This window comes from Lathyrus oleraceus, chromosome 4 (genome assembly GCF_024323335.1).
Source record: "Lathyrus oleraceus cultivar Zhongwan6 chromosome 4, CAAS_Psat_ZW6_1.0, whole genome shotgun sequence".
In the NCBI taxonomy this organism is placed as follows: domain Eukaryota; kingdom Viridiplantae; phylum Streptophyta; class Magnoliopsida; order Fabales; family Fabaceae; genus Lathyrus; species Lathyrus oleraceus.
In genome coordinates, this window is record NC_066582.1 from 369,488,954 (window position 1) to 369,561,042 (window position 72,089).

The 72,089-nt window shown below is 39.0% G+C and overlaps 3 protein-coding genes across 3 annotated transcripts; 2 read left to right on the forward strand and 1 right to left on the reverse strand.

Annotated features, from left to right (window-relative positions):
• Positions 1-5,798: 5,798 nt before the first annotated feature.
• Positions 5,799-7,956, reverse strand: LOC127137476 (U11/U12 small nuclear ribonucleoprotein 31 kDa protein). The gene is made up of 2 exons (XM_051063934.1): positions 7,865-7,956; positions 5,799-6,597 (listed from the first exon to the last, which is right to left on the reverse strand). The coding sequence occupies exons 1-2, from the start codon at positions 7,954-7,956 to the stop codon at positions 5,799-5,801; spliced, it is 891 nt and encodes a 296-aa protein (XP_050919891.1).
• Positions 7,957-13,125: 5,169 nt separating this feature from the next.
• Positions 13,126-32,112, forward strand: LOC127137478 (uncharacterized). Its single transcript, XM_051063936.1, has 7 exons — positions 13,126-13,317; positions 28,127-28,815; positions 28,965-29,091; positions 29,194-29,472; positions 29,579-29,793; positions 29,892-29,937; positions 31,621-32,112. The coding sequence occupies exons 2-7, from the start codon at positions 28,127-28,129 to the stop codon at positions 32,110-32,112; spliced, it is 1,848 nt and encodes a 615-aa protein (XP_050919893.1). The 5' UTR covers positions 13,126-13,317.
• Positions 21,319-27,303, forward strand: LOC127137477 (uncharacterized). The gene is made up of 4 exons (XM_051063935.1): positions 21,319-21,602; positions 23,985-26,093; positions 26,172-26,357; positions 26,571-27,303. The coding sequence occupies exons 1-4, from the start codon at positions 21,319-21,321 to the stop codon at positions 27,301-27,303; spliced, it is 3,312 nt and encodes a 1,103-aa protein (XP_050919892.1).
• Positions 32,113-72,089: the final 39,977 nt, after the last annotated feature.

Consider the following 72,089-nt stretch of genomic DNA (forward strand, 5'->3'; position numbering starts at 1 on the left):
CAACATGTACACGTCCTCAAGTGTGACGGTACACTCACCAATCGGAAGGTGAAATGTGTGGGTCTCGGGTCTCCACCTCTCCAACAAAGTTAGAATGAACTTGTAGTCCACCGAGTACGAAACAATGTTGAGTAGATTTCCAAATCCACATCCTCTAATATATGGTTCTATTAAAGGATCGTGGGGTACATATTCATGTACACGACATCTAAACCGCTTCGGATCCTAATAATAAAAAAGTAAGAAAATGCAATTAGAAGAAGAAATACATAATCAACAAGCACAACTCTATAAGAAGTAAGAAAAACATAGATAACAAAGGTATAAGACTAAAAATAGAAAAAGTAAAAAGAGAGAGATGACATACAAATGCCGATATATTCTCGAGCGTGCCTCTATGTTCATCGCCCATAGTCAACAAAGACATGATTTGATTTTGCAAAGCTTGAGTGTGGTAGAGGAAACAAGTGTGGTAGAAGAATATAATTGAGTATTGATGAAGATGATTTGATATTGTTGATATGAGAGGCTATTTATAGATGAATGAGTGAGTAGGTTTGCAACCTAAGATGAATGTGATTGGTTGCATGGAATGGCAAGAGAAGACAAGGGAATGACAAACTTCAGAAAGCATGTGAGAGATAGCATGTGAGGAATCTCTTCTAGGCGCATGTGAAGAATCAACATGTAAGGGAAGATGCGCCATTCCTCTTGGCGCCTACATGTGATTCTTCACATGCAAGGAAGAGGCTCCCTTCCTCTTGGCGCCTTAGTGTAGGGCAATGGGAAGGGGCGCCCTTCCTAGTGGCGCATAAGACCAATTTTTGTGAAGAGGCACCCATCCTTTTGGCGCCCCAGTTACTTTATGGCGCCTAGGGAATGGGCGCCTAGGTGGGAATCTCAGGGCTCAGGCGCATGTGTGTTCTTGTCACTCTTTTCTCTGCATGGTTGATTCTTTCTACTACATGCATGGTCAAGTTTGTACAAACAATGACCAAGTTATCAATGCAACGACCAAGTTAGCAATGAAACATTATTTATGTTGTGTGGATGAACAACTTAGCAATGCATTCAATTCCCTTAAAGATATCTACATATTTAATATTTCAACAAAATGTCTTCCACACAACATTACATGATCAGTGCCCATGTCGAAGGTGAAATATTTGATCATCAGTTGTTCGGTTTTTGTTTTCGAAACACAGAGGTAACTCGGTTTACAATAAATCGACGATCAAATTTTTCACATCTGAAACAAAGAATAGAAAAGAAATTGCAATGCAGTAATGTGGGCCAAATCATCTATAAAAATCCGGTTTGGTTTGTAGAAAACCAGGTTAAATTTTATCAGAAGAAGATTCGAGATGATGATGATATTCAGCATATGTTTGTCAGTCACGAACAATCTGGTTACAACGATATAGAGTTGTATATATTACCACATCAACAACAGGTGTCTCTGTACATTGATCAGTCACAAGTGTTTTGTGAGACTGATGACGAACAAGCTGAGGTGAATGTTCTAGATGACAAAGAAGAAGAATCTGAGATCATGGTTGATTCGATGGTGAACGCTGAAGAGGAAGAGGAGCCAATACCAACAAGTTATGTATACTGCCCACCCCAACAGATGACAAGGTTAAATTTGGGTTCAGATGAACCTTTAGCAGATGTATGGTACAATCCTTACGTGCAGATGCAAGGATCTTTGAAACAAGGAGACACATTTCGCACAAAAGAGGAATGTGTAAGAGCCATTAAGAAATTCCACATGCAACTATCAGCTGATTTCAGAGTTGACAGAACTGACGCATCGAGGTATAAAGTTTATTGTCCGAATGAGCACTGCCTTTTTATGTTGTCAGCTTCGTACCGGAAGAGGAGCGAGTCTTGGGAGATTGGATCAATGGGTCCAGATCACACATGCATGCTGACAAACCCAATCCAGGATCATCGTAAATTAAGCTCTCAGCTAATATGTGATGAAATATTATCTGTTATTAGCGACAATCCATCATTAAAGGTGAGTACAATAATCTCGCATATTAGGGCAGAGTACGAGTACACTCCATCATATAGGAAGGCATGGATAGCTAGGACAAAATCTATTGAAAAAGTGTTTGGCAATTGGGAGGAGTCTTACAAACAACTTCCAAAATACTTGTTGGCTCTAAAACAATATGCTCCCGGAACAATTGTCAAGCTGGAAACAAATTGTCCGCCTATACACCAGATGGTACGTGTGCTGTTGGAAATAAAATATTTCACCGTCTATTCTGGGTGTATCAACCAGGTATCATAGGTTTTTCTTTCTGTAAACCAATTATACAAACTGATGGTACATGGTTGTACGGAAAATACAAAGGAACGTTACTGATGGTAGTGGCACAAGATGGGAACATCAATATTTTTTCAATCGTCTTTGCCCTAGTTGAAGGGGAGACTGCTGAGGGATGAAGTTTTTTCCTAAGAAATCTCTGATTGCACGTTGCACCTCAGCCTAACTTATGTTTGATCTCCGACAGACACCCTTCAATCATCAGTGCATATAATAACATTGACAACGGCTGGCAAAATCCTCCTTCGACGCATGTGTTATGTAATAGACATATTGCTCAGAATTTCATGCGGGAAATCAAAGATAAGACGTTGCGGAAGAAGGTTGTCAATGCAGGTTACGCATTATCAGAACCTTCTTTCAAACACTACCGCAAGGAAATAAGATTGTCAAACGAAGATGCGGTACGGTGGATCCATGGTATTCCTTTGGAGAAGTGGACTAGGGCATACGACAACGGTCAACGTTGGGGCCACATGACAACAAATCTTGTGGAATCAATGAACTCTGTCTTCAAAGGCATCCGTAACCTACCAATAATCGCTTTGGTGCATGCTACATATTTCAGGCTAAGGGCGTTGTTTGAAACCAGACGCTTAAAATGGAGTTCAGTGTTGCAATCTGGACAGTTGTTCAGTGATGCTTCGATGAAATTCATCAGACATGAAGCTGCCAAAGCAAACACACATGTGGTTACGGTCTTTGACCGAAGTAAAGGTTGGTTTAGTGTTGTCGAGTCCATGGATCACAATGAGGGCATGCCGATGGGACAGTACAGAGTCGAACTAGATAGAGGTTAGTGCGACTGCAGAAAGTTCCAAGCCTTTCGTACCCCCGCTCCCATGTCCTTGCGGCATGCTCAAAGGTTCGAAGGGATCCATCATACTTGTTATCTGAAGTTTACAAAATCGTCAGTCTTTCAAATGTTTATAAAATTAGTTTTTTCGTAGTGGCAAAAGAGGATTATTGGCCAGAATATCAAGGGGACATCGTCTGGCACAACGAAGTTATGCGAAGGAAGAAAAAGGGTCGCCCAAACAGCATCCGAATTCGAACCGAAATGGATACGGCGAACAAAATGGTTAGACTATGTAGTTCATGCCGTCAACTAGGTCACAATCGTAATAACTGTCCTAGTGTTAGAATGAGCACAACCAGATAAATTTACATGTACCTCTATTGCAATATATGAAAAATTAAATTTATTTCATATTAGACGTCTGTCACGAAAGTACCATTGCATAAACAGTAACACATATAATTATAACAAATACAAGAACTATGCAATTACAACCAGCAAAACAATTTTGAACATGTAATGCATCATCCTACGAGCGTCTTGGTCTGTCTTAATATCCACCAATTCGCGTAATTCTCCGTGTTGGTTGAACGTGGACACAAGCCATTGTATTCTTCTAATCCGTTCACCCTCTCCAATTTCTCCCTCTAACCAACTGTACAACGTCCGATTAAGACGTTCAAACATATTTGTGTTCCAAAGTCGAATCTGTACCGGAGCCGCAACGGCAGAAAATATTACATCAGCACTTTGTTTTTGAATGTATGCAGACATTGTTGAAACAGGGAAAATTGAAATTGATGGTGGTTGAATTGTATTAGGAGATGAGTTTGAGTGAAAAATATTGCATCCAATGCGTGGTATTTATAGAGACGGACAAAACATGTGGGCGCTTGAGGGATTGACGCCCACATGACCATCACATGCAGCCAGATGAATTAGCGCCCACACAACCAAATGCACCTAGGCGCCACTAGCATTGACGCCTCCTCATGAGGCCCAATGCAGGCGCCACTAGTATTGGCGCCTCCTCATGAGGAGCGCAATGCATGCGCCAATGCTAGTGGCGCCTCCTCGTGAGGAGCGCAATGCATGCGCCAATGCTATTGACGCCTCCTCTTTATGCATTGGGGGTGCCCCAGTTCATCTGACGCATCCTCTACCAAACCTGGTTATTTTGATAATTTTTTTAAATAATTAGTTATTTTGAAAAAAAAATAAAAAAATTATTATTTTGAAAAAAAATTCCAAACTTTTACCTACTTCCTCTTCAAGAACACCCATATTAATCCTATTTGAATCTGCTCAAACTTCAACAAAATTCAAGAAACCGATATCCTGAATTTCACAAAACTCCCAATATCTTTATATCTGAGTACAATTATCGTACTATGTAATCAAGCTTCATGTTAATCCTATTCATAGAGGATATGAACTCTACTATTTTCATTAACTTGTGCCATAAGACAATGATTCAATTAGTAAAAAATATGAGCATACAAAAGTATATAGACAATCATGAATATGGTATCTATCGGTTATATATAACTGTCAACTGAATATGGTTTCAGAGTTATAGATATATCCAAAACCAACAATGCTTAAAACCAACAGTACAACAGTAACAATTGACCCCAAACTCCATATAATATAACTATACTTAATCCGATTCAAAGCCATAATTCAGAAAGAAAGGAAATAGCATAACAATAACCAATTTCTTTTTCTACATATCATTACAATGACATTCAAGATTAGCCCATGGTTCAAAAAGTTACAGAATAATTAAACCTATAATTTAAAGCCTAGTGTCGAGGGTGAGGCACAAATTGGTATTATTCTCCAGCTCAGCCAAGTGATTATGCATGAAAAGGATACCACATTTTCTCTGGGAGAAGCAATTTAAGCATTCTAAGAGAAACTTGAGAAATACTCATCAATCTGCATAAAAATGCTCAGTAGACATCAAAGAGTAAAGGTAATCAGAAGAACTGTTACCCATGGTTTTAAACTGCTTTCCACAAGAACGGCGACAGTAATTGTGACTACAAGTCTACAACCTATGCTTTTCAAGATCTCAACAACCACATCAAATCCAGCTATATCTGACTACAATATTCTACATATCAAATATCATAACATAACCACCACAACTGTAATTAAAAACCTTACTTATATGATAACAAGATGTGCATAAAGTAAACCAGGGTGTTACAATTTGATTACATTACATGTTTTAACTGAACCAAAATAAAAAACATAACGAACAGGCTTTTCCTTTCTGTTTTACAGGTAAACCGAATGCTAAATTAAGCCGATAAATAAGAGACTCGTCTGTCATCATTCATTAACTATGAAAATATGGAATACACAAAAATGCTCATCACCAATTCACCACCACTATCACTAATTACTACCACAATAACTAATAACTAACATGTGCTTGTGATCAAAACCATAAACACATCCAACCAAGCCAACAACATATAAACAATTTCATCAATTACACCATATCTTGATAAAAACAAAAAATTGCCATTTAGATCTATGAAACACTGGCACATATATAGACACGACACACAGGACTAGTTGAATAATGCGGTAATGCGGAATACCAAACACACACCTTCAATCTGAAGTGTCAATGCTACATAGTCATGATCAATCATCATCATCATGATCACTCTCATCACTGAAATACCCAGCTTTCTTCCCTTTCTTCTTCGTCTTGTTGTTGTCCAAACCCTCATCATCATTTCTGTTTCTCCCCAGCAACCTTTCACCCGCTTCATCATCCACAACAGAAGCCCAATTATCGTCAAACTGCTCCGCAGCAATCTGACCACCCTCCTCCTCCTCCTCATCACCTTCCTCCTCCCCATCCCTATCCCTCAGCCCACTAAATCCCCGTCGCAGCTTCTTAGGCTGAGGCCGCGGCCTCGGCTCCAACTGATTCTTAGGACACTCATACGACAAATGACCATGCCCCCCACACTCATAACACAAAGCAGTCTCAGTATTGTACACGCGCTTCCGAATAAACTCCGGAGCACGTCCATTATCAGCAGCAATAGAAGCAGTTAGAGTCCTTCCATTGAGAATCTTCTTATTCATCTCCGCTACGGCACGTTTGGCGTCATTACGAGAAATGAATTGGACAAACGCGACACCACGGCTTAGGCGCGTGTGACGGTCTTTGAGAACGGTTACACGCGCGATGCGGCCGAAAGTAGAGAAGAGCGTATGGAGATCGGAGTTTGTTGGGGAGTAATCTAGATTAGAAACATATAGCGTCGATTTTGATGGTGCTAAGGGTTCACCTGTTCCTCCTATTGATGATCCTTTGTTGTTCGGTTTTGATTGGGGTTGATTACTGGATGTGGTGCCGGTGGTGGTGTTGGGGGTTGAGGACGAAGCGCAGTAGCGGTAGTAGAAAACGTCGTCGTCTTCATCGCTGTCGCTGTGTTTTCATTTGTGTTTCTTCTTGCTTGACATTTTTTTCGGTTCAGGTTTTTTGTTTCCGGCAACGGCGTTCGGTTTCCGGCGACGGAATTAGTTCTCCGATGCTTCTTTAATCTATAGAGGAAATCTGAGAGTGGAGAGATTCTATAATGCGTTTGAGAAACCCTAGAGAAGTGAAGCGAAACTCCAAGCGGATCTGGACATGGATCCGGATATTTTGGATTGGTTTTATATATGGTTTTATTCATTCTTATTTTTTTATAAGCAGTACTATCCATATGTAAATGGACAACTTGCTCACCGCCAGAGTACTTGTAAAGATAGCATAAAACTAAAAATTATTATGTTTTAATATTTTTTTGTTTTATTGGTCAGCCACCCATCTGCATATATAAATTTTAATAATTTTTTGTTAGTATGATGCTAGATTTTTTAAGACAAAAATTTCTAGTTCGTTAGGTATACAATTTTATTAAATTATTTTAGATTATATTTTAATATCTTAAGATAAATAGAGTTATTGAAATTTAGCAAAAATAGAATAGAGTGAAATAGAAATTTTATTACTTTATTATTTGAATAATTAGCGATAAAAACAAAGTAAGTTTTTGATTCTGCTCATATAAAAGAGAAACAATACTGATGGAAAGTGATGAAAATTTTCATTCTGCTCATATTAAAGGGAACAATACTCGTAGAAAGTGATCAATACTAGTAGAAAGTGATGTAATTTTTTATTCCTCATATCTAAGGGAAACAATGCTAATGAAAAGTGATGAAATGAAATAAAATAGAATAATAAAATTTTATTATACTGGATCTGATTTTAATTAACTCAAACAATGTAATCTTATTCTATTTCATATCATATCACTTCATATCATCTCATTGCATCAATTTAAGCAAAACCTTAGTCTAATAACTTCAGTTTCACAACATTTAAAAACTCTTATGTAGAATTTGTCCAGAATTGAAGAGGACTCATCTCTTACTAGAAACTCAACAATTAATTTGTTTTCAAAAGTAATGCTTTATTTATACGCTTAGATTATGTTTGGACATCTTAAAATGAAGATATAAGAATAAAAATGAACATAGTGAATCAACAAAATTAGAAGTACATACGATTAAAATGCATCAAAATCGATGACATCTTTTTAAATTTATTGAACTTTTCGCATTAGACTTTTTTCTATTGTATTATTTTTCAACATCATTTAATTTCTAGAACTCATGCATCCTATCCAAAAAAGCAAAGTTCTCACTCAGATGTTTCTTCCTTAAGACGTTCTCTCCATTCTACGAATGTTGGTGGTAGAGGAAACCCTCGTTTCAAATAAGCTTGTATAAAATGCATCTTAGTAGCAATCTGTCTAATCAAGACAACCCGGCCATTTAAATTATTTGGAGGGCAACTTAGCATAGGGAAAACGATTTACGAAAAACTATGTCTTGTAAACTAAACTAAAACTCAGTCATATACATTTGATATAAGATGACTCATTTCAGAAAAATTCACCCACTTTATTGTCGTTGTGGGGACACCAATTTTACTAAGAATCAAAGGATTTTGAATAGCTTGTATTTGTGCATTAGTCATATAGAGTCGCATGTAATTGTCGCACCTCAAAAAAAGATGATAATGTGATCCCTCGCGATAGGACGCGGAAAAAAAATGTTGTTCGAAACAGAGTCGCCACCGAACATTATTTATTCCAATGAAGGAATAGGAAAATATCGAGAAAACCTTTAGAAATAAGAATAATGGTCGTCGCAACCATATTCGGGTTCGGGAGTCGATTACGCAAGGGGAAGGTATTAGCACCCCTCACGTCCGTTGTACTCAACGGGAACCTTTTAGTCTGATTTTGCTATTTGACTGTTAATTGACTGTTTATCTGCTTGCTTCGAGTAATTAGAATTGATGATAGATGTGGATGAATACCTCAGGATGGGGGAAATGGGAGGTTTTTTTATTAGTGTGCTCGCGAAGATACAGCAATCTCCTGCCTACGTATCCTTATGGTGCAATAAGGAAATCAGAGCATTCGTAGTTCGGGCTACTACGAATATTGGTTGTGTTTTGTTTTGATGAACGACTGTGTAGGTCGGTGTTCTAACGGCTAAACACTGGCTTGTCTACTCTCGGTGGAGGCTCTAGCACTGGTTTGTTGTGCGCATTAGAAAGGATTGACAGTGTTCTTTTTGAAAGGGTTTTGGTCACGCGGGGGTGACGAGTTGAATTGACGTGTTTGGATTTGATTGGTTTCGATCGCTCGAGGGCGAGAAGTTAGGTTTGATTTGTTGATGATTTGAGGAACGACGAAAGATTGAGCAATATAGTGTACACCAATCGTTCAATTCTTTCGAGGAATAATAAGGCGTGCGCCTTCTATTCTCTTTTCGTTCGAATTGTTTTGAAAGTTTGTTTGTGGATGTTGAATACGCACGGTAGTGAGGTGTACGCCTCCTACTTGCTTATTCAAAGAATAACGAGGCGTACGCCACCTATTCCCTTATCCAAGTTTATTTAACCTGTTTTAGTCGGAAGTCGATAATTTGTGCAATATGGCGTACGCCAATTATCCAAATAATCGAGAGACGGTGAGGCGTACGCCTACCATCTTTTATCACCTGAGGTTTAAATTGTAAAAAGATATGTTTAGATATTGTATTTGATTTATGAAGATAGCTTGAATTTTGGGTTGGTAGGTTTGGATTTGTCGATGATTTGAGCAAGGTGGCGTACGTCAATTATTCAAATAATCAAGGAGTGGTGAGGCGTAGGCCTCCCATTCTCTATTGAAGTTGTATAGTTTATTTTGTAAAATTGGGTTTGATATAAGAGGTGATTTGAGTTTATTCGATTGTGTTTTAAGTTTGATGACAAAAACTCGAGCAATATGGCGTACGCCAATTATTCGAATAATCGAAAGATAGTGAGGCGTACACCTCCTATCCTCTTTATTATCATAAATTTAGAATTAAATGTTTTAGAATTTGTAGTTGATTTGGAAAATGATTTGAATATGATGGTTGAAGTTTAGAAATAATTTGAATTTAGAACCTATGTTTGATTTGAAAAATTGATTTGAAATTGTATGATTATTAGGGTTTTAATTGAATGACGAAAATCCGATCAATATGGTGTACGCCAATTATTCGAATAATCGAGAGATAATGAAGCGGATGCTCACTATTCTCCTTTTCATTCAAAGATTAATTATTAAAAATTAAACTTTTAGAATTTATAATTAATTGGTGGAGTGATTTTAATTTTATGGAGTTTTAGGGTTTTAAATGAATGACGAAAATCCGAGCAATATGGCGTACGCCAATTGTTCGAATAGTCGAGAGATAGTGAAGCGGAGGCTTACTATTCTCCTTTTCATTCAAAATTAAATTAAAATAATTTTTAAGAGAATAATATTTAAATACGGTGAATTTGAATTTATTTAGAATTAATATACTTTTGGGAAAGACTATTCGGTATTGGACCAACGTCAAACTTATTTATTAGAAAATAAAGTAAATTATTTGTTGACGTTAACCATTAATCCACCATTTAACTAATTATAATATTATAACAAGATAAAAAGAAGAGTTGAAAATAGTAATCGAAACCAAACTAATAAATACTTCTAATATTAGTGTTATCTTAATTTTAATTAAAACAATCAAGAATAGCTCATAAACCAAGTAGACCAAATTGGAATGTTTCGGAAATAAATAAAAAGTTAGGCCCTAAACATTGGATCAAAGAAGGCCCAAGGGACTTAAAGTAGTGTTATTTTCGGGATGGGCCACAAGGCCCAAAATCCTCTCCTACTCAGCCAAGTGGTACCGCCGAGAAGAGAAAAGGTTGGCCTCGGTTTACCTACCGCCACGCGCATCATTGTTCATTGATAACATCATAAAGATTTTGGGAACATAATCTGACAGCACCCAAGTATCTATCATCAATAACATTAATTTACTCTTAATAATATTTTAAAAGAAGAAACAATCACCCCTTAAAGCAAAGAAATAAATCAAAATAATTTTGTCTCTCTCTCTTAAAACGACTCTTCATTCTTTCTGGAAAATATCCTCTCCCTAATAAATCGTGTGCATGGTCCCAATCCAAAACTGCAGAGAGAGAAAAAAAATTTGAAAGGAAACCGATGAACAACCTTCGGTGTTCATCCTCAAACAAACCAGGACTCGAACATGAAGTTCAAAACTTCCAACGTGACAAACGACCACAATCCCCTCAAACCTCCAAATCCTCGACGGGATCTAGAAAACAGTAGCGAATCGGAAACTCAAAGGAAAATCTAATCTTAGCTTCTAACCCGTTTTCTATATCACAATCAACAGCAGAAATTAACGAGTCAAAATACAAGGTCAAAGAACTTTAAAGCAAAATAAAAGGGAAAGATTCTGCCGGAGCATCGTAGCCCCGACGAAGACCTGACGGCCATGATTACCTTCGGTGAGTATGTATGACGTTGTCCCTCTTCTTTTGCTTGTTGTTTCAAGTTTCTTCCTTTTCTTTCTATCCTTCTGTATCCACTCCTTGTTTTGTGTCTGATTCTGACTTTCTCCTCTAATTGATTGTCATTTCCTTTTGCACGCGATTGAAGGGGTCAAGCTCTTCAAACCCTGATTTTTAGTGTGAAAATCAGAGTTGAAATACAGATTTTTAGCGGAGCTTTTCGGTGTAAGGTTCGTTTGGGATTTCAGCAGAGTGACGGTATTTTTCTTCTCTCCTTTTTCAATCGATTAGCTTTCCTTTTTATAGAGTGAAATGAGCTCCCCAAAATCGTGAGTGGATCCTTGGCAGATGGTGCAAAAAGGAATCATTCCGTTAGCATCAAATCTTTCATTAGATTTTGGTGGGGACCAATGTAAATGTGGTAGGAAACGGATTTGATTGTGGTCCCAAAAAATCTCCAAATGCGTGGCCGTCTTCACTGAATCTCCCATCTAGTTTTTACTGCGGTGAAACCTTCAACAATTGAGGTAAGGAAATTGGTATTTACTGGCAGATATTTTAACCTTAATTGATGACTTCTCAACTTCGATTCACAACACTTCTTCTATTTTTGCTGATGTCAGGATTTAATACATTTAGGTATGAATTGCTGCTCAAGTATTTTCGAATCCTGTGAATCTTTGCCTTTGGTTTATCATAACAATTGTGTGCTTACAAGTCTTATGACCATTAAATTGATGCCATGTTTGATACTTGGTTTGGTATTTGGTAGGTGATCTGAATGATATTCAGGATGCTTGATGATACTTGTATGGATGTTAACCTTGTTGATGGCTGAGCTTGGATTGCTAGTCTGATGTGTTTTACATGGTGGTAGTCATGATTGCTCCTGTGATTCTATTACCATGAGGTTAGTCATATGCTGAAAACCTGTTAACTTGGAATGTGATGTTGTTAGCTATTGTGTTAGAAGTTTGAATGAAATTTTGCTATGGTAATGATTATTTTTGTTTTGGATACTTTGCTTGTGCGTGAGCTGATTTGTGGGTTGCTATGCTTGGTGATGCAGTAGTGGTTTGTGCAGTTTTTAGATCGTATATTTGATCAAGGTTAGATGGTTTGGTAACAGGTTTCTTCTTGTCATGGTTCAGCATCTGTCATGGTTCTCTGATAATAGGTTCTATTGTAACAAGTTTTTTTTTGAAGCATACCCTGGCACTGTTTTGGTTTGGAGCATTATGGCGTTTAAACCAATCCCGTCTTTAATTAATGATTCATACACTACTAGAATAAGTCATTTTAGCCTCCTAGTTTAGAGTCGGCCACCGACACGGACACTATTAGTGTCGGCTAAGCCTACACTAACGGACTCTATCTACGTACATCATTTAAGACAAGTTATTTTTTTTATTAGTGTCGGCAAAACCGACACTACTTGTTATGTTACCTTTGAAGAATGTTTGATTAATTTTTTTAGAGTCGGTGTGACCGACTCTATCTAGTAGCATTATTTTTTAATTAGTATTTATTTACTTAGAGTCCGCGTAGCTGACGCTATTATTATAACATATAATTTTTCCATTTATTTATCTATAATATGTATATATATTTAAGGTTTAAGTATTTTATTTATTAAGTAGAGTCCGCTTGGCGGACGCTAAGGAATTTTCTATTTCTGACCAAAAATTGCGCGACAGCTTATTTCCCTATTTCCTTTTCCCTCGTCATTTTTCACTCTCCCTCCATTTCATTTCACAACACGAAAACCCTAATTCCATGCTAAATCGTGAATCCGTTTTTTCCCAATTTCGTGAACCGATTCGTGAATCCCTAATCCGTGAATCCATTGAAGAATCCCTAATTCAAAATCCCTCGTTAAAGGGTTTCTGAATCATCAAAGGTAATGCATATTCATCTCAAGTGATTTCCATGGAGTTTTGGTTTAATGAGTATGAGAATGTTTTATGTTTTCTGAATGTAGGTTTTCCAGAACTATCGGCTTTGTGGATGCTGGAATCAACTTTTCTTTGCAAGTTTAGTATTGTTTCCAAATATGTTTAAAGTCTCCTTTAAGTCTGAAACTACAAAAATCAAATTATTTGCTAATTGGTTTTCTGAATGTAGGTTTTCAAGAATGCTCATCTTACTTAGTGGAGGCAGTAAGCAGTTGTTGAATGCAAGTTAATTTGGAACCGAAGCACTATATCATCCGGGATTTTGCAAAGACAACTCTTTCTCAAGGTTAGTCATCCCTATGTTAATTTGGAACCAGACTGAACTGTTAGTGTTTGCAATAGTTAGTGTTTGCATCAGTTAGTATTTCTCAAGGTTGAGAATTATTTATGAATTGATTTTGTGGTTATGAGGAGGCTATGGAATTTCCTAAGTTCTGCTTAATTATTTCTTATGGGGTCAAACTAAAAGAGCTGAAAAAGTTTGTGCTGGTTTAGATTTGTTTTTGTGGAACCAAGGTTTCTGGTATGTTGATGATATTGATGCATGTTTTCATCCTTCCTCTTATCTTGAATGTCCTTCATGTGGTTCTCTTGATGATGTTGCCTCCGAGTAATTTCCAGTTGTTGCATTGTGTATTGATGATGCGGCTGCTTGAGTGCTTTATAGATGAACTCATATCTGTAGTTTAGTTTCCCTTTTGTTGCTTGATGTATGTCCTCTAATGCTCTAGATTGTCCTGTTCTTGATGAGATAATTAATATAGTTTGTATGTTTGTCGTGTTGAGTTTTGAATTTTTGATGTTAGGGCATGAGACCTTTTCAATGTTTATACATTTGTGTGCGTGGTTGTTTGCCCAGGCTGTCTATTCGGTGATATCTTGCTGTAGGAGGGAATCCTCTCCTCTTATAAAGGGTATTTGCTGTTAATGTTTGTTCGTTGATATGGTTTGTGTAACTTTGATAGCTTGATTATTTTAGCTCGCCAACTCTTTTCTTAACTGTTGATAGCAATCTGTCTCCTTCCACTGTGGTTTGCTTAATTTTCCTGTCTTATGTAGTAAATTGGTTTTATTTTCTTTTTCTATCTAGTGAAGAATCAAATTAGATTTTTTTTTCATTTAATCAAGAGCTTTATATGATTTTGAAAGTTATTATCATGGTCTGTAAATGATCGCTGAAACTCAAATTTGAGCAGGGAACCTGAATGTTTGATATTGTTTTATGAAGTTCTAGGTTCTGAGTGTTTTATCTCTGTCCAACATAACCAGAATTGCATTAATTTCTGTATAGTGCTCTAATGTAAAGTTGATTTGATGATGTTTACAATGATTTCTAATGCCTTGCTATTGCAAATCTAATATGATATTGGTTGATGTTTGCTCTATCATGTGTTTATGAAAGGTTTGAAAATAGCTTGTAAAATTCAATTATTCTACTGCCAGATAAAGCTAATGTGATTGTTTTTCCCTAAGAAAAGAATGTCTTTTAATTTTATTCTCAATTGATTTTGTATGTTAGTTCACAAGATTGGAAGGCAAGACTAAAGATTCCACCAGCTGATACACGCTATAGGACAGAGGTATGATTACAAACAATTTAAAGCTGTTATCATATATATTCCAAGTGATTGTTTATTTAAATTATGTATTATGCTTTGGTTTTGGTCATATATTTTGTTTAAGAATTGCGATCTTTGAGTTTGTCAGGAACAGTACGCATCCCTTGTTGGAGTTGATTCTCTGCATTGGTTTTAGCTTTCATTTTGTTGAGTCATGTCATTTTTAGTGCCCCATGGCCTGTGCTCAGTGCCTTTTAGACATTTTATTTGATATGCCATTTTTCAGTCATTAGATCATTACGGCTTAGAATTTAGAGTATAAACATGCTTGATGAGATATTTACATCCTCACAGTCTTTTTTTACTAACTGAAATTAACCTGCATAACTACATTCACATAAAACAAGGAGGGAAAATTTTACAATTTTCATTTCAGTTACATTCCACTTAAATCTCAATTTCGATTCAACTAACTTTTGAATTTCTAAACTAACTGAATTTACAATGGAATTTAATTTCAAAACAGAATTTGAGTTAAACATTTCACTCACCAAATCCACCTCTAACAGATTTTATAACTTCTCATAACAGATCCTAACTAACTAATAACCTCTAACAGAAACAAAATTGCTGCACAGTTTCTGTTATGAACTTCTTAGCTAATTAAGTGTTAGGAAATTAATTAGTTGAATGTGTTATTACTTATTAGTAATGTCAGCTGTGAACTATTGTTGAAAGTCTAATAGTTTGCTTCTGTTAATGTTAATGTTGAGTTGTTATGACTTAAATGAAACCATGATATGCTTTTATTGTGGACTGCTATTAGCGAACTGTTTGGTGATTACTGAATTTCTGTTAGGATGGAGTTAAGTTTCTGTTAGATTTCTTACTTGAGTTAAGTCTGCTATCAGTTAGTAGGTTGTTTTGAATTCTGTTATGACTGTTAATGTTTGTTAAATTTCGGTTAAGTGAAAATTGTGAGAGTTAATTAGTTAGGAAAACAGAATTGAAAAATGACTATAACCTCACTCTCTCATAACTTTGCGGCTTCTTCGAACGTTCTAACATAAATCACCATTCTAACCTCTTCGAACCCTATATCGCGAATTCGTGGAATTGTGAACCCTACAAATTTTTGAACTTTATTTTGATTTCGAACACGCATTGGCTATGTTGTGTTTTTCTCTTTTCGGTTTGCCTTGGATTGCGAATTGGTTATGTTGTAAATGAAATTCTAGCATCGGGATATAACCTTTCACCTTTGTGGCATTTGATTCGCATAGATTTTGTTTATATTTCGAATTAAGTTCTATTCTGTTGTTGTGATCACTGTCCCAGTGTTGTGTTTTTTTTTCTGGTTTCGAGGCGGTTGCTTTGTGTATCGGCTAGCTTATGCGTTTTGGTTGCGTATGTTTGTAGGTAGAAGTTTTGTTTTGGTTTGTATGTTGATTTGTGTTGGCATGGTAATAATTTGGTACTACTGTACATGACAGTCTATATAGTGACTACATACTGCAAGTTGTTAGTTATTTCCATTAACATGTAGTTTTGGTTCGGTTTACATTAAAAATAAACTAAGAATTAAGGCTTACATTGTTTTAGTTAGATTTCAGGAAGTGAGTACAATAGCTTATTGGATTTGTTAAAATATACAGCAGTTTAATAGATTTATAAATCTGTGCAGCAATTTTGTTTACGGTCTGAAATAATAATGTACAATAGTATTAAAATTTGGTATGTTCGTCATGTTTAATTTTTGAACCACTGAAAATAAAATAAAAATCCCTTGGAATGCATGTATTCTATTCTCTCCTAATACCCATTAGGAAGTTATCTGATTTTCTCCTAATACCCATTAGGAACTTATCAGCCATTCATTTTTGTCTAATATATGTTTTAATTTTCAGTGGTTGACGAGTTAATTGTTTGCCTTATAGAAAATGGATCGTACTTGGATGTACGATAGAGTATATTCCAATAGACACGGATTGAAAGAAAAGTATGTTCGCGGGGTTAAAGACTTCGTAAAGAGGGCTTTGAAACAACCTATTTGTAAATCTTTGTGAAAGAATTCTTTAACTTGAATTAACTTTTAATGATAGCAAATTGTGTGAACATCATCCAAATTGGTTGTGCATTGCATTACATGATATAATTGTGTTTTTACTTTGTGATTCATCCCACTCTATTGTTGCATAACCACACATATATATGTACATTGAAAAATTCCTTAAAATAACTATTAAAATGCATTTTGTAACAGTATGTATCAATACATGAATCTGTGCATCGATACATGCAGCCTTGATTAATGTCAAAACAAATTATGTTCAGTATGCATCGATACACACGAGCCATGCATCGATACATGGAAGGGCAAAAACTCTGTGCATCGATACACACGAATTCTGCATCGATACATGACCACTTGAGATAGCCTGTGCATCAATACATGAGCATTAAGCATCGATACAGATCAGTGTAAATACTACATGCATCGATACACACGACTCCTGCATCGATACATGATTAATTAATTTGACCAAATTTCATACAACTTACAGTATGCATCGATGCACACCCCTGTGTATCAATACACAAGGTTGTTTCAAGTCATAACAGAATCTGTTTTGCAGCACATATATACAGGTTTCAACAGCAAATGAGTGACACGAATTCATTGAGCAAAAAGACAATTGAACACAAGATCAAAGTAGTGTTGGAGCAATTGTCAGTGAGCACATAGAAACCTGAAAGAGACTTCATCTTCTTCATCTTCTCAATCACTCTTCTTTCAAGAACATTTACACATAACAATTCTTGTTCGTTGGATCAAAGAAGCATTGAGATAACGTTCAGTGGTGTGATCAAGGATCTAGCTGTGGGTTGCAGTGGAACGATCGAGGATCTAGCTGAGTCGAAGATTGAAGGGGGTTTCTAGGAAAAACCTACTGGTTTGTCCTTCAAGAACTGGTGTGTTCTTGAGGGTTTCGGAGTCACATTTGCAGAACAGATTCAGCCGCAGCGTTGCGTTTGGAGATCGGGGGATTTCGCAAGCAGGTCGTGGAACCGGTGAATTGTTTGCAACTTTGTGCAGGAAAATCTTGATCAAGCTCAGATCAAGTGAAGGTGTATACAAGAAGAGGTTCTTGGAGATTAGAAATTCTGTCTTTGTATCAAAACCTTGTATCAACGGATTCGGCAATAATTGATAATCAAAGTTCTCAATTTCATTTGAAATTGAGAGGGAGACGTACCCACACGCGAGGACGACGTGGGGAACTTCCTTAACAAATCTCTGCGTATCGTACTCTTACCTTAATCTTCTTTACGTTTCAAAACTGTTTTGCAATTTATGTTAGTGTGTGGTGATTGATCAACTTTTCTGGACAGCAGTGATAATAAAACCATTAAGTAATACACCATTGCTGTTTATCATCAAACACACACACACCAACTGTTTGACAAAACGGTTAACTTGATTGTGTTCATTGGAAATAGAATTTGAGGATAAGCGCATTCAATCTGTTAACATTCTGTGTGTATTAATTCTGTCATTCTCATTAAAATCCAGCAACTGCACTTGCGTGTCCGGCTTTCTAGTAGCAGTTCAGAATAGACGGAAGTCGATTCGGGACTGCTTTATCCGCTGTTTTTGAAAACTCTGATTAAACGTAAAAATCCGTTAATTTTAAAGAGGTGATCTATTCACCCCCCCTCTCGATCACTAGCCACACCGTCTAACAAGTGGTATCAGAGCGCCGGTTCGCTGGTGCTCTGTGGCTGCCTGTAACAGTATGGATTCTGAACCAAAGGGGGCGTATAATAGAGCGCCTATTTTCAACGGTGAAAATTATGGCTACTGGAAAGACTGCATGCGAGTTCATATAAATTCTGTGGATAGGTTAGTATGGGCTGCCATTGAAAACGGTCCGTTTCAAATTACAATGACAAATGCGGCTGGCGCCATAGTACCTAAACCGGAAGATGATTGGAATGAGAAAGATGAGAAAAAGTGGTCGTGTGATTGGAGAGCTCGAAACATGTTAATTTCAGCACTTGGTGTTGATGAATATTATCGAGTATCACATTGCACGACTGCTAAAGAAATGTGGGACGCTTTAGAAGTTGCCCATGAGGGTACTACTGAAGTAAAACAGTCCCGCATTAACACACTCAATCAGGAATTTGAGCTCTTTCGCATGAAACAAGGAGAATCCATCTCCGACATGCAAAAGAGATTCACCCATCTAACTAACCGATTGAATGCTCTTGGAAAACCTATTTCCAATGAAATTGCTACTAATAAAATTCTGAGGTGTCTTAGCAGGGAGTGGCAACCTAAAGTTACAGCAATCAAGGAAGCCAACGATCTCACAAGACTTACGATTACAACACTGTTTGGAAAGCTGGAAGAACATCAGCAAGCTTTGGAAAGTCTTGAAAAATATGAGAATAAAAGTAAGAAGGAGAAGGAAAAGAAAAGAGACAAAGAGGGAGAGAAGAAGCCAATAGCTCTTGTGGCTTCTAGCTCTAAGTTCTCACGAAAAGAGCAAAGCGACAATGAAACAAGTAGTGACAAAGACTCGGATGATGAGGAAATGGGACTGTTTGTAAGGAGATACAATAGATTCATTCGAAAGAATGGAGTTAAGCATTTCGACAAAAATCTCATGAAGTTTCGAAGACAATCCATAAATTCGAAACAAGAAGAAAACAAGAAGAGTAGAGGAAGAGGATCATGCTTTAATTGTGGTAAATCCGGACACTTTAAAACGGAATGCCCTATGAAGTATAAGGACCAAAGAAAAGACTCACCAAAAGGTCACAGCAAGCAAAGGAGAGCGTATATTGCATGGGAAAGTGATAGTGAGTCATCAAACACACAAAGCTCAAGTGATGATGATGAAGCTGCAAATCTGTGCCTTATGGCTCACTCAAAAATTCATTCCTACCACAAGAAGAAAAGCAATGACAAAAACGTAAAACAAGCTTACTTCAATAACTTCTCCTCTATGTCTTTTTCGGAATTGAAAATAGCTTTTGAAAAACTGCATAACGAAGCTGTAGATGCTTTTAAACGACTAGCTTCCGACAAACACATCTTCTCCTTTTTAGAAGGAAAAGTGAACAAAGCTGAAATTGATTTAGAAGCATTGAAAACTAGTATTGCAGAAAATTCAAAAACTATTGACATTGACGGATGTAGTAGAGTTAGGTATTGTGACGCTTGCTATGTTTGGCAAAAAGAGGTAAACACTCTTAAGGCCAAATTAGAGAAAGCGCTACAACCTAAAATTACTTATGCCGTTGACCCCAAGTTGTTTAAGAAGTCATTGAATCCTCCTTATGCAAAATACTCTTTTATTCTAAAGGATTCAATGAACAAGAAACAACAAACACATCATCATGGTCTATGTCATTATTGTTGTCATGCTGGCCATACCATTGAAAAATGCAAATTTAGGAGATTTCTAGTCCCTAAAGGTATTTATCAATGGAAGCCAAAAGGCAACCATGTTAACACTTACCCTCTTGGACCCAATGAAAATTGGGGACCAACTTCTCTCTTTTGATGTTGTAGGATGAGTGCCTTGCCTCCGTAGATAGAAGGTGGTTTCTTGACAGCGGCTGCTCAAGGCACATGACCGGTGACATATCGCTTTTTATAGACTTCAAGGCGAAGAAAAAGGGATATGTTACTTATGGAGACAACAACAAAGGAGCTATACTCGGCAAAGGTAGTGTAGGTAATCCCACCACCACGCACTATTCCAGCCAGAGCCAAAGGGAAAGGAAAGGGCAAGGAAGCAGCCGGTACGTCTCAGCAACCACCAGATGTTCCTTCAAATGCCTTAGACATTCTTCATCCTGCCATTGCTGCTGAATTTGAGGAATCCTTCAAGGCCAGGTTGGTAATGAAACCTCATATCTTTGACAAAACAGATGCTGTTCACCTGCACCTAAATGAAGTAGTTGAACTGTTACATGCACAAAAACTTGGGTCCTTTCTATCTACAAAAGATGACTATCATGAGGATTTCATCCGGGCCTTTTATGCTGGTTTACACACTAGTCCCGGCTATATGTTCTGGTGTTCTATCGGAGTCAGAACATACACCTTTGAAGCCTCTAATTGGGAAACGGTGTTTCAAATGCCGCTTCCGTCGATGACTTTCAAGTCCTGGCATGACCTGCACTTTGATCCTGAATTTGACCTGAGGGACTTTACAACTTCTATCCTAAAGATTGATAGACCGTTGAGTGAGGACGAACACGTCACGTCAGGTATGATCAAACAAACTTCGCGTATTCTACACTGGATCATTACACACATTCTGCGTCCAACCAACAGTGGCCACTCTCGGTTGGATAGGCCTAGCCTACATCTTCTCTACATTCTGCAAAATAAGATTCACTTAAATTGGGCGAACTACTTTGTAAAACGTCTGTTTTATGTGCGAGACAGCAAAACTGTAGCGCTAGGGTATGCCTCTCAAGTCATGAAAATTCTAAAGTTTTGGAAAGTTACAATACCTATTGTTCCTCTTCTATCCCCGTCTGCTGCTCAAGAGTTTGACTCTGCCACTCTTTCGCATATGGGTTATCGGTGGGATAAAGACCGAAAATGCTTCTATTTTTACGAAAGAAAATCCAAAACCAGAATTTACAACTTTGACATCCCTTCGGAACGCATCCATGTTGCTGAAGATCAGCCTGATGAAGAGATGCAGGATGCGGCTGATACCGATGCACCACAAGCTGAGGCCAACACTGGTTGGGGTGAATGGGTGCCACGAAGGTGGTCTCCTACCAACTATGTACCTGAACCTACAACCCCTCCTTTCTCCGGTGGTACTTCAGCCTCAACTCCAAATGCCGACATCACTCACATGCTTCAACAGATGGAACTCGTCAACAAAGAACGCCACGAAGAAGCACGCTATTGGCATGTTCAACAAACTGAATGGCACAATGAGCATCGTGACTGGCATGATGAGCACACACGGATGTATCACAATCAACATGCTTGGCACCAAGATTTGGTCAAATGGCATCAAGTGTTCTACAACGAAATGTCCGGCTTTATGGATGACTGCCGTGAAAATCCTGGGATTATGGACAGCTTTCGAAGCGTTGAGGTTCAGAATCGGTTTAGGCAATACTCCTTCATGGGACATAATCCAGACACGATGCCTCCTCCTCCACCTCCGCCAAGCTACCGAGACCCCGACAGACATGATGAGGAATCCTGTGGTGGCCACAATCCAAATTAACCCACCATACATTTCATTTCAATGCATTTCATTTCATTTGGTTGCACATTATTTGTTCTAGCTTATGTAACTCCTAAACTCGTTTGCACACTTTAAATGCTTTTAAGTTTCTGTTTATCTCTATTTGTTATTGCCCTTACCTTTTGAATGATTCTTTGTGAATGATTCTTTAACTTGCAGCTTCTTTCTGTGTGATTGATAGCGTATTATCCTTTTGCCATGCCCTGCTTCACTCTCTACTTGATAACTATAGTTCTTCCTCTTTTTGATGTTGACAAAGGGGGAGAAAATGCAGATATGCACAAACTCAGGGGGAGTATCACACATCTTGCCAAGAATTTGCCATCATCAAAAAGGGGAGTTTGTGAAAGAATTCTTTAACTTGAATTAACTTTTAATGATAGCAAATTGTGTGAACATCATCCAAATTGGTTGTGCATTGCATTACATGATATAATTGTGTTTTTACTTTGTGATTCATCCCACTCTATTGTTGCATAACCACACATATATATGTACATTGAAAAATTCCTTAAAATAACTATTAAAATGCATTTTGTAACAGTATGTATCAATACATGAATCTGTGCATCGATACATGCAGCCTTGATTAATGTCAAAACAAATTATGTTCAGTATGCATCGATACACACGAGCCATGCATCGATACATGGAAGGGCAAAAACTCTGTGCATCGATACACACGAATTCTGCATCGATACATGACCACTTGAGATAGCCTGTGCATCAATACATGAGCATTAAGCATCGATACAGATCAGTGTAAATACTACATGCATCGATACACACGACTCCTGCATCGATACATGATTAATTAATTTGACCAAATTTCATACAACTTACAGTATGCATCGATGCACACCCCTGTGTATCAATACACAAGGTTGTTTCAAGTCATAACAGAATCTGTTTTGCAGCACATATATACAGGTTTCAACAGCAAATGAGTGACACGAATTCATTGAGCAAAAAGACAATTGAACACAAGATCAAAGTAGTGTTGGAGCAATTGTCAGTGAGCACATAGAAACCTGAAAGAGACTTCATCTTCTTCATCTTCTCAATCACTCTTCTTTCAAGAACATTTACACATAACAATTCTTGTTCGTTGGATCAAAGAAGCATTGAGATAACGTTCAGTGGTGTGATCAAGGATCTAGCTGTGGGTTGCAGTGGAACGATCGAGGATCTAGCTGAGTCGAAGATTGAAGGGGGTTTCTAGGAAAAACCTACTGGTTTGTCCTTCAAGAACTGGTGTGTTCTTGAGGGTTTCGGAGTCACATTTGCAGAACAGATTCAGCCGCAGCGTTGCGTTTGGAGATCGGGGGATTTCGCAAGCAGGTCGTGGAACCGGTGAATTGTTTGCAACTTTGTGCAGGAAAATCTTGATCAAGCTCAGATCAAGTGAAGGTGTATACAAGAAGAGGTTCTTGGAGATTAGAAATTCTGTCTTTGTATCAAAACCTTGTATCAACGGATTCGGCAATAATTGATAATCAAAGTTCTCAATTTCATTTGAAATTGAGAGGGAGACGTACCCACACGCGAGGACGACGTGGGGAACTTCCTTAACAAATCTCTGCGTATCGTACTCTTACCTTAATCTTCTTTACGTTTCAAAACTGTTTTGCAATTTATGTTAGTGTGTGGTGATTGATCAACTTTTCTGGACAGCAGTGATAATAAAACCATTAAGTAATACACCATTGCTGTTTATCATCAAACACACACACACCAACTGTTTGACAAAACGGTTAACTTGATTGTGTTCATTGGAAATAGAATTTGAGGATAAGCGCATTCAATCTGTTAACATTCTGTGTGTATTAATTCTGTCATTCTCATTAAAATCCAGCAACTGCACTTGCGTGTCCGGCTTTCTAGTAGCAGTTCAGAATAGACGGAAGTCGATTCGGGACTGCTTTATCCGCTGTTTTTGAAAACTCTGATTAAACGTAAAAATCCGTTAATTTTAAAGAGGTGATCTATTCACCCCCCCTCTCGATCACTAGCCACACCGTCTAACATGAGGGAGGGATAAGGTGTCCGTGTATAAATTGCAAGTGTCTCAAGATAAGAACACCAACTAATGTTAGACTTCACTTGTATCGAGATGGATTTCAACCAGACTATTGGATTTGGACTCAACATGGAGAAGTAGAGCTCAATGTTAATACAAGGAATGATTCAAATAGTAGTGAGCATGTGCATCATGATGACCAAATTGAGGCAATGAATCAGATGGTGTATGATGCTTTTAGGCCTTATGGAGTATTCTCTCACGTGAATGATAACATAGAAGTTGAGGAATATACGGAAGATGAGTTTCCCAACGAAGATGCCAAACGATTTTATGACAAGTTGATATCTTTCAACAAGCCCATTTATGAGGGAGCTACCCAATCAATATTATCAATATCTACTCAACTTCTTGAAATTAGGTCTAATTGGCATGTACCACAAAAAGGTTTAGATTTTGTTGCACAAATGCTTAAAAGTGTATGTCCAGTTCAAAAATGCTTGCCCGATAACTATTACCAAGCAACACAGTTGGTATCTAAGTTAGGGCTAAAGGTTGAGAAGATTGATTGTTGTAAGAATGGTTGTATGTTATATTACAAGGATGATAGCAATCTATCAGAGTGCAAATTTTGTAATGCTCCTAGGTTCATTCCTCGCAAGACTGGCATGGGAAAGTACAAAGATATCCCAGTGAAGAGAATGTTCTACTTCCCAATCATTCCCAGATTACAAAGATTGTATGCATCAACTGAGTCGGCAAGTGAAATGAGATGGCATCACATGAACAAAAATAGTTCCAACATCCTTCGCCACCCGTCAGATGGAAAAGCATGGAAACATTTTGATAGTGTATATCCTGACTTTTCTAGGGAACCCAGAAATGTAAGGTTGGGTCTGTGTTCAGATGGTTTTACTCCTTACATTCAAGCGTCTGCTTCTCCATACTCATGTTGGCCAATAATAGTTACTCCGTATAATCTCCCCCCTGAAATGTGCATGACCAAACCATACTTGTTTTTGGCATGCCTCATACCCGGACCTAAAAACCCTAAATTAAAGATAGATGTCTACTTGCAACCATTGATTGATGATCTACATCGATTGTGGTCCAATGGAATATTGACCTATGATATATCTACAAAACAAAAATTCATCATGAAAGCCTGCTTGATGTGGACAATTAATGATTTTCCAGCCTATGGTATGTTATCTGGATGGGGAACACAAGGTAAATTGGCATGCCCTCATTGTATGGAACACACTGATGCTTTCACCTTGAAAAGTGGCCATAAGAATTCCTGGTTTGACTGTCATCGTCGTTTCTTGCCATCTAATCACTCCTTCAGAAGGAGTAAAAGAAGTTTCCTAAAAAATAGGGTTGTGACCAATGAGCCACCTCCCATTTCCACAGGGAAAGATATATGGGCGGTAATAAGTAATTTTCCAAAAGTTACTGAAATTGGATGGGAGGCGAAATGGAAAGAATTCGAAGGGTATGGAGTGGATCACAATTGGAAAAAGCGAAGTATTTTTTGGGATCTCCCATATTGGAAGGATAATTTGTTAAGGCATAACCTCGATGTGATGCACATAGAAAAAAACGTCTTCGATAATATATTTAATACTGTCATGAATGTTAAGGATAAAACAAAGGATAATGAAAAGGCAAGAGAAGACTTGGCTAAATTATGCTTTCGCGGGGACTTGGAGCTCCAACCCTTAGAAAACGGAAAGAATGGTAAACCAAAGGCTAGTTACACTCTAACCAAATCTGAAGCCAAGTTGGTTTGTAAATGGCTTAAGGAATTGAGAATGCCAGATGGCTATGCTTCAAACCTCAGTAGGTGTGCCAATGTAGAAAAGGGTACGGTGCATGGGATGAAGAGCCATGATTGTCATGTTTTCATGGAATGTTTACTCCCAATTGCATTCCATTCATTGCCAGATTTGGTTTGGAAACCATTAACTGAGTTAAGTCGATTCTTTAAAGATCTTTGTTGCAATACATTGAGGATGGACGACTTAATTAAGTTGGATGAGAATATTCCAATTATCATATGCAAGTTGGAAAGCATTTTTCCACCAGGTTTCTTTGACTCAATGGAGCATCTTCCAATCCATCTTGCCAAAGAAGCAATTCTAGGTGGTCCAGTACAGTACCGATGGATGTATCCATTCGAAAGGTAATTGTTGTGGTTGATTTTATTAAGTTATTGCATGTTTATCATAAATTAATAAACGTGGAATGATTGAATGTGCAGATTTATGGGAGTCTCAAAGAGGGCAGTGACAAATAAGGCTAGAGTTGAAGGTTCCATATGCAGTGATTATATACATCGCGAGACAAATTACTTTTGCTCTCATTATTTCAACTCTTTCCGTTTGTTGCCAACCATAAATCTTAGTAACAAACCTCATTTAGACAATGATGACATTCTACCTACAATGTCCATTCTACAAAGTGGCGGTTGACCAAGTGGGAAGTCACGAAAATATTTTCTATCTGATAAGGAATGGAAGTCTTCACATGTAAATGTCTTGATAAATTGTGATGAGGTTAAACCATATCTTGAGTAAGTGTGCATCATAATATTATTCAATCAAATTATTGATGCATATCATAATAGATATTTACTTATGAATCGTGTGATTTATTTCAGCATATTCTTAGAGAACCACTCTCTAGATATAGAAGATTCATCTGGGCGCATACATATAGAGTTTCCCATATGGCTGAAGAAATATGTAAATGAGGAGACAAATGGAGTTACTAACCAAGATATAATTGCCTTGTCTCGCAGTCCTGCATCAATGGCCATATCATGGAACATGTATTTTATCAATGGGTACAAGTTTCATACTGAAGAATGGAGCAAAGGTAGAAAAACTAGCAATTGTTGTGTGCACGTGAAAGGTCTTGCAGAAGGAGGAAATACTGATTTTTATGGAATAATCAAACATATCTTTGAGCTAGATTACTTTGGTCTGAAGCATAAGATTCCAGTTTTTTATTGTGAATGGTTTGATCCAACAAGGAATACGGGCACAAAGGTTCACCCACAATATAAAACTGTGGATATTAAGATGGATAAACGTTATCGTCCTTATGATCCTTTCATCCTTGCGCAAAATGCAAGACAAGTGTATTATGTCCCATATCCAGAAATGTGTAGAGATATGCGTGGATGGTGTGCGGCAATCACCACAAAACCAAGGGGTCGCGTAGAGATTGACAACATAGAGGATGAAGTACCTTATCAATCTGATGGGATGTTACCGGCGCTACCCAATGTAGAAGTTGAAGCAATATCTTGTTTGCGTGACATGTCACAATTAGATGTGTTTGAAGAGATTTTTGATTGCTCTACTAGTGAAGCAGATAGAGGGCATTGATGAAGATAAATTAAGTCGCTGTGCATTTATCTTTTCCCTGTAGAGAACTTTTTCTTTGTTTACCCCTCCTTTGTTAGCAGCATTCCTTTGTATTTGAAATGGCTCCATTTCTAATATCCTTGAATTACTTGATGCTTAGGCAGATATTTGCATCCTTGAATTACTCAACCCTTTTTTTGATATTGGTGAACCTGAAAATACTGGTATGTATGATATGATTACAGGGTTTCTATAATGGAATATTTGAACACTGTAGATTTCCTTGATTAATTGATTTTCTGATGACTTGTGAGTACTTTCTATTTTGTCCTTTTTCGGTTGCATTTCTGTTTCCCACTTTGCAACCTTTTCCTTCAATCAGATGCAGGTAGGATATCGTACTAAACTTTTCATTTTGATATATCATTGTAACTTGATGCTGCCAAGTATAGACTGTTAAATTACATTTGCGAGGAATTATTTTATATTATCATATCCACTGTTGTGTAAATGTATCTTATGCATTCTTTCCAACATGATAGTTTTCACGCTCCTTTGTTGCATCTTCCAAAATGTCTATGGTATCTTCTATGTAGTTCTATGCACATACCCAAGATATTTTGCAGGATGTGTGCTTTTTGTTGTATTCAGAAGTGATGCTTTCACAATTGATGAAATAATTTGCAGTGACTTTACTATGCATTTGTTGAACTAAAATTAATTTAATATTATACTCGCCACATCTTTTCTTTTACTTTTAATTTTATCAGAAACTGCATTTGATAATGTTATGATACTGTTAAGAGTGTGAGACTGACTAATCCTTTTATTTTTATGACAACAGATGACTAAAAGAGGTGGAAAAGCTAAGGTATTAGCACCAGGAAAACTTCAAGAAGAACGAAATCGCATAATTAACAAGAAGCATATCGTTAGGAAACCTGCTCAAACAACATTGTCTATGCAGGATGCATCATCGGCACCAACACCAGCTCAGGCAGCACCGTCCGTGCAGGTTGCATCGTCGATGCCGACATCAGCTTCGAAAAAAACATCTGTGCAGGCTGCATCGTCGATGCCAACACCAGCTCAGGAAGCATCGTCCGTGCAGGTTGCATCATCAATGCCAACATCAGCTTCTAAAAAATCGTGTGTGCAGGCTGCATCGTTGATGCCAACACCAGCTCAGGCAGCATCGTCCGTGCAGGCTGCATCGTCGATGCCAACACCAGCTCAGGCAGCATCGTCTGTGCAGGCTGCATCGTCGATGCCAACACCAGCTCCAACTGTAGTACCTGTTCATGCCACTACCTCTGAGAAATTCAGTTTTATGCCTACTCCAACTTTAAGCCATCAAACAATGGCTGGCCCTCAAAGTATAAACCTTCAAACAATGGCTAGCCCTTCAAATTTGGCAGAGGAGGAAGATGTGGATGCTGATGAGGATGAGGCGGTGGGTCAAGAAACTATTACCCCTCTTGTGCCAACAATAGATGAGAATGGGAAAGTTATTATAAAACCATCTGGTACTGGGTAAGTCATATATATTCTCATAATTTAATAATTTAGTAGTTTTATTATTGTATTTTGTCTAAAATATATATAACCTGTTAAGAAAGTTGAGAATATTACTATCCATATGATTCTTAATAATTTAGTAGTTTTGTTATTGTATTTTGTAGGCTACTTCCTGCCAAAGAAGTTGCTGGTGCCATTAATTATGCGATACGCAAACAATTTTATAAACCTATACATCATTGGTCTGCACTCGATCCTGATACGAAAGCTGATTGGTTTAAGTTGTTTGGAGTAAGTATTTATTGACTTTTGTCACTTAAGTTGATCAAATTATATTTAAAAAAGTAACTAATTGGTTATTAATATTAATTATGTGATTTTAATTATTTTTAGGAGAAGGTTTCGTGGGATCCTTTCGATCATGCATTTGTCTATAGTGCATTTGAGAAAAAAGGAAGAAAACGATTAAACGACATGTTGGGGAAGGCGAGGAGAAAAGGGACTCGACCTTCATGGATTGGTGATGATGCTTGGGTTGAACTTCAAACTTATTGGAAAAAGACCGAGTTTTTGGCTGTGTCTTCTCAAAACAAGACCAATCGAGCTTCCGCAAGAGGCGGAGCAATCCACACCACAGGCCGTAAGGCTCATATTGATGTTGCACTTCAACTTGTAAGTAATAAAATCCTAATAAATTATTATTATTATGAAGATTCTTTATATCTTGACAGTTTTACTCGTATTCTGTATTGATTATTGGATTATTTGAATTTTGTAGTCACGTGAACTTCAAAGGGATCTGCGTCCCGATGAGTTATTTTTAAAAACACACAAGAGGAAAAATGGTGAATGGGTTGACAGTCGTGCTGCATCTACTTATGTAAGTTCTCGTAAATTTTACTGCATCAATATTTGCATCCATGCTTTCAGAAGCAGACTTATTCAAATTAAACTCTCCAAAAAGGATCTAGTTATCCATTTTTATAGTCTAATGTAAGTTAGATATAATAGCACAAGTCCTATGTTTAACTATCAGTTTGAAATTCCTGCAATCAGTTTGCTGTGCTGTTTGATATTTGTTTTACTTGCAGTCCTAACACTAACAGTCCTAACACTAACAAATATTTGCTGCAACAAGTATAGATATCAGTTTTACTTGCAGTCCTAACACTAACAAATATTTGCTGCAACAAGTATAGATATCATTGATTCAAGTCAAAAACAGAAGTGTGATTACTCATTAGAACACCTTTTAATATATCCAACTATTTATCTGAATGAAAATGAATAGTACATCATACGATTCCATATACACATTATGTTACTGGTTTTTCATAATACAACATCCATTAATTAAAGAGAGATGATTTGGTGAGAGCATAATAAAACTAATGATAAACTAGGCTTCCAATTAAACAATATAACAGTACCAATTAAGGTTGGTATATAATTCTAATAGAGTTTCAAAACTGCTAACTCTATCCATGTAAACTAACTCTAACTTTTGTGATAATTCGTTCTATTAATCAACAAGGAGCATAGTTAGTAATATTTTTTATTAGTTTTTTTGTTTGGTTGTTACACTGTGAGTGAAGTTAGGAAAGAGTTGTTAAAATGCAATTAATTATAACTTCTGTTAGATGACAGTTGGAATGTTAATTCGGTTAGAGTTAATTTGTTAGATGTTTGGACAAGTTGAATTCTGCTAGGGAATCGATTCCATTGAAAATGAAATTCTGTCACATATATTACCTTCTAGATGCATGAGTTTACTAAGTCGATTTTGATCAAATGAAAACTAGCTTAATTGGTTCAGTCACATGAAAATGCTAGCAATCTTGTGGTGCAAATTGATTTGATTCATGATTTATGAAAACCTACTGTTAATTGATTATGCATTATTGTCACACTTATTTGAATATTAAATAGGATGGTTATTACTGTTGGCATTTTATTGAATTACTTCTAACATTTTTTAATTGACGGGTTTGCGTTTTTGTGACAATTGAGAAAATGCAATTATGCTTGTTTTAAGTGCGACGAGTCTGTAGATCAATAATTATTTGTGGGTATGATTGCAGACATTATTGAACATCTAAGGGACTGAACTATCTAGCTTTTCTCCCAGTTTTTATTCATTATATATTTCATTCTTCGTTTGGATCTTTAACTGTAGTTTTTATTTTTTATTTTGTTATCTTTTGGTTATAACGTTTTTAAGGCTTCAGATTTTGATATTATTCATGCTTGCAGTTTTTGTAGTGGTTAGCAATGTTCCAAAAGAAGCATAGAATCAATATTATGTTGTTTTAGCTTTTAAGCGGAAAACCATTCCATGGGTTCAATGTTCATTTTGTCAGTTTCAATCCATTTTTCTTCTTTTAAGTCTTTGTTATAACATTGGATTTTTGGGCCCTGCTCAAAAAGGGCTTCTTTTTCGGGAACAAGGACTATTTAGTAATATTTATAATAATACTTGTTTATTGGTTGTTGGGAGATTTTCTGGGGACGAGGACTCATGGTTGCTCGTATAATCAAAAGAGCAACTGCGTTAGTTACTCAAGTTGGTTAACGTGAGTGCTCCTTTGTTACGTGGTGACCATAAATCCCGGATTTATCATGCCACTTCACTCAAAGCCCGCCTTTATTTGGGACTGATGAACATGCTTGAACTTGAAAAGTAATGTATACGTTCTATGTTAATGTAGTGTTTAAAGTTTGTGACACAATGGCATTATAACCATCCTATTTAATAGCCCGTCTTCATCTCTAAATTCTTAACAGAGCACTAACTTAGCATTATAATGTTTTGTTATGCAGAAGACTTTTAAAGAGAAGTTTGATGCAGAACTTCAGCCAACTGAAGAAGGGAATGGAGAGGTTGTTCAGGTGTTAGATGGAGAGCGTGTAAATCAGCTATGGACAGAGGCTGCTGGGGGCCGTAACCGTGGTCGGGTTTATGGCGCCGCAGATTTAGCTATTAATCTAAAACGTGGATCAAAAAGTTTTACCCAACAATCTCAAACTCCTCAACACTCTATGTTTGGGATGTCATTAGAAGCTGAAAGAGCAGCTAGAATTAGAGCTGAACAAATTGCCGAGGCTGCAACGACCCAATTACAAGAGGCTAACGAAGCAATGCGAGCTGCTACCGAGGCTGCAAAAGCTGCTACCGAGACTGCACAAAGGATGGAGAGGGAGATGAATGCTTGGAAGGAATTTATGATGAAGAAATTTGACACTTCAACTTTTGTATCACATTCTCATCATTATGATGACGATTTGGATGATCAATCATTAGATGAAGATTGATCTTGTACTTTTAGTAGAACGAATTAATCTCGGATGTGATTACTTTTTGTGTATGTTTTTTGAAAGTTAATGTGGGTAGAACTTTTGTAGTTACTTTCACGAATGTTTAAAATTGTTTCCAAATGTTTTACCATAAATATGATATTGTGGATTGAAAAAATTTGTTCGAGTGAGGTTGTCATGTTGCAACCCGTTATTGTCCTTTTTTGTTGACTTTAGAGTCGGTGTATGCAAGGCTAAATATTAGTATAGACTTTTCTATGTTGACTTTAGTGTCGGTGACACGGACGCTATCTGTTGACTTTTTTTGTTGACTTTAGAGTCGGACCGGCCAACGCTAAACATAATATTGACTTTTCATGGTTTTGAAACAACATAGCGTCGGTACCTTAGTGTCCGCTTTATGCAAGGCTAAATATTAGTATAGACTTTTCTATGTTGACTTTTTTTGTTGACTTTAGAGTCGGACCGGCCAACGCTAAACATAATATTGACTTTTCATGGTTTTGAAACAACATAGCGTCGGTTGCATTAGTGTCCGCTTTAGCCTCCGTCTCCCCGAGGCTACGTAGCGTCGGTGTATCTTTAGCCGACGTTACACAGTAGCTTCGCAACTTTTATTCAAGGCCCGACACCGACGCTAATCCGACGCTAACCACATATTAGTGTCTGTTTTTCCACCGTTAGCGTCTGTAAATGGCCGACTCTAAAAACAGTTTTTCTAGTAGTGATAATGCAATGGTCCTGCCGCTATAGCTAAACCTTATGTCCCAAAAAGGTGAATCTTTAAATGTATCCTCATTTCCAAGTGTAGGCTAAGAGATACTCTCAACTGTGTTTAGCATGTTAGTTTTCTCGATTGTTTAACATCTCTGCTACTGACCAAATCCCTATCCAGTTATTAACATCAACATTCTGGAACTGAATCATCTATCTTGGAGTTGTTAACCATCCTGCCATTGAAGGACAATCATGTTGCCAAGGTCTGCAACATGGCCTGCTGTGGGAGGAATACTCTGAACTTGCGTCTGTAGCTGTTTTTTGTTTTTTGGGTGTGACGGCTTGTTTTTGCTGTTTTGCCGTTCGGCAGCTTGTGACAGTTTTTCTTCTTTTGATCATAATCTCTTTGGGAAAATCCTTACTCATTGTTTCTTTGAATCCTGCAGGTTTCACTCATGATACCAAGTTTACTGCTTCTGGAAGTGTTTTGGTGAAGAGAGTGCATGGAGTTGTCGTGGTCAACTGTCATGATGTTTTAAGCTTATATACTTTTTTATTGTAATGTCCTCAAGTCTTTAGATCATAGGCCATGGCTGTGTGTAAATCATGAGGTCTACCAATATAACTGTAAACTATGCCCCTTACAAAATTTATTCTCAGAAGGATCGTGCCCATATGGAAAAAGAATGGTTTTGTATATCTAAATTTGTATTTTTTGATCAAAAGTAACATTATTATGAAGTCCATAGAAAACTGTTTCATTTTTTTTCTTATAGGAATTAAAAGACATTGAATCTAAATCCTCAGGAAATTTTCTCAAGTCAGGACCAGGAAATGCAAATCCTAGGCCATCCGTTAAATAGCTCTTTAGACATGGCCCGAGATGAGTAGAAAAAAATGCTCATTTAATAAGAATGCTCGCCATGAGACGTGATGGACCATAATAATGCACCAATCTTGTAGGTCGGCCAAAAGGACTTGTTGATATGAATCAATTTGTACTTATGAACCAAATGATGATTTTTATAATCTTGAATTAATGAGACGTGAGCCTTCGAGGCAACCTATGCATGGAGTAGATGATGTCTTTGACTACAATGATATGTACAATGCTCAATGAATGAATAACAATAATATGCATCTTAATCCAGTGTTCCACTTAATAAACAAAAGCTTCTTTGTGATTATTCTAATCAGTTGATTATAGTGGATTAAATCTGTGTGTATAAGGTGAAATCACTTTGGAGGGTGGACTATAGTAGCTTTGAGTTTCAAGCGAACGATAATAAAATACTTGTGTTTTTATCTCTTTGTTATTAACTTTCAAGTGGTGTTCTTGAGTTGGTAAAAAACTTTTGTTTTATAAAACTCAATTCAAACCCCCTTTCTTATGTTTTTCACACCTTCGGGGTTTGTTTTAATTCTGACGGGGCTACCACTAGCAGATTGCTTACTAAGTGTGGGGGTGTTTTTCGTGACAGTCAAGAAAGATAACTTTGTGGCTTTCATAAGACTATTGGTGATTGCAATAGTCTTGCTACAGAATTCTGGGGTGTCCTTATGGGTTTGGAGCTTGCTTGGAAGAGAGATTTCAAGAACCTTATTGTTCAAGATGGCAAAAAGACACTAGCAGATGCTCTCCAAGGGTCGCCTTTGAAGTCTAAACAAGGTTCGACTTTGGCTAGGCATATTCTTCTTCTCCTTCATCATTTTAAAGAAGTGCATTCATTCACATTTTTAGAAAAACTATTAAGTGTGCTGATTTTTTAACCAAACTAGATTTGTCCAGTTTTGATGGTTGTATCAGATTCGATGATAATTTTTTTAGTAACGGTTCAAATGTCTATGAGACATGCTGCCTAATGTCTCCTCATTTTAGACCTTTGATCCTCCCATTTTACTAATAAATAAATATATATTTGATTAAACAAACTTAAAAAATTATTATTTTTATTATATGAGTTAAATAGTTTAAGTTTCAAATTCTGAAACGCCCCCAAAAAAAACTATTTACTTACATTCTGAATTTAAAAGAATATACATTTCAAATTCTGAGTTGTCACCAAAAAAAATTCTATCAATGAAAGCCCTAATCGTCACCAAAAATATATATTATATTTTATATTTCAAACAATTTAAATTTCAAATTCTGAATTTATTACCATCAATTACATCTAAAATTATTAGATTACTTTTCACAATATAAATTCATAATTTAAAAAACAAATACTTTTAAAATTACTGACTTAAATTTATTTATTTATCTTCTATTTTGCTAAAATTATATTTTTTTACTCTCCAATTTTTAAAACTAATATTTTGGTTCGCTATTGAACAACGCTGCATTATTTTTAGTTTTCAAAACTTTACTTTCATTAGAGAGGTACTTCATTTCAAAATTATTTTACCAAACAAAATTTATCTCAAAATAAACATCATTTTACTTTTTCAATATCAATTTCTTTCAGAATGCCATTAAATAATTAAAACTTCTTTCAAGTCATTATTCTCCTATACATTTATGACAATTTATAAAAACCTTAATCTATTCTTATTTTAGGATGGAATGAGTAAGCAATCAATAGACATTTATGAACTAATAAAATATATCATTGTTTTTATAATTAATTTTATTTTTTATTTTATTTGTATTAAAATATTACAAATATATTAAACCAACATTTAGAATTTTTTTTCAAAATAACCATTATTTTCAAAAATAATTCCAAAATAACCAATTATTCAAAAATATTACCAAAATAATCAGGTTTGATAGAGGATGCGACAGATGAATTGACGTACCCCCAATGCATGAAGAGGAGGCGCCAATAGCATTGACGCATGCATTAGACTCCTCGTGAGGAGGCGCCAATGCTAGTGGCGCCTACATTGGGCCTCATGAGGAGGCGCCAATGTTAGTGGCGCCTATGTATGTTTGATTGGTGTATGCGCCAATTCATCTGGCGCATACACCCCCTGCTATTTTTTTTTAATTATTAATATTTAATTTTTATTATTTAATAAAAAAGAAATAGTAATGAAAAAAAAATTCATTGATGATGTAATAATTGTTTACATTGGACTGACAATAAACTAATGACCCGTCCGATTATAACGTCCCCCTGTTCCACATCCCGGTGCGTTAGTTTATCTCCTAGGTCTTCCACGATTTTCTTGAGGTGTTTGGGGTCTTTGTGTGCTGACCTGATCGAGCGATGGTTGGTTGGAAGGTCCAACGAAAGTTCTAGTGGTATTTGATAGATGTGTCATCATTTGCTCCCAATATCCAGAGGGGCTCTGGCCAAAGGCGCTTCCGTAATGGAGTTCGGTGCCCATGTCATCGTAGTTAGGGCGTTGTGGTTGAGTGAATTGGGGACGATATAGTTGCCCAAATTGGGTCATTGAGTCGTTTTGGAAACAAAGCAATGGTTTCTAGGGCGACTATAGTTAAATAATGCTTGGGTGTTATTGATGGGGGGATACGATGAAGTGACCCATATGAATCATCTGGGCTATAGACAGTTGTGGTTGCGGGGTTTGATTGTTGGTTTTGTGTTTGAGTGAGAGGTATGAATGGATTGCGACGTTGGATGGTTGGTTGTTGGGTGGTTGGCATGAACGGGTTGCGATGTTGGGTGTTTGGTTATTGTGTGTATGTGGTTGGTTGATGTTGTATGGTTGGTTGTTGGGTTTGGGTGGGTTCACATTGGTGTTGGGTGGTGAATTGTTGTGGGGCATACGATGACGAAGCATGTTGGCGTGGATCCATTAAATACCGCGGCTCAGATACAAATTGTTGAGTTGTTACCGATCTAAACCATGCCATATATTTTGTTGAGTCGGCCTTGCACCATGGATATCTGGTTCGTTCAAGATGTGTTATCTTTGATTCCTCTATGGACGACACATGTCTTTTACAAAGTCTCTCCAGTCAGAATAATCCCATTGTGCATCAACCTTTTTTTGATGTCAATTCCCCAAACACGTGGGAGATTCTGGAATCTGTTGTAGCATTCAGAACTGCAGTTTGACCCGGTCACTCTGGTGCATTTCCACCATAGTGAATCGGATAACCGGGGTCTTCGTTGTCCAAACTGCAGCATCGTCATGGTTCACATCATGATCCAGACCCAGATACAGCCTCCAGACAAACTGTAAAACAATATGAAACGATTAGATGGAAAATAATTTGAGAAGTATTTTTAAATTAAAATATAGTTGGGTAGGATTATTACATCGTCATTGTCGCATTACGCGAAAAACCGGCGGGAAAGAAAAGAAACAACAGAGCCGCCACCGTGCGTTATTTATCCCAAAAAAGGGAAAGGAAACGCTCGAAGTAAACCTAGGAAAGAACATGGTCTCGCGACCAAAGAGAATGGGTTCGGGAGTCGGTTATGCGAAGGGAAGGTATTAGCACCCCTACGCATCCGTAGTACTCTACGGGATCCACGCACACTAGAAAGGAAAATCGGTTGCTAAACACTGCTCAAATACTCACACACACTGGCTGAAAGAGACAAAAGAGACTGACTGAAACTGAACTCGGCAGGATGTCGCATCCTGGGCCTACTTAGTCTATCTAGCATAGACATCAGAGTCGAAGTAGTTCGGACTGGGGAGACGACACATGCTCGCTAGGATATCGCATCCTATGCATACGTATCTTCTCGGACGAGAGAAGAATCAGAGCATTCGTAGCTCGGCTGACACGCACACAAACAAACACAGGCAAATGCAAACGTGGAGCCTGAATGCCAATCACTGGACTTACATCAGCATCCGAACCAAAACACACACAAGAAGGCAAACATGGAGCCTGAATGCCAATCACTGGGCTTACATCAGCATCCGAACCAAACACACGCACACTGGAACCTAACTGCCACTCGATGGACTTACATCAGCTTCCAAGCACACAACAAGGCAAAACAAAGACACAGGCGCCCGGAGAGATCTGCTCATCTCCTGCCTACGTACCTCATCTGGTATGAGGATCAGGGCGATGTAGTTCCCCTTGTAGCACCTCAAATTTGCACCCATCATTGTACATACATTCTCATATTAGGTCATAGCATATCATGATACATTGCATAGCATTGCATTGTTCCCAGTTGCCTCAAGAGCAAGCAAGCAAGAAATTAGGTCAAACTGATCAGGAGATCAATCCACCAATCAAGCAAGGGTGTTTCTCAAGGAGCAAAGGCCCTAGGGTTTGTCCAACAAATTCACATGACTTGGAGGTCCATTTGAAGTGTTCAAGTCAAGGTTTGAAGGCTCAAAGGTCATCAGTCAATGCACAGACAATCAGAAACCCTAGACAGTCAATAGTCAGTCAAAGCAGTGGATGGTGGCCATTCTTGTGGAATTTGGGCACCATGGTCAATAATCAAGAGTTCATACAACTTGGGACATCATTTGAAGTCAAGTTCTCAAGGAATTAGGGTTTGGAATTCATCAGAAGTGCACAGTCAGTCCAAAACCCTAGAAAAGTCAAAGTTGGTCAACTGTGATTGATTCTTTGGTTTTGATGGATGGAAATGGTTTGAGAGAGCTTATTCATGTCCCATTAGGCCTCATATGTCATGGCAATCAACATCATGGAAGAATTTGAAGCAAATCAGAGAATTTCCCAAAATAGAAACTGGACCTGTAATTTTAACTGCCAAAAATGGAAACTTCTTGATCTTAAACTTGCATCATGATACAAGCTTCAAATGAATTTTTGCCCAACATGAAAGTTGAAGATCTTGTTCTCCCATTTTCAAAAAGTCCAAGAACTCTCAAATCTCATGTATGGTTGTCAAGATATGATCAATTCAATTTCAAAAATTTGTGAACTTCAAAGGGCCATATCTCTCAAACCATAAGGCCAAATTTGGTGGGGTTTTTTCCTACAAACCACATTTTTCCTCCTCTTTCCAAAAATGTAAATTTCATGAACCAAAACCTTGCCAATCAAAATGGCATTTTTTTGACTTATTCCATTTAAAATCAAGTTTGACCAAACTTTGACTTTTTGATTCATTGATTTTTTCACCATTTTGCCAATTGGGATTCCTTCTAAATGTCATTTGCAACATGTCTCAAGTCAAAATTTGTGCTCATAATATCATCTTACCACCATTTTGGCCAAGGATGCAAAATTGGTAACTTTGGCAAATGACTTCATTAAGCAAAGGCAAGAGTAACAATTCTTCAGCAGACCAAAAACAGCAAATTGGATAGTCATTTTGCAGCTGGCCAAGGCCCAAATCGTGCAAGGCATACCCTCCATTTCCTTATGACCAAAATTAGCAATTTGCAATTGGTTTCATTTTTAAACTAAACCAGATTACTATTGGATTAAGGGACCTTAAACAGACCTTTATAAGGTCATTTTCTGCAATTCAGAACCCTAAGGTAGCAGCTGCAGATCACAGAAACTTCCATTCTCCCACTTTTGCATCTTGGACATTTTGCATTTTCCTGCTTAACATTTTCAAAAACCCTCGAATCCTTTTCATGGTTCCATCATTTGCACAACATTTGGAAGCACTGTGAAGCACTAAATCCCTGCTGGAAGTTCCACCTCTTGACTGTTTTCACCAAGCATCAACCATGGCAGAAATTGATTCAAGTTAGCTCGTGCATCTTTGAGTCGAGATAGCTTCATCATCCATCATTTCAAGGCATTGTGAATACCTGTTTCGAGCCAAAGGAGCCAAAACTTCATTGCAACTCAGCTGTGCTTCAAACATGGTATTTTTTCGAATCCTTTATTCTTCAAAGTTATGCCATGTTTAATGAAGATCTTTGAATGCTGGTTCATTTAAACTATGCCTTGTTTGAAATGATTAAGAGACGTGTGAGAAATCTGCATTTACATCTTCATGTTCAAACTTGTTTCCATTGATTTCTTTTGTGTGAGCTTGCTTTAATGTTTTGATTACTGGATATGTGATGCTTATTGTTGATAGATGCCATTGCCATGTTTAATTTGGATTTCTGGGCGATTCGATTTTGCTCATGTTTGAATGATGGTGATGATACCCTGTTTGAATCCTGCATGTCTGCCCAGTTTTATTCATGAATATGTTGGTCTTATTGTTATTCAGATGTTGCATGAACCATACCATGTCATTATGTGATGCTTGTTTGAATGTTGGTCTGTTGATGTTGGATGATGAACATGAAATGCCCAGCTGTATAAACCCTTGTGATAAACCCTAGTTGCCCAGAAAACTCGATGATGATTGGCTGTTGTTGCTTTTGTCACTATTCCATTGAAAATGAGCCAATAGAAATATTTCCCGTGCCCACCCAAAGCGCAGTCGTTTTGATAAGTGGCATGCTTATTTACAGCTTTGCCACTCGGTGAACCTTGCTTTGACCATTTGCCATGCTATTTGCTCATGTTTGCTACCAATTGATCATCAACTTCCACAATTCATATTTCACTCAAATTAAATCCAAAAATCATGAGATTTTTTCCATAATGTTCATGAATGTGTCTAGTATTTATTTGTGATTTTTAATTAATTTTTCATTGGCTGGATTTTAATTGATAATTGGTTTCCTAACATGCATGCCAAATTGATACATTGTGCCATTCCTTTTGTGAAATACTCATGTTGCATCCTTTGGTCTTGAAATTTTTTGTGGTAAAACTAGACATGCTCACCTTCATTTTGATATAAAGTTTGTGCATTTATCATTTGTGGATTGAGAGATATGATTTTCTGAAGTTAAGTGTTACATTTGGTGTTACATGAATGATGTGCATTTTCCCAATTTTTGTTAACATGCTTCCTTGCATCCAAATGACCCCAAATTTTGCATGATCCATCCTTTATATGTCTAGTTCATGTGTGATTTTTCTTGGAATTGATTGTGCTGTTTTCCATTTGATTGTGAATTTTCTTCCCTGCCTAGTCCATGGTTGACTTTTTGTGCTACATGTTGCCAAATCATTTGGGAAATCCTCATACCATATTGTATGATCATGAAATTTCATATGTGATAACTAGACATCTTGAGCTTTGCATTGGTGTTAATCTCATTCATTTCTCATCTGTTTTCAATTTGATATGATTTTTTGAAGTTGACCCATGTTTGTTGACTTTCATTGTGCATGCTTAAAATTGGTTTGACTTCTTGATTTTCTTTAACTGCTTTCCTCTCATCCAAATGCCATGAAATTTTACATGTTCACCATGTTAGATGTTAGGATTGAGTGTGATTTATTTGTTGATTTTTTGGGTTGGTTTGGGTTGACTTTTGATGCAAGTCATTCTGTTGACTTCTTTGAGCTTTCATTTGCCTTACTTTGACTTCAAATGTTCATGAAATGATAATGATGCATGATTTGATTATGAATCCAATTGAGATAGCTTCTTAAATGTTTGACTTTGGTTTTGGTTGACTTTTCTTTGCTGCCTTGACTTTTTTTCTTTCATCTTTGACCCTAGGCTAGTCCTAGTGGTCTTCTGTGCTTACTATTGAGTTCCTGTTTCAGGTTAAGCATCATTGCCATTGAGATCATACAAATGTAATTGGATTTGTTTACATATGAACTAACCTTTGTTTTGCAGATGGTTTGACTCATGTGTTTGAAGTCTTGCTTTGCACAGTTGATCATTTGTTTTGTCTGTTTATCCATTCCTTTTGATTTAAACCTTTGAACTGTTTGCTAATTGGTTTGACTTTTTCAGGTACTTTAGTTGCTTAAGTTCTTTGAACTTGCTTGCTTTGCTATTTAGCGCTTGCTTTGAGGTATAATTACTTCTTCTTCATGTAGTCTGGAGACCCGGTCTGTTATTTGACCGGGCAAACTGTCTGAAGTCCTCCTTAAGAGGCAATGCCTGTGTGTGTTTAAAATTGTCCCAAGCAGGAAAAGTCCTTCAAGTAAGGCAATTGGTGGAAGGTAGGGATAAGTAGCCTATTCCCCACTATTCAGTGAGTCATCTCATTGCTCCCATTACATGGTTGAAGCATTGAGATAAAAGCCCAAGATCTATCGAGTCAATAATGTGGAAGAGCTCCATCTTTCTGAGCTCCCACACTTTCTAATGCTCTCCCTGATTAGGGATAGAAGCAATGAGGCACACCCCTCATCTCCTTTTCATCTGCTTCACCTTAGCCTCTCAATGGCAAGGTTAAGAGCGACATTTACCTATTACAGTGGACTTTCATAGTCAAACCCTCTTGTGTGAGCCCCCTTGTTTGGCTATAGAGTGTGCTGACTGATTCTCATTGATTGCTTGATTGCTTCATATGCACTTGCTTGCCTGTATGTCATGCATTTATTATCATCAATTGCCATTAATGCATGATCATCTCCTTGTCTGTGTGACACTGTCACTTTTGTTTACCCATTGAGGACAATTGTAAGTCCCACAAGTTGGCATTTGTTCCCGTGATATGGAAGTGAGTATAAGTCCATCACATTGGCCACTCATCTTATCTTTGCTTTGTTGTTTTGTTTGTTTGTATGTGAGGATACAAGTGTAAGTCCCACAAGTTGGCAGTTGTTTTCCTAGGATCATACTGTGTATGTCATAGTAAGTCCCACAAGTTGGCATCTGACATCCCTGTTTTGCTTTCTTTGTTTGTGAGAGGATACAATTGTAAGTCCCACAAGTTGGCATTTGCTTTCCTATGATCATGTGGGGAGTTAACCTAAGTCCCGCAAGTTGGCAGTTGATTTCCATATTCCATTCTTGTTTCTGTTTCTTTTGGGGAGATTAGTGTAAGACCATTGAGTGGCCTCTGATATCCATGTCTGTTTTAGGAGATTGGTGTAAATCCAGCTATTGGTATCCGATATCCGCTTTTGTTTGTGAGATTGGAGTAAGACCATTGAGTGGCATCCGGTATCATTTGTTTGTTTATTTTATCATTGCTTACTTTCCATTCCAAAGGACACCCTTGAATCATCCTCCATATGATTTCAACAAGTGAACCTCCTGAGAAGTTTTACAACCCATCCTCACTCATTCATCCTCATTGTGTCCTAGAACCTTTTCACACTTTGATCTTAAACTTGACTTAGACATTGTGCAAACATCTTCATGTTTTCCAAATTAAAAACCTGGACTCAAGTCCTTGACTTTTTCAAACTCCATTTCATAATACTCCTTTTGAATCAATCTTAATCATACTCTGACTCCATTTTCATAATCATAATCAGTAACTTCACTCACTCACTTGTTTTGGCCTTGTCCATTGTTTGTTTAAAATTGAACCCAACTCACTTTTGGAAATCTTTTAGCCGAACTACGGCGTTTTGATCCTTACCTTTGATGGAAGGTACGTAGGCAGCGGGTTCATCCGCTCAAACCCAATAAAAAATGTATATTCTTTTCTCATCATCCCAATCATGTTTGCACAATATTTTTGTCATAACAAATAACAATTTAGTACAACAAGTGTGAAAAGGGCTCCCTAGGAGTACCTAGGACGTAGTGGGTGCCTAACACCTTCCCATTGCGTAACTTACCCCTTACCCGGAATCTCTGATCTTTTATTAGTTTTCTACGTGTAAAACTTCTTAGGCTTTTGTTCGCTTTTTAGCCAGTCCTTTGGATAAATAAAAGTGCGGTGGCGACTCGAAACTTCATTGTATGCTTTGCTTATGGTTTAATTGATAAATCATATGGCGACGAATACACCGCTACAGAAAAGTGGCGACTCTGCTGGGGACCCTAGTTTCCTTGGCGGTAGTGCCTACTTTTCACCTTTGTTGTGATATATTGTTATTTGTTATTTGATTTATTCTTGTACCATTTGGGATCACTGTATTGACTGTAATGTGTGAATTGCTTGATATACATTGCTGTTTGCTTTGGTGATTTGTGAGATGAGTTCTATACCCGAACTCGAGTGCACTCTAGGATAGGAGAATGGCATAGTCTTGTTGACTGGTGTGGAGTATTCCTTAGCCAGTTGACTTGCGAGACCATTCACTTGGTGGAGGTCATGTTGAACTAATAATGTCACACAAGTTATTTGTGGTTAGGCATTATTCTTTCAATCATGTGCCGCAGAAGCCAAGGACCTTAGTTTACCAAACCCATCTTGGCCTATTCTTAGGACCGTAGTGCGGAGGTCGTTCAGATGTCAGTTCTGATACGATTGTTACGCGATACTACACTCATAAGAGTTTCTCTTGAGAATATTCTTGGAATATGAGTATTCGTTCCTCCGATAATATTCGAAAGATGGAACGATGATTATGGGAACCTCTGATAGAACATGTCTGGCAGGTTTAAACCCTAGTACACTCCCTTTGGGTGGTTCTTAACCGAGACTCCATGCTCGTGACTCTCAACAAACCCGTGATTCGTGGTTGAGTCGTTCAAACATCGTTAATATCAATGGATCCCGGATCAGGTGCAAAACCTAAAATCCACCAAAGCGGCTGGTTGATATTAGGGATGTTTGAACCGGTTCATGTACCGTTAATATCAATGGAACTTGGGTGTCGATAAGGTGAAAACCTAAATCCACCAAAATGGATGATTGATATTAGGGATACATAGAGCTTTCCCACTACCTTTGCTTGGTGTGCTTTGCTTGATCCTTGAGTGTGTTTGTTGCATTCATGCATTCATGCATTCATCCGCATACATGTCATCATCAGAAAAAGAAAATTTTCGAGGAACTTAAAGGGTTATTTGCAAAATTTTCAGACAATGGAAAGACCAAAGAGGCATACAAAGAAGTACAGCTTTAAGCAGCCCGACGTAAAAGAGTTAAGGAATCTGACATCATATGTATTAGATCCCTTGGGTTTCAAAGCTCGCTATGGGAAGCTTCTGCCTCTGCTCACCACTCAGGTTGACGAAGGGTTGATGAGTACCTTGGCTCAGTTCTACGATCCGTTGCATCGTTGCTTCTTATTTCCTGACTTCCAGCTACTGCCGACTTTGGAAGAATACTCTCACCTTATTGGGATTCCGATTCTGGATCAAGTGCCGTTCAGTGGCCTAGAGAGTATTCTATCTGCTCGAGAGATTTCCAGCTTGTTGCACATAGATGAAGACCTGATTAGAGCTAATCTGACTACCAAAGGCGGAATTCAAGGTTTTCCTTCCGAGTTCCTCATTGCCCAAGCTACCTTTTATGGGAAGGCCATGAGTGAGGATGCCTTTGAGGCTCTGTTTGTGCTACTCATCTATGGATTAGTGCTATTCCCCAACTTCGACAAGTTCGTGGACATGAACGCTATTAGGATCTTTTCAGTCCTTAATCCAGTTCCGACTTTGTTGGGTGATGCATATTTCTCCATGCACTTGAGGAATATGAAGAATGGAGGAGTTATTGTCTGCTGTTTACCCCTGCTGTACAAGTGGTTTATTTCGCACTTGCCGCAGACAGTCGCTTTCAAAGAGAACAAGGGATGTCTACGGTGGTCTCAGAGACTCATGTCTCTCACCAATGATGATATCACCTGGTATGATCGCGTGTACGATACCGTTCAGATCATCGACTATTGTGGGGAATTCCCTAATGTGCCTCTTCTTGGCACATGTGGTGGGATTACCTACAATCCTATTCTTGCACGACGTCAGCTTGGGTTCCCCCTGAAAGATAAACCTAATAACATTCTGTTAGAAGGTGCGTTTTTCCAGGAGGGTAAAGATCCCCAAGGCCTGAAAGCCAGATTTGTCCGTGCATGGCGCAGTATCCGTAAGAAGAGTAGGAATGAGTTGGGTCCGAAGAACTGCATTGCTTTGGAGCCCTATACCTCCTGGGTCAGACAGAGAGCTGCCACCTACCTGATGCCGTATGATCATCCAAGACCTACACCGTTGGATATGGCTGGGCCTTCAACCCTCCCTACCCAATGTGTAGAGGAGATGAGAGAGGAGGACCTTTCGCGTGCCTGGATCCGTGAGAGGGAGGAATTGCTGCAGCAGCTCAAGGAGAAGGATGCTATGATTGAATTTCTCGAGCACCGAGTGATCGACGATCCGAACGACACTTGGACTTCTCTGCTTCCTCAGTCATCCAAATTCTGGAAGAGGAAGTATGATCGACTTGCCAAAGAGAAAGCTGACATGGAGGCTGCCTATGAGAGGGAGATCAAGAAGTTGTGCACTTCCCGTCTTCCAGCATCCCGAGCTTCTAGGGATCCATAGGATGTCATTTACCTTTTCTCTTTGTAATGAATCAAAAATGCTGTATTTCTTTGTCTCAATATATTGAATGAAATATTTCCATGAGCAATTAAAATGTTTAAATATTCAAAATATTGCAAATAATACCCTAAGGGTTCCTTGAAAACAAAGCATTTGCACAAGCATTGCATGCATCATACTCATCTCATTTGCATAACAGGTGTTCTCAGGCCGTCTTCTCACTTTGATTCCTGTGTCCAGACAGGATAGCTGACCAAAGGCCGCACCGCTACTCAACGAGGCTCAACCATCAACGCAACATGGATCAGGTTCAAGCCGAGTTAGCTGAGATGAGGGCTAGCATGGCCCAATTCATTCATATGATGCAAGGGGTCGCACAAGGCCAGGAAGAGCTCTGAGCACTGGTTCAGAGGCAAGAAGCTGCATTGCCACCGCCCAACCAGCCTCTGCAAGAAGGAAACCCAGTTCCTGAGGTCCCTGCTGCTGCTATTCCCGTCAACAATTATGTTGTGGGTGAAGAGTTGAGGGGTATCCGAGTTGACGGTCAACCGATTGCTCCGGATGTTGTTAGTGCCAGAGCCATTCATGTTCCAACCCGTAACAGAATTCCGATTGTTGACAGACAAGAGGATTTGTTCACCATGCTCAGTGAAGATGACGACATCTTGGGTAGAAATGATGCGAGAGATCGCAAAGTTGAGGCCCTTGCTGAGAAGATCAGGGCAATGGAATGTCAAAACTCCCTCGGTTTTGATGTCACCAACATGGGATTGGTTGAAGGACTGAGAATCCCGCACAAGTTCAAGGCGCCGTCATTTGACAAATACAACGGTACCTCCTGCCCTCGCACCCATGTGCAGGCTTACTACAGAAAGATATCCGCATACACAGACGATGAGAAGATGTGGATGTATTTCTTCCAAGACAGCCTATCTGGGGCGTCCTTGGATTGGTATATGGAGTTGAAGCGGGATTCCATCAGATGCTGGAGAGACCTGGGTGAGGCGTTCCTCAGGCAGTATAAGCATAATATGGACATGGCTCCGACCAGAACTCAGTTGCAGAGCTTATGTCAGAAAAACAATGAAAGTTTCAAAGAGTACGCCCAGAGATGGCGCGAACTAGCTGCTAGAGTTCAACCCCCTATGCTGGAAAGGGAGTTGACTGACATGTTCATTAGCACTCTGCAAGGTGTTTATATGGACCGGATGGGAAGCTGCCCGTTCGGAAGTTTTTCTGACGTCGTTATCTGCGGCGAAAGAACAGAGAGTCTGATCAAGGCTGGGAGGATCCATGATGCTGCTTCCTCATCTTCTTCCAAGAAACCCTTCTCTGGGGCACCTCGCCATAGAGAAGGAGAGACCAATGCTGTACAACACAGAGGGGGTGTGTACAGAACCAATGCTAATAGGGACCAGTATCGTCCAGTGGCTGCAGTGACTATTCCTGCACCTCAACCTCATCCACAACAACAGAGAGTTCAACAACAACCGCAACGACCTCAACAACAGCAACAACAACAACAACGTCCTTTCCAGCCTCAGCAGAGACAGAGGTTGAATCCTGATAGAAGATTTGATCCTTTGCCTATGTCTTACGCAGAGCTACTACCCGAACTACTCCGGTTAGGGTTTGTAGAGTTGCGTACGATGGCCACTCCGACAGTGCTGCCTCCTGGCTATGACGCCAATGTTAGATGTGACTTTCATTCTGGGGCACCAGGCCACCATACTGAAAGATGTCGGGCTTTTCAGCACAAGGTTCAGGATCTGATTGATGCTAAGGCGATCAACTTCTCTCCAGTTCCAAATGTGGTGAACAATCCTATGCCTCAGCATGGCGGGCATAGGGTTAACAATGTTGAAGATGGGGAGGCTGAAGACTTGATTGTGAATGTTGATGAAGTTCAGACTTCTTTGTTAACAATCAAGGTTCGTTTGTTGAAGGGGGGTGTTGACCCAGGTTGTCAAGAAGAGTGTGTGGGCTGTTCAGAAGCGATCAACGGTTGTGACCAGTTGAAGACTGGTATTCAGAGGTTAATGGACGAAGGCTGTTTGCAGTTCAGCCGGGCTACCAGAGATAATGGGGCAGTGTCTACTGTCACTATTTTTTATAAGCCGTCCGAAGGAAGAGGGCGTGGGGCTGTCAGTGTACCCACCACCAGCAATACTCCGGTTACCATCCCTGCTCCGGTAACCATCCGTGCACCAGTTACTATTTTGGCGTCCGGCAGAGGACAAGTTGAAAATAGTAGAGTTGTGCCATGGAGATATGACGACGCCTATCGCCGTGATAGAAGGGCTGGTAACCAGACAAGACCAGCTGTGCAAGCACCAGTTACAATCAGTGCTCCTATGAGAACTCCTGTGGTTGCAAGTCCAGTAGTGGACAATGTTGGAGGACCAGAAGGTTTCACTAGGAGCGGACGACTGTTTGCTCCTCAGCCTTTGAGGGATGCTGCTGCTGAGGCATCCGCCAGAGCTAAGGGCAAACAAGCAGTGGTTGACGAAGAACCGGCTCAGAAGGAGGCTGAGGGTTCTTTCCAGAAAGATGTTGAGGAGTTTATGAAGATCATCAAAAAGAGTGACTACAAGATTGTAGATCAGCTCAATCAAACTCCTTCAAAGATCTCGATACTCTCTTTGCTGATGTGTTCTAAGGCACATCGGGACGCCTTGCTAAAGATGCTGAACATGGCATATGTCCCGCAAGAAATATCGGTCAACCAGCTAGAGGGTGTACTAGCCAATGTGAGTACCAGGCACGGTGTGGGTTTCACTGACCTAGACCTAACGCCTGAGGGTCGCAATCACAACAAAGCCTTGCACATCACTATGGAGTGCAAAGGTGCAGTGTTATCTCATGTGCTAGTGGACACCGGGTCGTCCCTGAATGTCCTGCCGAAGCAAATTCTAAAGAAGATCGATGTCGAGGGAGTTGTACTCACTCCCAGTGACCTGATTGTGCGTGCTTTTGATGGATCCAAGCGTTCTGTCTTTGGTGAAGTCACATTGCCGGTGAAGATAGGTCCGGAGGTGTTCGACATCGTATTCTACGTGATGGACATTCAGCCTGCTTATAGCTGTCTGTTGGGGCGTCCGTGGATTCATGCGGCTGGAGCGGTCTCGTCGACTCTCCATCAGAAGCTCAAATATGTCTGGAACGGTCAGATTGTGACCGTGTGTGGCGAAGAGGAAATTTTGGTGAGTCATCTCTCCTCATTCAAATATGTTGAGGTGGATGGCGAGATCCACGAAACCCTGTGCCAGGCATTTGAGACCGTGGCCTTAGAAGGAGTAGCTTGTGCTGAGCAGAGGAAGCCAGGTGCTTCTATTTCGTCGTACAAGCAGGCCAAGGAAGTTGTGGACTCTGGCAAAGCAGAGGGCTGGGGCAAGATGGTTGACTTGCCAGTGAAAGAAGACAAATTCGGCATTGGGTACGAGCCTCCCCAAGTAGAACAGCATGTACAAGCAGGTCCGAGCACCTTTACCAGCGCTGGGCTGATGAACCATGGGGACGTCTTCGCTGCTGATGGTGAAGACAGTGATCGTGATTTGGACGTCTGGGTCCGCCCTTGTGCACCAGGCGAGGTTATCAACAATTGGACGGCTGAGGAAGTGGTCCAAGTTACTCTACTGACAGAGTAATTTTCTTTTGTTTTTTCATTTTTGCATGAAAACCCTACGTTCTGCCCAAGGCGTAGTGGTTCATTGTAGGGCCACATCATGTTTTACAATGTTTATAAATAAAGGACGTTTTTTCAATCAAATTTTGAGATATCTGTCTTTCTATTTTCTGTTTTTCTGTTTCTCCCTTTTTCAAAACAATAAAAATGGCAATGTTTTTGTTTTTTGTGACCTTATTGAAATCTTTTTCTAAAAGCAAAACATTAAACATGCAGAAATGATCTTTTGGCATCCACTGTGAACGACTCTGTTATGGCTCGGTATGATTTCAACAATCCCATCTACCAAGCTGAAGAGGAGAGTGAGGAAGACTGTGAACTCCCTGCAGAATTGGTCAGGCTACTGAAGCAAGAGGAAAGGGTCATCCAACCTCATCAGGAGGAGTTGGAAGTTGTTAATCTGGGTACCGAGGACGCCAGAAGAGAAATCAAAATTGGGACTGCTTTAGAAGACTCTGTCAAGAGGAGGTTAATCGAGATGCTGAAAGAATATGTGGAAATATTCGCCTGGTCATACCAAGATATGCCTGGGCTGGATACAGACATTGTGGTGCATCGGTTACCTCTTCGAGAAGAATGCCCGTCAGTCAAGCAGAAGCTTCGCAGAACAAGTCCTGATATGGCTGTCAAGATCAAGGAAGAGGTTCAAAAGCAGTGGGACGCAGGTTTCCTAGCTGTCACCAGTTACCCGCCGTGGGTTGCCAACATTGTTCCCGTGCCGAAGAAGGATGGCAAAGTCAGAATGTGTGTCGATTACCGGGATTTGAACAGGGCGAGTCCGAAAGATGATTTCCCATTACCTCACATTGATGTATTGGTGGATAATACGGCTCAATCCTCGGTATTCTCTTTCATGGATGGTTTCTCAGGCTATAACCAGATCAAGATGGCGCCAGAGGACATGGAAAAGACGACATTCATTACACCTTGGGGCACGTTCTGCTACAAAGTGATGCCATTTGGGCTGAAGAATGCCGGTGCTACCTATCAGAGGGCAATGACGACTCTCTTTCATGACATGATGCACAACGAAATCGAAGTGTACGTGGATGATATGATTGCGAAGTCGCAGACAGAAGAGGAGCACTTGGTTAATCTGCAGAAGTTGTTTGACAGACTGGTCAAGTTCAAGCTGAGGCTGAATCCGAACAAATGTACGTTTGGGGTGAGATCCGGGAAGCTCTTAGGCTTCATTGTCAGTGAAAAAGGGATTGAGGTTGATCCAGCTAAGGTCAAAGCTATTCAAGAGATGCCTGAACCAAAGACGGAAAAGCAAGTCCGTGGGTTTTTAGGGAGGTTGAACTACATTGCAAGGTTCATATCTCATCTAACTGCTACATGTGAACCAATTTTCAAACTGCTCAGAAAGAATCAGGCGATCAAATGGAATGATGATTGTCAGAAGGCATTTGACAAAATCAAGGAGTATCTACAGAAACCTCCAATCCTGATTCCTCCAATTCCAGGAAGACCACTGATAATGTACCTTTCAGTCACCGAGACTTCGATGGGGTGTGTATTGGGGCAGCATGACGAGTCTGGTCGAAAAGAGCACGCCATATACTACTTGAGCAAAAAGTTTACCGACTGTGAAACAAGATATTCACTGCTCGAGAAAACTTGCTGTGCTTTGGCCTGGGCTGCTCGCCGACTAAGGCAGTATATGTTGAACCATACTACTTTGTTGATTTCTAGGATGGATCCGGTAAAATACATCTTTGAGAAGCCAGCTCTCACCGGACGTGTTGCCCGTTGGCAAATGATCTTAACAGAATATGACATTCAGTACACGTCACAGAAGGCCATCAAAGGTAGTATTCTGTCAGACTATCTTGCCGAACAACCAATCGACGATTATCAGCCAATGATGTTTGAATTCCCTGATGAAGACATCATGTATCTGAAGACAAAAGACTGTGAAGAGCCGCTTGTCGAGGAAGGACCGGATCCTGATGACAAGTGGACACTGATGTTTGATGGGGCTGTGAATATGAACGGTAATGGTGTTGGCGCAGTGCTAATCAATCCCAAAGGTGCTCATATACCTTTTTCTGCCAGATTGACATTCGACGTCACCAACAATGAAGCTGAGTATGAGGCTTGTATCATGGGGATAGAAGAAGCCATTGATCTGAGGATCAAAACACTCGACATATTTGGAGATTCAGCTCTAGTGATCAATCAGGTCAATGGAGATTGGAATACAAACCAGCCGCATTTGATTCCGTATAGAGATTACACCAGAAGAATACTGACGTTCTTCAAGACGGTGAAGTTGTATCATGTCCCTCGGGATGAGAATCAAATGGCTGATGCTTTGGCTACTTTATCCTCTATGATAAAGGTTCATTGGTGGAACCATGTACCACGTATTGCTGTGAATCGACTCGAGAGGCCTGCGTATGTGTTTGCAGCCGAGTCTGTTAATGCTATTGATGATAAGCCGTGGTATTATGACATCAAGAATTTCCTCAAGACTCAAGAGTATCCTGAGGGTGCGTCGAGGAATGATAAGAAGACCCTGAGAAGGCTAGCTGGAAGCTTTTATTTGAATCAGGATGATGTGCTGTACAAACGGAACTTTGACATGGTCTTGCTCAGATGCGTGGATAGACACGAAGCAGACCTGTTAATGCAAGAAGTGCACGAGGGTTCATTTGGTACCCACGCTGGTGGTCATGCAATGTCGAAGAAATTGCTGAGAGCCGGATATTATTGGATGACTATGGAATCCGATTGCTTCAAGTATGCTCGGAAATGCCATAAGTGTCAAATCTATGCTGATAAGGTGCATGTACCACCAAGCCCGTTGAATGTCATGAACTCGCCTTGGCCGTTCGCCATGTGGGGCATTGATATGATTGGGAGGATAGAGCCAACTGCTTCTAATGGACATCGCTTCATCTTGGTTGCGATCGATTACTTCACCAAATGGGTAGAAGCAGCTTCTTATGCCAACGTTACCAAACAAGTGGTTGCCCGGTTCATCAAGAAAGAAATCATCTGTCGTTATGGAGTCCCTGAGAGAATCATCACTGACAATGGTTCGAATCTCAACAACAAAATGATGAGAGACTTATGCAGAGATTTCAAGATTGAACATCACAATTCTTCTCCCTACAGACCGAAGATGAATGGTGCTGTAGAGGCAGCAAACAAGAACATCAAGAAGATTGTGCAGAAGATGGTCGTTACGTACAAGGATTGGCATGAGATGTTGCCTTTCGCTTTGCATGGGTACCTGTAGCGGTGTATTCGTCGCTATATGATTTATCGATTAAACCATAAGCAAAGCATACAATGATTTTCGAGTCGCCACCGCACTTTTATTTATCCAAAGGACTGGCTAAAAAGCGAACAAAAGCCTAAGAAGTTTTACACGTAGAAAACTAATAAAAGATCAGAGAGTCTGGGTAAGGGGTAAATTACGCAATGGGAAGGTGTTAGGCACCCACTACGTCCTAGGTACTCCTAGGGAGCCCTTTTCACACTTGTTGTACTAAATTGTTATTTGTTATGACATAAGCATTGTGCAAACATGATTGGGATGGTGAGAAAAGAATATACAATTTTATTATTGGGTTTGAACGGATGAACCCGCTGCCTACGTACCTTCCATCAAAGGTAAGGATCAAAACGCCGTAGTTCGGCTAAAAGATTTCCAAAAGTTGGTGGATTCAGTTTTAAACAATAGCACTGAGGCTCTTCATTATCAATGGGAGAAAACTCGACCAAAACCAACATCCACCATGCGAGGATAGCTTCGACGTACTGGAGGGGTTAACCCTGTTTTTAGTACGGAAGTCTTACTGTCGACTCACTAAGGATAGGCAAGATTTACATCAACCGCAATGATAATTGAAACCTATGGCTAATGCATGAAAAGATTAACAATGGACAAAGCCAAAACAAGTGAATGAGTGAAGTTAATTGATTGTGATTATGAAAGTGAAGTCAAAGTATGATTAAGATTGATTTGAAAGAAGTATTATGAAAATGGAGTTTGAAAAAGTCAAGGACTTGGGTCCAGGTTTTTAGTTTGGAAAACATGAAGATGTTTGCACAACACTTATGTCAAGTTTGGAAGTAAAAGTGTGAAAAGGTTTAGGACCTAATGAGGATGAATGGATGAATATGGATTGTAAAACTTCTTAGAAGGTTCACTTCTTGAGATCATATGGGAGATGATTCAAGTGTGCCCTTTGGAATGAGCAATGAATAATAATAATGTAAGCAAACAAATGATACCGGATGCCATTCAATGGTCTTACTCCAATCTCACAAACAAAAGCGGATACCGGATACCACTCAATGGATTTATACCGCGATCCTAAAACAAAACTGGATATCAGAGGCCACTCAATGGACTTATACTAATCTCCTCAAACAAAGAAATAAAAGGCGGATACCGGATACCAATAGATGGATTTACACCAGTCTCCTAAAACAGAAATGGATATCAGATGCCACTCAATGGACTTACACTAATCTCCTCAAAAGAAAAACAAAGATGAGATATGGAAGTCAACTGCCAATCTGTCTGGACTTAGATTAACTCCACAGATGTTCATAGGAATACCAATGCCACATTGCAGGGACCTATAATGGATCCTCACATACAAGAACAAAAGCAACAATATGGTCATAGGAATGCAAATGCCAACTTGCTGGGACTTACAGTTGCATCCTCACACAAACAGAGAAAGCAAAACATGGATGTCAGATGCCAATCTGTCTGGGCTTACTCTCACATACACAGTATGATCCTAGGAAACAAATGCCAACTTGCAGGGACTTACAGTTGTATCCTCACATACAATCAAACAATGCAACATGATCACAGGAGAGCAAATGCCAACTTGCAGGGACTTACAATTGCTTCCTCACAATCAAACAAACAAAACAGAAGATATGAGTGACCAATGAGGTCTTACACTCTATCCTTCCATATCATAGGAGCAATGGCCAATGGATGGTCTTACAATTGTCCTCAATGGGTAAACAATAATGATAATGTCACAAAGACAAATGAGATGATTATGCATCAATGAGCAATAAATGATGGTAAATGCATAGAGCATACAAGCAAACATGTGTATATAAAACAACAATCAATCAATGAATAGCAAACAGCACACTCTATAGCCAAACAATGGGGGGCTCACACAAGAGGGTTTGACTTTGAAAGTCCACTGTAATAGGTGAAGGTCGCTCTTAACCTTGCCATTGAGGGGCTAAGGTGAAGCAGATGAAAGGATATGAGGGGTGTGCCTCATTGCTTCTATCTCAGATCAGAGAGAGCATCAAATAGAAAGTGGGGGAGTTCAGAAAGGTGGAACTCTTTCCCCTTTATTGACTCGATTAGATCTTGGGTTTTTATCTCAATGCTTCAACCATGTAATGGGAGCAAAGAGAGGACACACTGAATAGTGGGGGATAGATTGCTTATCCCTACCTTCCACCAATTGCCTTACTTGAAGGACTTTTCCTGCTTGGGACAATTTTAAACACGCACAGGCATTGCCTCTTAAGGAGGACTTCAGACAGTTTGCCCGGTCAAATAACAGACCGGGACTCCAGACTACATGAAGAAGAAAGGTTTATACCTCAATGCAAATTGCTTATACAAGCAAAGCAAAGCAAAAAGTTCACAAGGAACTAAAGCAACTAAAGTACCTGAAAAAGTCAAACTTATTAGTAGACAAGTTAACAGTTCAAATCAAAGGAAAATGAAACAACAGTCAACCACAGAGGGACCAATGTGCATAGCACAAGACTCAAGTATATGAGTCACACCTACAAAACAAGGGTTAGCACATGATATATACAATCCAACTCAATCAAATTTGAATGATCTTTGAGGCATTGGTGCTTAACCTGAAACAATAGCTCAATTGTAAGCTCAAAAGACCACTAGGGCTAGCCTAGGGTCAAAGGTGAAAGAAAAAAGTCAAACAGCAAAGAAAAGTCAACCCAATTCATGTTCAAACATTTAAGAAGCTATCTCAATTGGATTCACATTCAAATCATGCATTATTGTCATTTCATACACAAAAGAATGCAAAGCATGGCAAGAGAAGCACACAAAAGTCAACAGAATGACTTGCATCAAAAGTCAACCCAAACAATCTCAAAAATTATCAAATAAATCACATTCAATCCTAACACCTAGCATGGCAAGCATGTCAAATTTCATTGCATTTGGATGAGAGGAAGGCAGTCAATTAAAATCATGAAGTCAAACCAAATTCAAGTAAGCATAATGAAAGTCAACAAGCATGGGTCAACTTCAAAAAATCATATCAAATTGAAAACAGATGAGAAATGAATGAGATTAACACCAATGCAAAGGTCAAGATGTCTAGTTATCACATATGAAATTTCATGGTCATACAATATGATGTGAGAATTTCACAAAGGAAATGGCAATGTATAGCACAAAAAGTCAACAAATGACTAAGCATGGAAGAAAATTCTCAAATAAATTGGAAACAGAACAATCAATTCCCAGAAAATTCATACACAAACTAGACATGTGATAGATGATTCATGCAAAATTCAAGTGATTTGGAGGTAAGGAGACATGTGAACAAAAATTATACATTTGCATATCATTGGTGTGACACCAAATGCAACACATAACTTCAAAAATTTGTAACTCACAAACCACAAATGAGAAATGTATAAACTCTACATGGAAACAAAGGTCAATGTGTCTAGTTTCACCACAAAAAATTTCAAGCTCATTGGATACAACATGAGTATTTCACAATAGGAATGGCAAAGGGTGTCAAATGTACATACATGTCAAGAAAATTCATGCCAATTAAAATCCAGCCAATGAAAAAATGATTAAAAATCATAATTAAATACTAGACACATTCATGGTCATGATGCAAAAAAAATCAGAATTTTTGGAGTTGAAATGAATTAAAAATGAATTGTTTAAGTTGAGTGAATAATTGGAACAAGTATGAACAAGATAGCATGGTATGGGGTCAAACATGGTCAACTGAATGGCAGTTTAGTAAATAAGTGTGCCACTTAGTGAAACGACTGTGCATTGGGGGAGAGAACGAAATGTTCTCATTGGCTCTCAGCCAATGGAACAGTGCAGTGGCCAACCAGCTCAAAGTTTCTGGATTTTCAAAAACCCTAGGGTTTTAGCAACCACATGGCATGGTGTTCATCATGCAATCGACCAAAAATGGAATCCAACAAAAGCACTCAAACAGCAGGGCATTGGTACAGTAACATCATTCAATAACAACCAAAACACGAAATTCAAATTTCTGGAAATTAAAACATGTAAAGTTCATGAACAGCAGGGTATTGGCAACTTCATACACATTCAATCAACATCCAAACAAATTCAAACATCAAACACACAACAGCATAGCATTTGGCAAAGTTCACATAGCAAGCAGTCAACAGCATACAACACAGTTATATGGATTTTCAGGACAATGTTCATGGGGTTTCAAAATTGCAGCAGGGTTTAATCAGCATGGCAGCTCATGTTCATCATGTTCAGACATCAAATAACAAACTTCAGATGGACTCATTCACACAGCAATGTCAGTGATAATGTTCTTCATGTAACCACATTACAAACAACAAACCAACACAAACATGAAAACTTGCTGGGCAGAGTTTAAGGTTTCAACATCAGTCATCATCATCAAGCAATTATTTACAATGAAATCCAACAACAGCACATAGACAGCATGGCATAGCAAGCAGTAGGTCCATACAATATCATGCCACAGAGCAACAACCAAAGGCATTCGAAATTCTGGGCAGCCAGCTAGGGTTTGAGCAGCAGCATCATGTATCTTGTAATCAACACAAGTTCACCAAGTTTCGACCAAATAATCACAACAGCATGGCATTGAAAATACATCATGCAACATGAGCAACACAATAGCCAATCCACATAAAAACATGATTTCTGGAAAAACCAGGGTTTCAACAACAAGCAGCATTCATCATCATGGTTCAAACATGGAAATTTCGAAATGTCCAGAAATCCAAATCAAGCATACCAATAGCATCAGCATACTTCAAGCATCACAAATATGGTGTTCATTTCCATTAAAACAACCTAAACAAACCAAATCGAAGGAAAACAATATTTGTTCATGAAAATGAAATTCCAGATTTCTTGCAACATGGCCAACCAAATCAGATGATATAAGGCTCACAACACTCAGCAAGGCAAGGGCTATCAAAAACATAACATGGTTTGATGAAAAGAGAGGGTCGAGCACTTACTTGTTTTTGAAGAAAAACTGGAAATGGTGATGGATTGGTGCTGTTATGCTCGAACAGATGCAGGTTGTGGTTTGTATTGATGAGTACTTGGAGAAACCTAGCTCAATAATGCTTGAAAGTGAACAAATCGTGAACTGCCATTGGAATAGCTTGGAGAAAACAGAGCTTGCAATGATGGTTCCAGCTGAGATCTCACACTTGGAATGAGCTTGCCATGATGATGGATGATCAAGAAAACAAGAGGAAGCTCGAGGGTTTGGAGGATTTGACAGAAATTCTCTTTTGAGCAAAAATGCAAAATGAGGATGAGAGTGTTTTTTGCTGTGGCTGCTGCGATTCTTTTGTCTCTCATGACAGAAACATGATGGTAGATATGGTATTGAGCCAAGCCAACTTTTGTTCTCTTTGGAGTTTTTACAGAAAAATTGGAAAATTGCCACAAGCCAAGTGAATGTTCCTTGAGAAAATCCATCATGTCTGCAGTCAATAATGTTTGTTCATGACAGAAAATGAGGGAAAAATTTTGCTGGACAGTACAAGGCATTGTTGTGGAAGTATGGGTGGATGGTTGCAAAGTACTCTCCTTTTCCAAGTTTTAAGCAAGTAAGGCATGGCTTCTTGTTTTGCTGTTAGTTTTAGGCTGCAAGTGAGGCTTCAAAATGACAGAGAAATTATGCATAATGCTGCTGTTCTTTTGAGGTACAAGGCATGGTTGTGGAAGCATGGACAAGTATGGTGAAATTGTACCTTTCTTACAATTCAAGCAACCAAGCAATGGCCTCATGTCCTGCATAATTTGAGCTTGCAAACATACTTAAAATGATATTCTTGAGCTGTCCCAATTGGCCAAATGTTGAAAAAATGTTTATATCAAAAAGTCAAACATTGGTCAAACTTGCATTTAAATAAGAAAAGTCAAAATATGCCATTTTGATTGGTGAAGTTTTGGCTCATGAAATTTATATTTTTGGAAAGAGGGGATCAAATGTGACTTGTAGGAAAAAACCCCACCAAAATTGGCCAAACGGTTTGGGAGATATGGCCCTTTGAAGTTCAAGATTTTCTGAAATCGATTCGATCATAACTTGCCAACCACACATGGGAATTGAGAGTTCTTTGACTTTTTGGAAATGGGAGAACAAGATCTTCAACTTTCATGTTGGGCAAAAATTCATTTGAAGCTTTTATCATGATGTAAGTTGAGGATCAAGAAGTTTCCATTTATGGCAAGTTTCAGTTACAGGCCCAGTTTCCGTTTTGGGAAATTCATGATCTGGCTTCAAATTCTTCCATGATGGTGTTTGGCATGATGTATGATGACTATTTGGACATGAATGAACTCCTTCAAATCAATTCCATCCATCAAATCACTGATTAAATGGCCAGTTGACCAAGTTTGACTTTCTGTTGACTTTTCTAGGGTTTTGCATGATTGAACCACTTCTGATGAATTCCAAACCCTAATTCCTTGAGACCTTGATTTCCAATGATGTCCCAAGTTGTGTGAACTCTTGATTATTGGTCATGGTGCCCAAATTCTGCAAGAATGGCCATCATCCATTGCTTTGACTGACTGTTGACTGTCTTTGACCTAATTGCTGATAATTGCTTCAACTGCAAGCAACAAGGTTAGACTGACAATATTTTTGTACTTTTTGGATGATAAACATATGAAAAGCAATAATATACAAATGCAAAACATGCTTGGTGATCAAGAACCACACACACAAGGCAACCTACCCACTAGGAGGGAAGCAAAGGCATGCAATGATCCTTGAGGCTATGATATGAGATGATATGGGCCATGAGGGATCTTAGGGCCAAAATTGGGGTCTTACAGATGCCCCTATTTAAGGTCATGCTAGCCGGAGAAGTGAAGTTTAGAAATCTTCATCTCGACGCGGTAGAATGGGCTTAAATAACAGTAATGAGACAAATTTTGGTCCCTAAGAGACCTCATGATGCAAATGTATGTATGCAAAAGACACAAATTCTGTGGGGAATATGATTCACACAGAGGAAAAGACGATCCATCGGAGTAATATACTCACCAGGAACAGAGACTCTAACAAGACTCTGGTTGGGGATAAACAAAACTGACACAGCGTGTACAAGACATAACTCTGATTAGAGGATAACAGAAAACAGACTGGAGGCCTCACTGGGGAGTGAAGGACTCACACTGGGGAAAAGAATTCCAAAGGAAAATAAATCCATTGGAGAGACACAAGCTGACTCCTGGGGAGAAGCAAAAAGAAGTTCCACTAGGGAAGCACAAGAACAATGAGATGTTACCGGTATGAGGGTAACAAAAAATCAGGAAGGAACACCAAGGATACCGGGTTGTAGGTATGTAACAGGTGACCGACCAAAGACGTGAATTGGTGTGTGTTCCAAAACACTCATCATCCTGAAGAGAGCGAAAGCAAACTTGTTTATAGGATGGATATTTGATTCTGTAAAGAATGCAAATCTTGCTCAGTTGGGGAAACAAACAAAGTGTTCGACAAGAGAGTGCATGAGATATATTATCTATAGCCGTCAAAACGTAGATAATGTACTCGCATGGAAAGTTATCCTGAACCGGGTTGTAGGTTGTTTGTAGGATAAAGTCCGAAATCGTGAATTGGTTTGTGTTCCAAAACACTCATCATCCTGAAGAAAGCTAGAACAGCAGACTTGTTTATAGGATGGACATTCGATTCCACAAGGAATACGAATCTGACTAAAGGAAGATTATCCTGAACCGGGTTGTAGGTTGTTTATAGGATAAAAATCCGAAAAGAAAGGCATCAGGATACCAGAATAGGTATATAATGATGACGAATCAAAAGGAGCAACAGACATTACCGACAAAAGGATAAATGAAAGGCGATCTGCTGAGGATTCACTGGTGAAAACCAATGATCCAGGGAACACAATCACTGACACAAGGTGAAAGGACCCACTGGGGATAAAATTGCTAGCATACGGCAATTATCCACAAAAGACTTGCGAGGGATATAAGTGCTGATCTGAGCAACTTATCCAAGCAAAGGAAAAAAATCAACATCAAGAACTAGATGAAGATAACCACAAGGGAAATTGTCATCGGTTGAGTTGAACAACAAAGTTAACTCTGCAAGTGGAGAAAACAGGGTTTATGACTACCGGTTTGTAAGTAGAACAACCGCAAAGATAGGACTTACGACTGCTGGTTCGTAGGCAGAGGGCCAAAAGGGTGGAGATGACCACAAAATTAGGGTTTACATCTACCGAATACGGGATAGAAGACCAACAACTCCACGTGGGGATAGAACGAATCACAAATCCGCACGGGAAACCAAAATAGGGTTTATAACAAACCACAAACTGCTGGAGAGCAGGAAAATAGGATTTACAACTACCGACTGTTAGGTAGAAAACCAAAACTCTGGCTGGAGAATAAAAGGTGTATAACCACAAATTCTGTCAAGAAAGCCAGGAAAAGTAGGACTTATAACCACAGGTATGAGGGTAGCGGCCCAAAATTACTCCGCTGGGGAAAAACCCACTGGGAAGCACAAGACATTTGACAAATAGCCAATTCGGGAATAATCCGAAAAGACAGACTGAATCAAGACACGTCCTAATGAGGATGTAACTCAAATAGGAACATCCATCCCAATATATGTGTTGGGAGGAAACAGAAGAAACCGTCATCCACGAGGATATATCTCAGTGGGGAACTGCAGAAGGAAAGGCAACATTTTCTGCTTATGGGGCTGACTCTATATGGAGAGATTTTAAACACCCGACATCTGCTTGGGGAGATCTATAAAGAGATCTATATCACCCGTGCAGGAGAACACGACAAGCAAAAGATACATGGCAAGAAATGCAACATGAATATCTGAATGTTTATGAATATGCATGAATATGCGTGATTTATGTTTGATGAATGCTGACAAAACAGACAACTCCCACACAAACAGGTTCAGGAATCAAAACGTCCGATATTATACTTCCAGGGGAACAACCAGCTGGAGAGCCAATCTGCGGAGATCTTCATGCTGTAAAGCAAAGATCTGCGGGTACTGCTGAAGAAGCAGAGGATCAGAGATATCAGGAAACAACCCAATCAGGGTACAGAAAGTCACAATGGGCAAAGCAGTCACCAAGACGAATCTGTAGGGGAACAAGAGAAGTCCCAAAGTATCTGCAGGGGATCTCAGTGTCAACTGAGAAACAAAAGGATGCATTGCACAAGCACGAACTGTTGTAGAAGCAACTCCACATAACTCCGCTGGGGAACAACCCACTGAGGGAGAGTGATATCATCCAAATAGAATCTAACTGCATAAGCAACTCTACTGGGGAAAACTGTCGGCTACTCTCTTGGGGAACAACCCACTGAGGGAGGACAGATCAAACAAGTATATTCTGCAACGAACCACTCTACTTGGGGAAGAATATGCATAGCAAACTGATCACAACAAGTAGATTCTGCAATATAAGCCACTCTACTGGGGATCACAAACAGTCAGGAAATTAATCCGTTCTCTGGATGGTAGAGCCATCATCCGACCATACCGGGGATCGAAGGAGTACTCAACAGGCGAAATTGCCATAACAAATACTCTGCAGACTATGCTGAGGAAAAAGATGGTTGAAAACACTGGGATGTCGACCCAATCAACCGCTGAATAGGAAAATAAATCCTACTCTGCTGAAGAGAACAAACTCTGATGGAGAGATAGCGACAATTCCGCAGACGACTTCGCCGGGGAAAAGGTAAAGTACCGGGTATCAAACCGCTGACTTACCGAGTCTTCAAAAGAAAACGATCGTGCTGAGGAAACAGACAACTCCGCTGGCAACTGCATTGGGAAGAGTGATAACAACTCTGCTCGCGAATCCGATGGGGATATCAATAACAGCTCTACTCATGACTGCCGAGGAGACAAATAAAGTTTTGGGCATACGACCCACTGGAGAAAGTGACGGGGCACCAAGATGACAAACCATCAACCGCCGAAACTCACAAGGAAACACCCATGCTGGGAAAACTGCTGCTGGAGAAAACGAAGTCTTCAACAACACTCTGCTTGCGACTATACTGGGGGAACAACCCCAACAACAACTCTATTTGAGGAACAACCCCAACAAAGATCTGAAGAAAGAAGATACCACCAAACCAGGAATATGAACCAATGTCCTACCTGTTGGAAATCATGCCACCCTCGGGAGAGCGCTGAGATATTCTTGAGTATCCTTTCAATCTTGTGAATGTTCACTTTGTTTAAAACAATTTTTTTGAAAAATTTTGATTTGTTTAAAACAATGATATTTTATCAATTTAAAACATGCAAAACATTTGTTGAATTGAAACAAATAGGAGTGCAAATAATTGGATAAAAAGCTCAAATTGATTTGATAGAATGGTAGTCTGCAAATGGCAAGACTCCATAGATCTGTACAAATTTGAAATCAGTGATATATATTGGAAGAGGGCTACATTGAACATAATGATCCTTTCTCTACCAATTTGAATCTCGATGTATCCGAAGCTTCGGTTGACGGCGAATCGAGAATCTTCTGACGAAATGACGACCGATAAACCAGAAAGTCTTGTCAGGATGCAGTTATTTGCCAAATCCCTAATTTTTGCCTAGATTGCCCCAGGGTGAGGTACTCAATCTAGCGGGATGCAAATATTCTCTTTTTTCAAGTCTCTAATTTTTGCCTGGATTACCCTTGCGGGTTCTCCACCGAGACGCTCATTTTTGCCTAAGCCGCCCTTTCGGGTTTTCAACTTAGCGAGCTATTCTGTTTTTTTTCATTTGCATATACTTTTTTTTTTTTTTAGGCAAAGTATCTCTTGACTGCATCTGAATTCACAGGACGAGTGAAATCCTCCCCATCCATTATTGTAAGCATTAAAGCACCGCCTGAAAAGGCTCTCTTAACAACATATGGACCCTCGTAGTTTGGAGTCCACTTGCCCCTGGAATCGGGCGCGAAAGACAAAACTTTCTTGAGCACGAGGTCACCTTCTCGGAACACACGAGGCTTGACCTTCTTATCGAATGCTTTCTTCATTCTCTGCTGATATAACTGACCATGACACATGGCAGTTAATCGCAAGAAGTGCACGAGGGTTCATTTGGTACCCACGCTGGTGGTCATGCAATGTCGAAGAAATTGCTGAGAGCCGGATATTATTGGATGACTATGGAATCCGATTGCTTCAAGTATGCTCGGAAATGCCATAAGTGTCAAATCTATGCTGATAAGGTGCATGTACCACCAAGCCCGTTGAATGTCATGAACTCGCCTTGGCCGTTCGCCATGTGGGGCATTGATATGATTGGGAGGATAGAGCCAACTGCTTCTAATGGACATCGCTTCATCTTGGTTGCGATCGATTACTTCACCAAATGGGTAGAAGCAGCTTCTTATGCCAACGTTACCAAACAAGTGGTTGCCCGGTTCATCAAGAAAGAAATCATCTGTCGTTATGGAGTCCCTGAGAGAATCATCACTGACAATGGTTCGAATCTCAACAACAAAATGATGAGAGACTTATGCAGAGATTTCAAGATTGAACATCACAATTCTTCTCCCTACAGACCGAAGATGAATGGTGCTGTAGAGGCAGCAAACAAGAACATCAAGAAGATTGTGCAGAAGATGGTCGTTACGTACAAGGATTGGCATGAGATGTTGCCTTTCGCTTTGCATGGGTACCTGTAGCGGTGTATTCGTCGCTATATGATTTATCGATTAAACCATAAGCAAAGCATACAATGATTTTCGAGTCGCCACCGCACTTTTATTTATCCAAAGGACTGGCTAAAAAGCGAACAAAAGCCTAAGAAGTTTTACACGTAGAAAACTAATAAAAGATCAGAGAGTCTGGGTAAGGGGTAAATTACGCAATGGGAAGGTGTTAGGCACCCACTACGTCCTAGGTACTCCTAGGGAGCCCTTTTCACACTTGTTGTACTAAATTGTTATTTGTTATGACATAAGCATTGTGCAAACATGATTGGGATGGTGAGAAAAGAATATACAATTTTATTATTGGGTTTGAACGGATGAACCCGCTGCCTACGTACCTTCCATCAAAGGTAAGGATCAAAACGCCGTAGTTCGGCTAAAAGATTTCCAAAAGTTGGTGGATTCAGTTTTAAACAATAGCACTGAGGCTCTTCATTATCAATGGGAGAAAACTCGACCAAAACCAACATCCACCATGCGAGGATAGCTTCGACGTACTGGAGGGGTTAACCCTGTTTTTAGTACGGAAGTCTTACTGTCGACTCACTAAGGATAGGCAAGATTTACATCAACCGCAATGATAATTGAAACCTATGGCTAATGCATGAAAAGATTAACAATGGACAAAGCCAAAACAAGTGAATGAGTGAAGTTAATTGATTGTGATTATGAAAGTGAAGTCAAAGTATGATTAAGATTGATTTGAAAGAAGTATTATGAAAATGGAGTTTGAAAAAGTCAAGGACTTGGGTCCAGGTTTTTAGTTTGGAAAACATGAAGATGTTTGCACAACACTTATGTCAAGTTTGGAAGTAAAGGTGTGAAAAGGTTTAGGACCTAATGAGGATGAATGGATGAATATGGATTGTAAAACTTCTTAGAAGGTTCACTTCTTGAGATCATATGGGAGATGATTCAAGTGTGCCCTTTGGAATGAGCAATGAATAATAATAATGTAAGCAAACAAATGATACCGGATGCCATTCAATGGTCTTACTCCAATCTCACAAACAAAAGCGGATACCGGATACCACTCAATGGATTTATACCGCGATCCTAAAACAAAACTGGATATCAGAGGCCACTCAATGGACTTATACTAATCTCCTCAAACAAAGAAATAAAAGGCGGATACCGGATACCAATAGATGGATTTACACCAGTCTCCTAAAACAGAAATGGATATCAGATGCCACTCAATGGACTTACACTAATCTCCTCAAAAGAAAAACAAAGATGAGATATGGAAGTCAACTGCCAATCTGTCTGGACTTAGATTAACTCCACAGATGTTCATAGGAATACCAATGCCACATTGCAGGGACCTATAATGGATCCTCACATACAAGAACAAAAGCAACAATATGGTCATAGGAATGCAAATGCCAACTTGCTGGGACTTACAGTTGCATCCTCACACAAACAGAGAAAGCAAAACATGGATGTCAGATGCCAATCTGTCTGGGCTTACTCTCACATACACAGTATGATCCTAGGAAACAAATGCCAACTTGCAGGGACTTACAGTTGTATCCTCACATACAATCAAACAATGCAACATGATCACAGGAGAGCAAATGCCAACTTGCAGGGACTTACAATTGCTTCCTCACAATCAAACAAACAAAACAGAAGATATGAGTGACCAATGAGGTCTTACACTCTATCCTTCCATATCATAGGAGCAATGGCCAATGGATGGTCTTACAATTGTCCTCAATGGGTAAACAATAATGATAATGTCACAAAGACAAATGAGATGATTATGCATCAATGAGCAATAAATGATGGTAAATGCATAGAGCATACAAGCAAACATGTGTATATAAAACAACAATCAATCAATGAATAGCAAACAGCACACTCTATAGCCAAACAATGGGGGGCTCACACAAGAGGGTTTGACTTTGAAAGTCCACTGTAATAGGTGAAGGTCGCTCTTAACCTTGCCATTGAGGGGCTAAGGTGAAGCAGATGAAAGGATATGAGGGGTGTGCCTCATTGCTTCTATCTCAGATCAGAGAGAGCATCAAATAGAAAGTGGGGGAGTTCAGAAAGGTGGAACTCTTTCCCCTTTATTGACTCGATTAGATCTTGGGTTTTTATCTCAATGCTTCAACCATGTAATGGGAGCAAAGAGAGGACACACTGAATAGTGGGGGATAGATTGCTTATCCCTACCTTCCACCAATTGCCTTACTTGAAGGACTTTTCCTGCTTGGGACAATTTTAAACACGCACAGGCATTGCCTCTTAAGGAGGACTTCAGACAGTTTGCCCGGTCAAATAACAGACCGGGACTCCAGACTACATGAAGAAGAAAGGTTTATACCTCAATGCAAATTGCTTATACAAGCAAAGCAAAGCAAAAAGTTCACAAGGAACTAAAGCAACTAAAGTACCTGAAAAAGTCAAACTTATTAGTAGACAAGTTAACAGTTCAAATCAAAGGAAAATGAAACAACAGTCAACCACAGAGGGACCAATGTGCATAGCACAAGACTCAAGTATATGAGTCACACCTACAAAACAAGGGTTAGCACATGATATATACAATCCAACTCAATCAAATTTGAATGATCTTTGAGGCATTGGTGCTTAACCTGAAACAATAGCTCAATTGTAAGCTCAAAAGACCACTAGGGCTAGCCTAGGGTCAAAGGTGAAAGAAAAAAGTCAAACAGCAAAGAAAAGTCAACCCAATTCATGTTCAAACATTTAAGAAGCTATCTCAATTGGATTCACATTCAAATCATGCATTATTGTCATTTCATACACAAAAGAATGCAAAGCATGGCAAGAGAAGCACACAAAAGTCAACAGAATGACTTGCATCAAAAGTCAACCCAAACAATCTCAAAAATTATCAAATAAATCACATTCAATCCTAACACCTAGCATGGCAAGCATGTCAAATTTCATTGCATTTGGATGAGAGGAAGGCAGTCAATTAAAATCATGAAGTCAAACCAAATTCAAGTAAGCATAATGAAAGTCAACAAGCATGGGTCAACTTCAAAAAATCATATCAAATTGAAAACAGATGAGAAATGAATGAGATTAACACCAATGCAAAGGTCAAGATGTCTAGTTATCACATATGAAATTTCATGGTCATACAATATGATGTGAGAATTTCACAAAGGAAATGGCAATGTATAGCACAAAAAGTCAACAAATGACTAAGCATGGAAGAAAATTCTCAAATAAATTGGAAACAGAACAATTAATTCCCAGAAAATTCATACACAAACTAGACATGTGATAGATGATTCATGCAAAATTCAAGTGATTTGGAGGTAAGGAGACATGTGAACAAAAATTATACATTTGCATATCATTGGTGTGACACCAAATGCAACACATAACTTCAAAAATTTGTAACTCACAAACCACAAATGAGAAATGTATAAACTCAACATGGAAACAAAGGTCAATGTGTCTAGTTTCACCACAAAAAATTTCAAGCTCATTGGATACAACATGAGTATTTCACAATAGGAATGGCAAAGGGTGTCAAATGTACATACATGTCAAGAAAATTCATGCCAATTAAAATCCAGCCAATGAAAAAATGATTAAAAATCATAATTAAATACTAGACACATTCATGGTCATGATGCAAAAAAAATCAGAATTTTTGGAGTTGAAATGAATTAAAAATGAATTGTTTAAGTTGAGTGAATAATTGGAACAAGTATGAACAAGATAGCATGGTATGGGGTCAAACATGGTCAACTGAATGGCAGTTTAGTAAATAAGTGTGCCACTTAGTGAAACGACTGTGCATTGGGGGAGAGAACGAAATGTTCTCATTGGCTCTCAGCCAATGGAACAGTGCAGTGGCCAACCAGCTCAAAGTTTCTGGATTTTCAAAAACCCTAGGGTTTTAGCAACCACATGGCATGGTGTTCATCATGCAATCGACCAAAAATGGAATCCAACAAAAGCACTCAAACAGCAGGGCATTGGTACAGTAACATCATTCAATAACAACCAAAACACGAAATTCAAATTTCTGGAAATTAAAACATGTAAAGTTCATGAACAACAGGGTATTGGCAACTTCATACACATTCAATCAACATCCAAACAAATTCAAACATCAAACACACAACAGCATAGCATTTGGCAAAGTTCACATAGCAAGCAGTCAACAGCATACAACACAGTTATATGGATTTTCAGGACAATGTTCATGGGGTTTCAAAACTGCAGCAGGGTTTAATCAGCATGGCAACTCATGTTCATCATGTTCAGACATCAAATAACAAACTTCAGATGGACTCATTCACACAGCAATGTCAGTGATAATGTTCTTCATGTAACCACATTACAAACAACAAACCAACACAAACATGAAAACTTGCTGGGCAGAGTTTAAGGTTTCAACATCAGTCATCATCATCAAGCAATTATTTACAATGAAATCCAACAACAGCACATAGACAGCATGGCATAGCAAGCAGTAGGTCCATACAATATCATGCCACAGAGCAACAACCAAAGGCATTCGAAATTCTGGGCAGCCAGCTAGGGTTTGAGCAGCAGCATCATGTATCTTGTAATCAACACAAGTTCACCAAGTTTCGACCAAATAATCACAACAACATGGCATTGAAAATACATCATGCAACATGAGCAACACAATAGCCAATCCACATAAAAACATGATTTCTGGAAAAACCAGGGTTTCAACAACAAGCAGCATTCATCATCATGGTTCAAACATGGAAATTTCGAAATGTCCAGAAATCCAAATCAAGCATACCAATAGCATCAGCATACTTCAAGCATCACAAATATGGTGTTCATTTCCATTAAAACAACCTAAACAAACCAAATCGAAGGAAAACAATATTTGTTCATGAAAATGAAATTCCAGATTTCTTGCAACATGGCCAACCAAATCAGATGATATAAGGCTCACAACACTCAGCAAGGCAAGGGCTATCAAAAACATAACATGGTTTGATGAAAAGAGAGGGTCGAGCACTTACTTGTTTTTGAAGAAAAACTGGAAATGGTGATGGATTGGTGCTGTTATGCTCGAACAGATGCAGGTTGTGGTTTGTATTGATGAGTACTTGGAGAAACCTAGCTCAATAATGCTTGAAAGTGAACAAATCGTGAACTGCCATTGGAATAGCTTGGAGAAAACAGAGCTTGCAATGATGGTTCCAGCTGAGATCTCACACTTGGAATGAGCTTGCCATGATGATGGATGATCAAGAAAACAAGAGGAAGCTCGAGGGTTTGGAGGATTTGACAGAAATTCTCTTTTGAGCAAAAATGCAAAATGAGGATGAGAGTGTTTTTTGCTGTGGCTGCTGCGATTCTTTTGTCTCTCATGACAGAAACATGATGGTAGATATGGTATTGAGCCAAGCCAACTTTTGTTCTCTTTGGAGTTTTTACAGAAAAATTGGAAAATTGCCACAAGCCAAGTGAATGTTCCTTGAGAAAATCCATCATGTCTGCAGTCAATAATGTTTGTTCATGACAGAAAATGAGGGAAAAATTCTGCTGGACAGTACAAGGCATTGTTGTGGAAGTATGGGTGGATGGTTGCAAAGTACTCTCCTTTTCCAAGTTTTAAGCAAGTAAGGCATGGCTTCTTGTTTTGCTGTTAGTTTTAGGCTGCAAGTGAGGCTTCAAAATAACAGAGAAATGATGCATAATGCTGCTGTTCTTTTGAGGTACAAGGCATGGTTGTGGAAGCATGGACAAGTATGGTGAAATTGTACCTTTCTTACAATTCAAGCAACCAAGCAATGGCCTCATGTCCTGCATAATTTGAGCTTGCAAACATACTTAAAATGATATTCTTGATCTGTCCCAATTGGCCAAATGTTGAAAAAATGTTTATATCAAAAAGTCAAACATTGGTCAAACTTGCATTTAAATAAGAAAAGTCAAAATATGCCATTTTGATTGGTGAAGTTTTGGCTCATGAAATTTATATTTTTGGAAAGAGGGGATCAAATGTGACTTGTAGGAAAAAACCCCACCAAAATTGGCCAAACGGTTTGGGAGATATGGCCCTTTGAAGTTCAAGATTTTCTGAAATCGATTCGATCATAACTTGCCAACCACACATGGGAATTGAGAGTTCTTGGACTTTTTGGAAATGGGAGAACAAGATCTTCAACTTTCATGTTGGGCAAAAATTCATTTGAAGCTTTTATCATGATGTAAGTTGAGGATCAAGAAGTTTCCATTTATGGCAGGTTTCAGTTACAGGCCCAGTTTCCGTTTTGGGAAATTCATGATCTGGCTTCAAATTCTTCCATGATGGTGTTTGGCATGATGTATGATGACTATTTGGACATGAATGAACTCCTTCAAATCAATTCCATCCATCAAATCACTGATTAAATGGCCAGTTGACCAAGTTTGACTTTCTGTTGACTTTTCTAGGGTTTTGCATGATTGAACCACTTCTGATGAATTCCAAACCCTAATTCCTTGAGACCTTGATTTCCAATGATGTCCCAAGTTGTGTGAACTCTTGATTATTGGTCATGGTGCCCAAATTCTGCAAGAATGGCCATCATCCATTGCTTTGACTGACTGTTGACTGTCTTTGACCTAATTGCTGATAATTGCTTCAACTGCAAGCAACAAGGTTAGACTGACAATATTTTTGTACTTTTTGGATGATAAACATATGAAAAGCAATAATATACAAATGCAAAACATGCTTGGTGATCAAGAACCACACACACAAGGCAACCTACCCACTAGGAGGGAAGCAAAGGCATGCAATGATCCTTGAGGCTATGATATGAGATGATATGGGCCATGAGGGATCTTAGGGCCAAAATCGGGGTCTTACAGTACCGTACCTCAGTACGTACGTCGACCGGGGCAACCCCCTACTCCCTTGTGTATGGTATGGAAGCAGTCCTACCAGTTGAGGTGGAGATCCCTTCTCTGAGGGTATTATTGGATGTCAAGCTGGACGAAGCCGAGTGGATTCGTACGAGGCTTAATGAGTTAAGCCTTATCGAAGAAAGACGGTTAGCAGCTGTTTGCCATGGGCAGTTGTATCAGAGAAGGATGAAGCGAGCCTTTGATCAGAAAGTGCGTCCCCGGACATTTCAAACTGGCGATCTAGTTTTGAAGAGGATTCTTCCTCCCGGTACAGATAACAGGGGCAAGTGGACTCCTAATTACGAAGGTCTATATGTTGTGAAGAAGGTCTTCTCCGGTGGAGCCTTGATGCTTACAACAATGGACGGTGAAGACTTTCCTTCCCCTGTCAACTCAGATGTAGTCAAAAAATACTTCGCGTAAATTGACCCGTTGGACAAAAAGAACAAAAGAGTCCAGGCAAAAATGGGCATCCCGGCGAACCAAAAAACAGAAAGAAAAGGTTCGGGCAAAAGTTAGGGATAAAAATAAAAAAAATTGTACACCCGGTAAGTCGA

What these genes read in the sequence shown, in the direction of transcription:
- LOC127137477 (XM_051063935.1), top strand. Translation starts at nt 21,319, where the DNA reads ATGCAGGATGCGGCTGATACCGATGCACCACAAGCTGAGGCCAACACT. An exon ending in TGGATGTATCCATTCGAAAG is followed by an intron (nt 26,094 to 26,171) that starts GTAATTGTTGTG and finishes TTGAATGTGCAG; the next exon opens with ATTTATGGGAGTCTCAAAGA. An exon ending in GATGACATTCTACCTACAAT is followed by an intron (nt 26,358 to 26,570) that starts GTCCATTCTACA and finishes GATTTATTTCAG; the next exon opens with CATATTCTTAGAGAACCACT.
- LOC127137476 (XM_051063934.1), bottom strand. Translation starts at nt 7,956, where the DNA reads ATGCATTTTATACAAGCTTATTTGAAACGAGGGTTTCCTCTACCACCA. An exon ending in CTTAAGGAAGAAACATCTGA is followed by an intron (nt 6,598 to 7,864) that starts GTGAGAACTTTG and finishes ATGAAAACACAG; the next exon opens with CGACAGCGATGAAGACGACG.
- LOC127137478 (XM_051063936.1), top strand. Translation starts at nt 28,127, where the DNA reads ATGACTAAAAGAGGTGGAAAAGCTAAGGTATTAGCACCAGGAAAACTT. An exon ending in ATTGGTTTAAGTTGTTTGGA is followed by an intron (nt 29,092 to 29,193) that starts GTAAGTATTTAT and finishes AATTATTTTTAG; the next exon opens with GAGAAGGTTTCGTGGGATCC. An exon ending in ACAAATATTTGCTGCAACAA is followed by an intron (nt 29,938 to 31,620) that starts GTATAGATATCA and finishes TTTGTTATGCAG; the next exon opens with AAGACTTTTAAAGAGAAGTT.